Source organism: Neoarius graeffei, chromosome 5 (assembly GCF_027579695.1).
Source record: "Neoarius graeffei isolate fNeoGra1 chromosome 5, fNeoGra1.pri, whole genome shotgun sequence".
In the NCBI taxonomy this organism is placed as follows: domain Eukaryota; kingdom Metazoa; phylum Chordata; class Actinopteri; order Siluriformes; family Ariidae; genus Neoarius; species Neoarius graeffei.
Window position 1 is genome coordinate 61,714,490 of NC_083573.1, and position 72,089 is coordinate 61,786,578.

Sequence of the window (72,089 nt, forward strand, 5' to 3'; positions counted from 1 at the left end):
CTATTTGTCTGGACAACAGGATGAGAGAACGCCACCAAGCCTTGAGCCCCCCCCCCAGCCTCCCTACCTCTACCTGGAAACCGTCTACCTCCTTCAGTGACTGTCCAGAACCCATGCAAGTGGGTCGTACTCGCCTCTCCGCATCTGAGAGGGAGCGCAGAAGGAGGGACAAGTGCTGCATCTACTGTGGCAAGCCGGGTCACTTCCGAGCATCATGTCCCGAACTCTTGGGAAAAGGACCGCCCCGTCCAGCCGAGGGAGGGTTGTGACGGGGCCTACCCTCTCTCCCGGACTCCCTGGCCAAGGAATCTACATCCCGGTCTCCATCTCCTGGGGTGAGTCTGTCCACTCTTGTCAAGCTTTGATAGACTCAGGGGCGGCTGGGAACTTTATGGATATTCACTTCGCCCAAAGCATCAATATACCTACTGCACCTCTTGAAGTCCCACTGTCTGTGTCTGCCCTCGATGGCCAAGCATTAGGTGATGGAAGAGTCACCCAAGTTACTTCTCCAGTCTTCCTCCAGTCTCAAGGTCACAAGGAAGAAATATCCCTGCACCTGATTCCTTCACCTGAGTTCCCAGTTATTCTAGGCCTTCCTTGGCTTACTCGCCACAACCCTCGCATAGACTGGGTAACAAGCCAGGTTGTGGAATGGGGCCCTGCATGCCATGCCTCTTGTCTTCTCTCTAGCTCTCCTGTGTCTCCTGCCAAGCCCCCTGATCTCACCGAGTTATTTCAAGTTCCCACAGAGTACTGGGATCTCAAGGAGGTATTCAGCAAGAGCAGGGCCGCCGTTCTTCCTCCGCACCGGGCCTACGACTGTGCCATCGACTTGCTCCCTGGGACTACCCCTCCTCGTGGCAGACTGTTTTCCCTCTCTCAGCCAGAACGCAAGGCCATGGAGGAATACCTCAAAGACGCCCTGGTCTCTGGGTTCATTCGACCCTCCACCTCACCTGCTGGTGCCGGCTTCTTCTTTGTTGGCAAGAAGGATGGGGGTCTCCGACCATGTATTGACTACAGGGGCCTGAACAAGATCACTGTGCGCAACTGATATCCCCTTCCACTGATGTCCACTGCTTTCGACCTGCTCCAAGGCGCCACCGTCTTCACCAAGTTGGACCTACGGAACGCATACCACCTCATCCGTATCCGACAGGGAGACGAGTGGAAGACTGCCTTTAACACCCTGTCTGGGCACTACGAATACCAGGTGATGCCCTTCGGACTCACCAACGCACCAGCTGTTTTTCAGGCCCTAATCAACGACGTCTTAAGGGACATGATTAACCTGTACGTTTTTGTCTACCTCGACGACATCCTTATCTTCTCCAAGACCGTGCAGGAGCACCGCCACCATGTCCGCCAGGTTCTCCAGAGGCTACTACAGAACAATCTGTTCGCCAAGGCCCAGAAATGCGAATTTCATGTTCCCGAGGTCTCCTTTCTGGGATTTATTGTATGGACAGGCCAACTCCAAATGGACCCTGCCAAGACCCTGGCCATCCGGGATTGGCCTACTCCCAAGTCCATTAAGGAGGTTCAGCAGTTCTTAGGATTCGCTAACTTCTACCGCAAGTTCATCAGGAACTTCAGTTCTGTGGCAGCACCCATGTCAGACCTCACCAAAAGGACAGGTGGATCTTATGTCTGGTCTCCTCAGGCAGAAAAGGCATTCAAAGACCTCAAGGACCACTTCTGCACGGCACCCATTCTGGTCCTCCCAGACACCTCCCAACCATTCATCGTGGAGGTGGACGCCTCGGACAGTGGTGTCGGCGCGGTGCTCTCTCAACGTTCGGAAGGAAAGCTGCACCCCTGCACTTACTTCTCCCACCGCCTGAGTCCTGCGGAGTCCCGGTACGATGTGGGGGATCGAGAACTGCTAGCGGTCAAACTGGCCCTTGAGGAGTGGAGGCACTGGCTGGAGGGAGCGCAACATCCATTCCTGGTTTGGACTGACCACAAGAACCTGGAGTACCTCCAGCAAGCCAAGAGACTGAACCCTCGACAGGCTAGGTGGGCCCTGTTTTTCAGTCGGTTTGACTTCACCCTGTCGTACTGCCCCGGCTCCAAGAACACCAAACCTGACGCACTGTCCAGGCTGTTCTCTGCCACTAACAGGGAGAATGAAGTTGGGCCTATTATCCCGGTGTCCCGGATTGTGGCCCCTGTCCGCTGGGGTATTGAGGAGGCTGTTCGACGAGCCCAACGCCAGGACCCCGGTCCTGGGACGGGGCCACCGGGCCTCTTGTACGTCCCACATCAAGCCCGGGCCAAGGTTCTCCAGTGGGGTCACTCTTCCCCTCTCACCGCCCACCCGGGAGCTCGGAGGACCCTGGACTTCCTGAAAAGATGCTTCTGGTGGCCTAACATGGAGAAGGAAGTAAGGTCATTTGTCCTGTCCTGTGAGGTTTGCACCAGAACCAAGAACCCACGACAGCGTCCCCAGGGTCTCCTGCATCCTCTGACTATTCCCCAGCGTCCCTGGTCCCACATGGCAGTCGACTTCATCACAGGTCTCCCTGAGTCACAAGGTAACACGGTCATTTTGGTCATAGTTGACAGATTCTCCAAGGCCTGCCGCTTCATACCACTGTGCAAACTCCCCTCTGCTATTGAAACAGCTAAACTTATGTTCAATCATGTCTTCCGAGTCTTTGGTCTTCCACAGGACATCGTCTCAGACCGAGGGCCCCAGTTCTCCTCCCGAGTGTGGCACGGGTTCTGCAAGGTCATCGGAGCCACTGCCAGCCTCTCCTCTGGGTTTCACCCACAGTCCAATGGTCAGACGGAGAGGCTCAACCAGGACCTGGAAACCACCCTGCGAGGCCTGGCTATGGATAACCCAACATCGTGGAGCACCTGGCTGCCATGGGCAGAGTACGCCCACAACACCCTGCAGTCATCGGCCACCAAGCTGTCGCCATTCCAGTGCCAATTCGGGTTCCAGCCACCTCTGTTTCCGGACCAGGAGGAGGACGCGGGGGTGCCCTCGGTCAACCAATATGTGAGACGGTGTCGCAAGACCTGGAGCAAGGTCAGGAAGACCCTCATCCAGACCTCCAGAACCAACCAGACTCAGGCCAACCGCCATAGAAGACCTGCACACGCTTTCCGCCCTGGGCAGCGGGTTTGGCTGTCCACTAAGGACCTTCCGCTGCGGGTGGAGAACCGCAAGCTTGCTCCTCGCTACATTGGCCCCTTCAAGGTGGTGCGCAGGGTGAACCCTGTCTCCTACCGGCTCCAGTTGCCCCGGACTCTGAGGATCAACCCCACTTTCCATGTTTCCCTGTTGCGGCCCGTACTTACGTCTACGTATGCCCCTGCCCCTAGGAACCCCCCACCCCCCCGCATCTTCCAGGGGCAGACTGTGTTCACTGTGCATCGCCTGCTTGACTCCCGCCGGGTCCGCGGCGGGTTGCAATACCTGGTGGACTGGGAGGGCTATGGTCCTGAGGAGCGCTGCTGGGTTCCTGCTTGGGATGTACTAGATAAAGAACTGTGTCGGGACTTCCATTCGGCCCATCCGGATCGCCCTGGGAACGTCAGGAGACGCTCCTAGAGGGGGGGGTCCTGTTAGGACTTGGACTGTTTTGGCCTCTAGAGGCCGCTGTTATTTCCTTTTTGTGTCATGTTTATTTTGGCCTCTAGAGGCCGCCACTGTTCCTGTGTTTTGTGTTTTTGTTAATTGCCTGTTTGTCCTGATTATCTTCACCTGTGTCCTTAATTAGTTTGTGTATTTATACCCCTGAGTTCAGTCCTCTTGTCACGGAGTCTTTGTGCTGTTATGTTTATCTCCAGTTTCCTCTGTACCATGTTCTTTGTTTTGCACTTTGCTTTTCTGGTTTTTTGGCTTTTGTTTTGTACCTTTGGATATTTTTATTTTTGTGATCTTCTGAGCTTTTGCATTTTTGCCTTTTCCTTTTTGGACTTTGAACTTTTGATATTTTATTTTTCCCTTTGTCTTCCCAGTATTGGATTATACTCTTTGTTTTTGTTTTTTTGTTTTGCCCTGTATATAGTGTATATAGTATAAATAAACCTTTTGATACTTTTTCTACTTCCACCTCACGCCTCTGCATTTGAGTTATCCCCCTGGTGGCCTAGTGGGGGTTTGCTGGATTATCACACCAACGAACCAGGTTCGAATCCCAGCAAAACCCTAACACAACACACTCAAAAAAAAAGTTGGGACAGAGGCAAAATAAGACTGAAAAGTTCATAGGATATTCAGTAGCATCATTTTCAAAGCTTTCATTATAAGGAGGTTAATTGGTAACATGATTGGGTGAAAAGGGAGAATGCACCAAAGGCTCAGTCCTTGCAAGCAAGGATGGGTGCCTGAGAAACCATCATGCTAATGTGACAAATATAGCCACATGGGCTTTGGAGTACTTTGGAAAACCAATGTCACGTAACAGAGTCCACCACTGCATCCAGAAATGCAACCTGAAACTGTATTACACAAGGAGGAAGCCAGTCATCAATTCTGTGCAGAAACACCTGGGCCCGAACTCATCTCAGAGAGACTGAAAGACAGTGGAAATGTGCTGTGGTCAGATGAGTCCACATTTCAGCTTGTTTTTGGGTAAACTGGATGTCAAGTTCTCAGTGCCAAAGGTGAACACGATCATCCAGCTTGTTATCAGACAAAGGTACAAAAGCCAGCAACTGTGACGGGATGGGGGTGCATCAGTGCCCATGGCATGGATGAGTTGCATGTGTATGAAGGAACCATTTATATTTTGGGGCATATATTGGGATTTTAGACATATTCATCAAGGCAACATCTCCTCCTGGGAAGGCCATGTTTATTTTAGCAGGACAACACCAGGCCTCATTCTACACAGGCTACAAAAGTGTGGCTTCATAGACACAGCAAGCGTGTGCTTGACTGGCCTGCTGCCAGTCCAGATCTGCCTCCTACTGAGAATGTATCACGCAACATGAAGAGGAGAATCAGACAACAGCGACCACGGACTGTTGAGCAACTGAAATCTTGTATCAAGCAAGAATGGACAAAAATTCCAATTGCAAAACTGAAACTGTTAATATCCTCAGATCCCATACAATTAAAAAGTGTTATTAAAAGGAAAGGTGGTGTAATACAATAATAATAACTCTCCTGTCCCAACTTTCTTGAGTGTGCTGCAGGCATCAAATTCTAACTTTGTTCATATTTACAAAATACAATTATATTGGTCAGTAAAACTATTGAAAATATTTTCTTTGTACTGTTTTCAGTTTAATAAAGGTTCTTTATTTATGAATTAAGAAATCACAGATGTTTGTTTTATTCCATTTTGGAAAATATTCCAACATTTCTGGAAATGAGGTGAGTACAACCCCGATTCCAAAAAAGTTGGGACAAAGTACAAATTGTAAATAAAAACGGAATGCAATGATGTGGAAGTTTCAAAATTCCATATTTTATTCAGAATAGAACATAGATGACATATCAAATGTTTAAACTGAGAAAATGTATCATTTAAAGAGAAAAATTAGGTGATTTTAAATTTCATGACAACAACACATCTCAAAGTTGGGACAAGGCCATGTTTACCACTGTGAGACATCCCCTTTTCTCTTTACAACAGTCTGTAAACATCTGGGGACTGAGGAGACAAGTTGCTCAAGTTTAGGGATAGGAATGTTAACCCATTCTTGTCTAATGTAGGATTCTAGTTGCTCAACTGTCTTAGGTCTTTTTTGTCGTATCTTCCATTTTATTATGCGCCAAATGTTTTCTATGGGTGAAAGATCGGGACTGCAGGCTGGCCAGTTCAGTACCTGGACCCTTCTTGTACGCAGCCATGATGCTGTAATTGATGCAGTATGTGGTTTGGCATTGTCATGTTAGAAAATGCAAGGTCTTCCCTGAAAGAGACGTCGTCTGGATGGGAGCATATGCTGCTCTAGAACCTGGATATACCTTTCAGCACTGATGTTGTCTTTCCAGATGTGTAAGCTGCCCATGCCACACACACCAATGCAACCCCATACCATCAGAGATGCAGGCTTCTGAACTGAGCGCTGATAACAACTTGGGTCGTCCTTCTCCTCTTTAGTCCGAATGACACGGCGTCCCTGATTTCCATAAAGAACTTCACATTTTGATTCGTTTGACCACAGAACAGTTTTCCACTTTGCCACAGTCCATTTTAAATGAGCCTTGGCCCAGAGAAGACGCCTGCGCTTCTGGATCATGTTTAGATACGGCTTCTTCTTTGAACTATAGAGTTTTAGCTGGCAACGGCGGATGGCACGGTGAATTGTGTTCACAGATAATGTTCTCTGGAAATATTCCTGAGTCCATTTTGTGATTTCCAATACAGAAACATGCCTGTATGTGATGCAGTGCCGTCTAAGGGCCGGAAGATCACAGGCACCCAGTATGGTTTTCCGGCCTTGACCCTTACGCACAGAGATTCTTCCAGATTCTCTGAATCTTTTGATGATATTATGCACTGTAGATGATGATATGTTCAAACTCTTTGCAATTTTACACTGTCGAACTCCTTTCTGATATTGCTCCACTATTTGTCAGCGCAGAATTAGGGGGATTGGTGATCCTCTTCCCATCTTTACTTCTGAGAGCTGCTGCCACTCCAAGATGCTCTTTTTATACCCAGTCATGTTAATGACTGTGGCAGCGGGGGCGTGGTCAAGCATCGGTCTGTGACCGGAGGGTGGAGTCAGGGAAGGTAAGTGGCAGAATCACTGCACCTGATGTTTATTAACGTGTGTCTTCCCCAGTGACCGCGCCCTATTTAAAGAGAGAGAGAGCAGAGGAGGAGATCTCTCTCCCCAACCAGACGACTTGTGTGTGTGTGTGCGTGTGCATGGCTGGAGAGTATTGCAACTGAAAAGTGCAAAATAAAAGAGTTTTGTGAACTCAGTTCTGGCCTGCCGTCCTTCTGTGCTCCTCCCATTCATATGAACTGTCACAGTGATGCCGAAACCCGGGATCAGAGCACAGAAAAAGAACAGCCCCATGGAGTCCTCCCCCTTCGCGGACCTGGTCCACGCCCTCGCCACAGCCCAGCAGAGCCAGCACCGGGCGCTAGTTGCCCTCTGGAAGGAGCAAGAACAATGGTTCGAGGCCCTGGTGTTGGCGCAGCAGGAAGATCGACAGGCGTTCCAGCACCTCCTCGCATCGGCAGGGTCCACCACCTCCACCACCGCTGGCCCTTCCCCCCCTCACCCTAACTAAGATGGGCCCACATGACGACCCCGAGGCCTTCCTCATGCTCTTTGAGCAGGCAGCAGAGGCCTCAGGCTGGCTGGTGGAACAGCGCGTGGCACGCCTCCTCCATCTGCTAACAGGCGAGGTGCAGCTGGCCGCGCTACAGCTCCCCGCCGACTGCCGGCTGGTCTACGCAGACCTCCATTGGGCCGTCCTCCAGCGTGTGGGGTGCACCCCCGAACAGCAGCGACAGTGCTTCTGCGCTCTACGCCTGGAGGAAGTCAGCCTGCCATTCACGTTTGGCCAGCAACTCCAGGATGCCTGCTGGCGGTGGTTGAGGGCCGACAACCGCGATGCCGAGGGAATCATCAATCAGGTGGTACTGGAGCAGTTCATTGCCCGTCTACCGGAAGGAACCGCAGAGTGGGTCCAGTGCCGCTGCCTAGCATCGCTGGATCAGGCCATCGAGCTGGCGGAGGACCATTTGGCGGCTGTTCAGACGGCAGGACAGCGGACATCCTCTTCTCCCCTCTCCTCTCTTTCTCTCTCCCCTTCTGTGTCCTGTCCTCGCCCCGTTCCCCCACCGCGGAGACGGGGGCCGGCTCCACCCCAGCCGGCCCACCGCACCCGCGGTACCCTCCCGTTTCCCCCTTCTGTGTCCGTCTCTTCCCCCCCTCAGGTGAGTGAGCCCCAGAGCGCCGGTGCAGAGAGGAAGCCCGGGCCGGTTTGCTGGCACTGCAGGGAGCCGGGCCACCTCCAACAGCAGTGCTCGGCAATGGAGGTGGGTGCGGTGGTTCGGATCCCCGATGCACCAGGAGCTGCCCTCGATCGGGCCGGAGTGTATCGCATACAGGTGAGTGTCCAAGGGGATACATATCAGGCGTTGGTGGACTCTGGCTGTAATCAGACCTCAATTCACCAAAGCCTGGTGCAAGACGAGGCATTGGGGGGAGCACAGTTGGTGAAGGTGTTGTGTGTGCACGGGGATATTCACAACTACCCTTTGGTGTTGGTCCACATTCTTTTTCGAGGGGAAAAATTTAGAGTAAAGGCATCAGTTAATCCTCGCCTTAACCACTCGATAATTTTGGGGACTGATTGGCCAGGATTTGGGGAGTTAATGAGTCATTTAGTGAAGAGTGGGTCCTGCCATAGTTCAGCAGGGTGAGGTCCCGGTGTCGCATTGGTGGGAGCAGCTGTCACAGAGCCGTCTATGTCATCTCCGCATCAGAGTGGGGAGCAGCAGGCCCCTCCTTCTATTGGGGAATCCCTCACGGATTTTCCATTAGAGCAGTCACGAGATGAGACTCTGAGGCATGCGTTTGACCAAGTGAGAGTAATCGATGGTCAAACGCTCCAGCCAAACGCCACCCCATCCTTCCCCTATTTTTCTATTATGAAGGATAGATTATACCGAGTGACGCAGGACACTCGGACTAAAGAACAAGACAGCAGCAATTGCGGCCTGCCTGAGGCCCAAGACCAAAAAGGGGGTGAGACAGTTCCTGGGGCTGGCTGGCTACTATCATAGGTTTATACCTAATTATTCGGACGTCACCAGCCCGCTGACTGATCTCACTAAAAAGGGGGCACCAGATCCGGTCCAGTGGATGGAGCAATGCCAGCGGGCTTTCTCTGAGGTGAAGGCTGCACTGTGTGGGGGCCACTGTTATACTCCCCTGACTTTTCTTTCCCTTTTGCGTTGCAGGCGGATGCATCGGACATAGGGCTGGGGGCTGTTTTGTCCCAGGAGGTGGAGGGGGAGGACCACCCAGTGCTGTATATCAGCAGAAAGCTGTCGATGCATGAGGGGCGATACAGCACCATCGAAAAAGAGTGCCTGGCCATCAAGTGGGTGGTCCTCGCCCTCCGCTACTACCTGCTGGGATGCTCTTTCACCCTCTGTTCAGACCACACACCCCTCCAATGGCTCCACCACATGAAGGATGCCAACGCATGGATCACTCGTTGGTATCTGGCACTCCAACCCTTTAACTTCAAGGTGATCCACAAGCCGGGGGCGCAGATGGTCGCGGCGGACTTCCTCTCCCATCGGGGGGGGGAGTCGGCTGCAGGCCGGGCAGCCGCCCGGCCTGAGTCGGGCGGTGAGGGTATGTGGCAGTGGGGGCGTAGTCAAGCATCGGTCTGTGACCGGAGGGTGGAGTCAGGGAAGGTAAATGGCAGAATCACTGCACTTGATGTTTATTAACGTGTGTTTGTGTGTATTCCCCAGTGACCATGCCCTATTTAAAGAGAGAGAGAGAGCAGAAGAGGAGAGCTCTCTCCTTAACCAGACAACTTTTGTGTGTGTGTGTGTGTGTGTGTGTGTGTGTGCGCATGTGTGGCTGGAGAGTATTGCAACTGAAAAGTGCAAAGTAAAAGACTTTTGTGAACTCAGTTCTGGCCTGCCATTCTTCTGTGCTCCTCCCACTCATATGAACTGTCACAACGACCTATTGCCAATTGACCTAATGAGTTGCAATTTGGTCCTCCAGCTGTTCCTTTTTTGTACCTTTAACTTTTCCAGCCTCTTATTGCCCCTGTCCCAACTTTTTTGAGATGTGTTGCTGTCATGAAATTTCAAATGAGCCAATATTTGGCATGAAATTTCAAAATGTCTCACTTTTGACATTTGATATGTTGTCTATGTTCTATTGTGAATACAATATCAGTTTTTGAGATTTGTAAATTATTACATTCCATTTTTATTTACAATTTGTACTTTGTCCCAACTTTTTTGGAATCAGGGTTGTATTTTTATTTACATTTTACGCAACTTCCACCTTTTTGTGGGAACGGGGTTGTACATTTTTCAATGACAACAGTAATTACTGATGTTATGACATGAAAAACTTGTCTTATTTTGGGTACAAACATGGCTGTAATATGCAGAGGCGTCATTGAAAGCTGCAGAGCCACAGTACTAAATGACAGTGAGTTTTTCCAAACACATTTTAAATTATTTTCAATAACCAAATAAACATTTCCTTGCACTTGCATGCACATTCTTTGTAAATCACTCACATATTCAACCCCACCCACCCACCCCACCTAGACTGTGTGTGTGTGTGTGTGTGTGTGTGTGTGTGTGTGTGTGTGAAGTCAAGTTTATTTCTATATCGCTTTTAACAATAGACATTGTCGCAAAGCAGCTTTACAGAATTTGAATGACTTTAAACATGAGCTAATTTTATCCCTAATCTATCCCCAATGAGCAAGTCTGTGGCGATGATGGCAAGGAAAAACTCCCTCAGATGACATGAAGAAGAAACCTCGAGAGGAGCCAGACTCAAAAGGGAACCCATCCTCATTTGGGCGACAATAGACAACATGATTATAACATTAACAGTCTTCATTGATGGAAACTTGAGTGCAAAACTGTCCATGACAACTGCAGTCCTAAAGTTAGCAAGTCAACTGTAGTCCTCAGCCATAAATGCATTACTGTAAGTGTCCAGAGCATCTTCCAAGTGTGACTTTAAACTGTCCATATGGGGCCGTCTTCCACAGGAGTGATGTGATGAGACTCCAACCAGACATAGGGCATCAGGATGAATCAAGAAGGTCCGAGGAGCAGAAGACGTCAGCATATCGATCTCAGGATTGACATGTAACTCAGAGGGACAGATGGGAGGGGGACACAGGTTGTTAGGTATGCCCAATGTCACCTGAATAAGTAGAAACAGTATACATTTTGCTCTGAGTGCAAGCAGGGACTCTGGCAAAACTAACTATGACAGCATAACTAAAAGGGGAGAGCTAGAAGGTAACACAGGCATGAAGGAGCCCCGGGACATAAAGCAGCCAGCCACTACACTGTCAACAAACTCGAGTGAGCAAGCGAGTGGGGGACTGACAGTATCCATACATCCCAGTTTACCAAAACACTCTGTGTCTGAGGACCCTCCAGATCTACTGCTTTACCTCATAAACACTATTAACAAAAGGCTTGACTAAACAGTTACGGTATGTTTTCAGCCTAGACTTAAATGCTGAGACTGTGTCTGATTTCCGAACACTACTTGGAAGGCTGTTCCATAACTGTGGGGCTTTGTAAGAAAAGGCTCTGCCCCCTGATGCAGCCTTCACTATACGAGGTACCAGTAAATAGCCTGCACCTTTTGATCTAAGTAGGCATTTGATCGAAGTAGGCGGGTCATAAAGGACCAGAAGTTCGCTCAGGTACTATGGCACAAGACTATTCAGTGCTTTAAAGGTCAATAGTAGTATTTTATAATCAATACAAAATTTGATTGGGAGCCTATGCAGTGTGGATAAAACAGGGGTGATGTGATCATATTTTCTAGTTCTAGTAAGGACTCTTGCTGCTGCATTTTGAACTAACTAGAGCTTGTTTATGCACTTATTGGAACATCCAGACAGTAAGGCATTACAATAATCCAACCTGAAGGTAACAAACACATGAACTAGTTTTTCTGCATCATGTAGTGACATTACATTTCTTATCTTAGCAATATTTCTGAGATGAAAGAAAGCTATCCAGGTAATGTTATTGATGTGAGTTTTGAATGAAAGACTGGGGTCAATAATCACCCCGAGGTCTTTTACTGCTGCATGTGAAGAAACAGAAAGGCCATCCAGAGTTACTATGTAATCAGAAAACCTACTTCTAGCTGCATGTGGTCCTAGTACAAGTACTTCAGTCTTGTCAGAGTTAGGCAGAAGGAAGTTAATAAGCATCCAGTGTCTAATGTCCTTTACACATTCCTCAATTCTGTTAAGCTGGTGTCTCTCATCTGGTTTTGCAGAAACATGCAACTGCGTGTCATCAGCATAACAGTGGAAACTAATACCATGTTTACAAATAATATCACCCAGAGGTAACATATATAAAGAAAAAAGCAGTGGACCCAAGACAGAACCTTGTGGAACACCAAACTTTACCTCAGTATGTCTAGAAAAATCACCATTTACATCAACATACTGATAGCAATCAGTTAAATAAAAGCTGAGCCAGGAGAGGGCCATTCCCTTAACTCCCACAACATTTTCTAGTCTATCCAGAAGAATGGAATGATCAGTGGTATCAAATGCTGCCCTAAGGTCAAGCAACACAAGCTGACTATGGCAGCAGGGGCGTGGTCAAGCGTCAGTCTGTGACAGGAGGGTGGAGTTAGGGAAGGTAAGTGGCAGAATCACTACACCTGACATCAATTAACCTGTGTTTGTGTGTGTCTTCCCAGTGACTGCGCCCTATTTAAAGAGGGAGAGCTGAGAGCAGAGGAGAGCTCATCCCCGAACAAGACGCCAGTTGTGTGTGCGTCTATAGCAGTAAAGATTGTTACACTGAAAAGTAGAGCAATAAACACTATTTTTGAACCTGATCTCTGTCCTGCCGTCCTCTGTGCTCCACCCACCCATACGAACTGCTACACTGACCTTTCAAGTGACCATTCTATGAATTTTTGCACCAGAAAAGTAAAGAAAACAGTATTTAGTGCTCACAATACCATAAAAACTACATCTATGAAAGGGTATAGCAAAGAGGCATTTATAAATTGCTTAAATGAAGTAAACTGGTCATCTGTGTTGCAATGTAAAGATGTTGATCAGGCTTGGCATTATTTTAAATTATTATTCTTGCAATCTATAGACAAAATTGCACCTTTTAGAGTTGTAAGAGTAAAACAGAGAACAGAACCTTGGATAAATGATGGTATACTTGAGGCCATATGGAGGAGAAACAGACTATATGAACAAGTTAGGAAAAATAAGGATGATCAAAGTTGGACAGAGTATAAAAAATTGAGAAATGAAGTGAGTAGATTAGTGGTTTGTTCTAAAAAGACCTATTTTAATGAGAAAATTATGGAGTATAAACATGACTTGAAAAAGTTATGGCAGTCATTGAAAGAGTTGGGCTGTAATAAAAGGCTGAAAACTAAAACATGTAATATTAATCTAGACCTTGGAAATAAGATTATATCAGACAAGGATAAAGTAGCAAACAGTTTTAACACATATTTCTCAACAATTGCTAGTAAGCTGGTTGAAAAGCTTCCTGCCATGTCAAAACAATATGAAGAAAGTAAAGTTTCGGAGTTTTATTCCCAGCAAGGGGTTCAGGCAAATAAATTTATATTAGAGAAGGTGTCAGAGGCAGATGTACTTATGAAACTTAATAAATTAGATAGGTCTAAAGCTACAGGTCTTGATAATATTCCATCTCGATTCTTGAAAGATGCTGCGGAGAACATTACTCCAAGTATTACTCACATTATAAACATTTCTATTGAGTATGGATACTTTCCTAAAGATCTTAAGCTGGCAAAAGTGATTCCACTTTATAAGAAGGTGAGCAAACTGGAGCGGGGTAATTATAGACCCGTCTCCATTTTGTGTACTCTATCAAAAATAATTGAAAGACTTGTTTTTGAGCAGGTGAATAAATATCTTTTATCTCACAATTTATTATATGAATTCCAATCAGGATTTCATAAATTACACTCCACTGACACATGTTTATTGTACCTAACTGACTATATCAGAAAGGAGGTTGACAAGGGAAATTTCTGTGGTATGGTTATGTTGGATTTGCAAAAGGCTTTTGATACGGTAGATCATAGTATCTTACTGTCAAAATTGAGGGCTATTGGCTTTAACAACACAGCAGTTAGATGGTTTGACTCATATTTGAGGAATAGGAAACAAGTGGTGGATGTTGGGGGAACTTTATCCCAGCCACAAACTGTGCAATGTGGGGTCCCTCAGGGGAGTGTTTTAGGTCCTCTTCTTTTTCTTTTATATATTAATGATCTTAAATCAGTTTGTTCATGTGAACTGTTTTTATTTGCTGATGATTCTGCACTAGTGTTTTCACACAAGGACAAGCTCACTGTTGAATCAAACTTAAGTGTTGAGCTTTTAAAAGTCAGCCACTGGCTATCATTTAATAGATTATCTCTTCATATAGGAAAAACTGAATCCATCTTGTTTGGGTCTAGAGTTAAGTTGAACAAAACCCCAGGCTTTAAAGTATTAATCGGTGACACTGCACTTAATGCTAAGGACTCAGTCAGTTATCTTGGGTGTGTACTGGATAGTCAGTTGTCTGGAGCTGGTCAAGCCCAGAAAGTAATTACTAAAGTAAATCAACAAGTAGGGGCGGCACGGTGGTGTAGTGGTTAGCGCTGTCGCCTCACAGCAAGAAGGTCCTGGGTTCTAGCCCCGGGGCCGGCGAGGGCCTTTCTGTGTGGAGTTTGCATGTTCTCCCCGTGTCCGCGTGGGTTTCCTCCGGGTGCTCCGGTTTCCCCCACAGTCCAAAGACATGCAGGTTAGGTTAACTGGTGACTCTAAATTGACCGTAGGTGTGAATGTGAGTGTGAATGGTTGTCTGTGTCTAATGCCGCTTTTCCACTACAAATGCGGCTGAGCCGTGCCGTGCCGAGTCGAGCTGAGTCGGGCTGAGCGGGGCTGTTGGAGTTGCATTTCGACTACAACCGCGCTGAACCGTGCTGGCTGGAAGTGGGTGGACACATTGGGTGGAGTTAGCGAAAGTGGGTGGACGTCACGTGATGTCGTTAAGCAGCGCAAACAGTGACATCAGTGACAGTGGCGGAACAAGTCAGAGCCAGGCTGGGGGCGGGGCAAATGACTGGGCCCTTTATTAAAGCTTATCATAACATCATTTTAGGCTACAAAATGTCCGCAACTGCGGTGTTTACCAATTTCAACACTACGGGGTGCAACTATGTTATTTAGTACATCAAGTCCTTCAAACGAACATGTAACTCAGAAACAAAAAACATTAGGATACTGTACATGGCTCATAATAAAACATCAATAGCCTATACTGCGCGCATTATTTGAAGGGCATACGAATGAGCGCTCAGAGGTTGCAACGGTGACAGGAAGAGTCAGAAATAAAAGGAGGGCGGTGCAAACCTCACTGAATGCACTGTGTTTACCAATTTCAACACTACGGGGTGCAACTATGTTATTTTGTACATTAAGTCCTTCAAACGAACATGTAACTCAGAAACAAAAAAACATTAGGCGACATACTGTACATGGCTCATAATAAAACATCAATAGCCTACTGCGCGCATTATTTGAAGGGCATACGACGAGCCTTGCGCTCTGCGAACTCGTCCCCGATGCTCTGTATGTCACTGATTCAGTGATCTTTTAAGCGGTAGTCTCACGACCCAAATAGTAAACAATAAACATGGAGGACATGGAGTCGTTAGTGTTGCTGGTCTTGGTGCTGTGGCTTGTTGTCACCGACAACACGGACAGATACTGGCAAGAGCGTATAGATGAGGCGAGGCGCATAAAGCTTCAGAAATTCTCGTAATTCGTAATTATTCTCCTTCCGGGTTTGCGGTGTTTACAGATCCCAGCGCGCTCGCGGGGCGTGTGTGGGCATGTGAGGACACTCCTCCTCACCAATCAGTGCACAGGGGAGTGTCTGCTCACGCCCCCAACCTCACTCGGCACGGCTTGGCTCGCTTCAGCCCCACTCCAAAACGGTGCGAGTTTTAGGGGCTAAGCAGGGCTGAAACGAGCTGAGTCGTGCTGGTTTTTGGTAGTCGAAACGCGAGCCGTGTCGGGCTGAAGTGAGCTGAAGCGAGCTGAAGTGAGCTGAAAAAGGGTAGTGGAAAAGGGCCATATGTGTCAGCCCTGTGATGACCTGGCGACTTGTCCAGGGTGTACCCCGCCTTTCGCCCGTAGTCAGCTGGGATAGGCTCCAGCTTGCCTGCGACCCTGTAGAAGGATAAAGCGGCTAGAGATGAGATGAGATGAGAAATCAACGAGTACGTTTTCTGGCCAGAATTTCCATGTATCTGGATAAGAAGGCTATGTTGACCTTAGCAGGCACTATAATTCAGCCCTACTATGATTATGCCTGTTGCTCTTGGTATAATGGCCTTACTAGGTATTTCAAGAACAAGCTACAGACGTCACAAAATAAATTAGTAAGGACCATTTTGGATCTGCCCCCAAGAACTCACCTTGATTCTCATCATTTTAAGCGGCTGGGATGGTTGAGGGTAGAGGATAGAGTCTCTCAAATTGAATTGAGCATGGTATATAAGATTATAAATGGAGATGTCCCTAAATATTTAAATATTTTTTTTTTACTAGAATGAGGGACGTTCATAGTTACTTCACTAGGGGGTGTTCCACAGACTTTGTTCCTCCAAGAGTGCAAACTAAAATAGGGAAGGACTCCTTTTTATATGTTGCAACTAGTCTGTGGAATAAGTTACCAGGTAATATTAAAGTAATCATTAGTTTGGATGGATTTAAACGTGCTGTGAAAACATGGCTTAGAGATCAGATAGTGTAGGGCTTGCACTTATATAGTATGTTTACAATGTTAATCTGATGTGTATACTGTCTATGTAATTTTGTTTTACAATTTTAATAATGTCACAATGCCACTCTTGTCATTTTTACATCTGCTGCCATCCAACATCAAAGGACCACAATGGAAATAAGCTTTCAAGCTTTATTGTGTTATCCTGACTCTCTGTTTTTAGTTTAAGTATGTGGTGTGGTTTATTTGAAACTAAATCATGTATTTATTTTTATACAAGGACTGAGAATGTCAAATAAAATCAATCAATCAATCAATCAATCAATCAATCAATCAATCAATCAATCAATCAATCAATCAGACCTGCCACCTGTGTGTGTGTGTGTGTGTGTGTGTGTGTGTGTGTGTGTGTGTGTGTGTGTGTGTGTAAAACTGTGAGCAAAGCAATAGATGACTTGCAACCATGTGATCAAAATGTGCTACATCATGAGTGTCCACCATGATGGTGGATATACAAAGCAACTAGGGTGGCAGCCGCTGAAAGCGTGTCTGTAAACAATGCTGAATTTGCTCAGTATAACCACAGTTTGAACAGTCGAGCGAAGATTCAATATAAAGAAAAGATATATATGTGTGTGTGTTTTTGACCCATATTATTTTAAAAAGTCAGACTTTTCTGAAGATAACACACTTCTACCAATCATTGAGTACCCAGATATTGCATTCTATCTGGTTTGGCTGTCAAAGAATCAAGTCTGACCTTGGACAAAACATAGCCCATTTTCTGAGTGGGTGCCCAGTCTGGATTGTTTCTATCATATAATATTGCTGGCACTCCTAGAAGCGAAATGGTAATACACATGTTAAAATTATAACAACGACCGAGTGAACCATGACAAGGGAATGCTCATTTTATAGCAAAATTCTAGCAACACAAAAAATAAAATTCTTCCATGATATTATTGAGAACACTTTTGAATCTCACCTGAGATAAAATGATTACTGCAAACATGAGCTGTTTTGGTTTTAGCCTCTGTTAGATCAGCCCTGCTGATGTTGTTCAGTGGTGTTCGTCTCCTGTCTGTACTAAGCCTCAGAGTTTCCTTGCCCTCTTTCTGAATCACGGACAGAATTCTAAAAAATCGGAATGTGCCATGGTCACGAGTACTGTTGTGACCACAACCATATACAGCACAAAGATATGGCATAGCTAAAAGAACGCTTAAAGCAGTGGAAAAACAAAGAGAGTTGCACACGCGTGACTATGTTTTGTATGGAATGTTGCTTGACCCCACATTTGTATATCCACCAACATGGCTGACATCCGGATTTCTATTTTGCTTTGACGTCACTTGCAAATCAAGGATTGTACAACTAAGAGCAACTTCAACGTACATGACATTAAATAAACACTTCAGAAAATTTTTCATTGCTTTCTGATTTATTATTTTGATTATTTAGATAGTATATCCTGTTTAGAAAGCCCTGATTTTGGTGGTAGCTTTTATGGCATTTCATATTTTTGATGGTTCGCCTTTTATGCCAGGCTTGTGAATTTATTTCAAGGAAAACAATAGAACTGATATTTTTAACTGTAACCATCCATGGTAGCTTTTCTGGGGCAATGTTTTGGATATAAAAGACAGTCTAAGCCATTACATTCAACACAAAGAAAAAAAACTGAGTGTTAGCTTGCAATCTTCCCTACGCCAGAGTAAATTGCTTTCATCTCGGCTGAGCTCCCCTTTGTTGCAATGTGACAAGGCCAATGATTAAACCAGAGGGAGATCAATAACATGCCAGGCCCAGCTCAAAACCAACAAGAGCAAATCAACACTTCACTGAGCTGGGCCATGCTGCAATTGTTCCTAGGCCCACATCCTCAGAAAGGAGAAGAGAAGATCTGATGATTTGGCACTTTTTGGCAACTAATCAGTTAACCGTAGCTAATGATGTCTGGCAAACAGACAATGATTTTCATTGACAGAAGGTTTGTTAGTTGTATACCTGAGTGTCTATTCTCATAAGTACATCTACTGGAAGAAAGAAGGAAGACATGTTACACAAGCCAACTTAATGAAAGGTATCTGAGGAAATAAAAGTTTGTTGGTAAATTAGTCTTAAAGCTGTGGTCTTGGTTTTTAACAGTTATTAAAATTAGCTTTTAACCACTGTAATGATAAGATAATGTTCTATAAAGATCAAGTTAAAATACTGTAGTTATATGATATTGATTGAAATGTGTGTTTCTCAGACTTAATTACTGTATGCAAAATCTTAATCAAATTAGAAAGGCACTCAGTAGAGTCCATGCCTCCTCCAAGCCACATACAGTGTCTTGCAAAAGTATTCTTCCCCCTATTCCTCCTGTTCTGTCACATTACAAGCTGGAATCAAAATGGATTTGGGGGTTGTTAGCATCATTTAATTTACACAACATGCCTACCACTTTAACAGCGAAAATTATTTATTTATTTTTAAATTGTGACACAAGCAATAATTAAGATGAAAAAACAGAAATCTGGAGTCTGCATAGGTATTCATCCCCCCCCCCCCCCGAAGTCAATACTTTGTAGAGCCACCTTTTGCTGCAATTACAGCTGCAAGTCTCTTGGGGTATGTCACTATTAGCTTAGCACATCTAGCCACTGGGATTTCTACCCATTCCTCAAGGCAAAACTGCTCCAACTCCTTAAAGTTAGATGGGTTGCATTGCTGTACAGCAATCTTTAATTTATGCCACAGATTCTTAATTGGATTGAGGTCTGGGCTTTGACTAGGCCATTCTAAAACATTTCAATGTTTCTCTTTAAACCAGTCCAGTGTAGCTTTAGCAGTATGTTTAGGGTCATTGTCCTGCTGGAATGTGAGCCTTCAACCCAGTCTCAAACCTCTGGCCAACCTGTTTGGAGTTCTCCTTGGTTTTCATGTTGCTTGTTTAATAGTGTTGTAGAGTCAGGGTTGCTCCAGAACAGGTTGAGTTATCCAGACATCATGTGACAGATCATGTGGCACTTTGATTGCACACAAGTGGATCTTAATCAACTAATTATGTGACTTATGAAGTTAATTGGTTGGACCAGCTCTTATTTAGTGATTTCATATGAAAGGGGGTGAATACCTATGCACACTCCAGATTTCTGTTTTTTCATCTTATCATTTGTGTCACAATTAAAAAAAAAGAAACACTTTGCACCTTTAAAGTGGTCAGCGTGTTGTGTAAGTCAAATGATGCTAACCCCCCAAGAATCCATTTTAATTCCAGCTTGTAATGTGACAAAGCAGGACAAACACCAAGGGGGATGAATACTTTTGCAAGACACTGTATTATCAACATCAAAATCAAATCACTTGAACCTCGTATAATACTAAAGCTGTAAACCAAAATTTCATTGAAATCTGTTCACTACATTTTGAGTTACGTTAGGAAAAGTAACAAAAACCAATCCTGGATACATATCTGGATCCTGGATCCACTTACATATCCAGATTTATATCAAAATCTAACTGATTGTTCCTTGGCCCATGGCCCACCTTTCCTCAAAATTTCATCAAAATCCATTCACTACTTTTTGAGTTATGTTGGGACCACACAAACAAACTAGAATGGCACTCAGTAGAGTGCATACCTCCGATGTCCATCCCCTCGATGCCTTCCATGGGCCTGAATGTGAGAAAGGAGACCAATGCAAGACCCACAAATCTGGGGGCAGATGGTGCAAGGGAAGATGCCAGCTGGGGCAGTTGGGTGGAGTCTTCAGGCTGCGTGCTTCTCCTCCCAGTCTCGTGTGCACTTCTCCTCAAGGCGCTGGACTCCATTCTTGACTGTACTCCTCCAAGTGGTCTGGTTGGAGGCAAGTGTCTCAAAGTCTCTGGGAGGGATGCCGCATGCATTCAGGGATGACTTCAGGTGGTCCTTCCATCTCTTCTTTGGGCGCCCACGGGGGCGTTTGCCTTCAGCGAGTTCGCCGTAGAGGACCAGGCAAGGAAGGCAAGAGGAGTGCATGCAGATGACGTGTCCAGTCCATTGAAGGACGCAACATAGGAGGACGGACTCGATGCTAGAAGATCGCGCAGTGCTGAGGATCTTGGGGTGAGGGACGTGATCCTCCCAGGTGAGGCTTCCAACATCTTGACTTGCCTCCTGTACAGGGTCCAGGCCTCACAACCATACAGGAGGGTAGAGACACAGATGGCATGGAAGACTAAGACTTTCCTCTTGATTTGCAGGTGGGTCATTCCATGCCAAATCAACAAGAGGTTATGCTCGACCATCTCAGATTTCAATGAAATTTGGAGGGCTCAGAGATACTATTAAAAGAAGTTAATCCCCAAAACTTGAGCTTCCTATCACCAATAGTTTCAGAGATACAGGCATTTGAATTTTTCGATTTTTTTTGTTTTTTGCTCAAAACATACATATTTCAAAGTGCAATATAATCTTTATTATGCAAGATAGAAACCTAAAATTTTGCACAGAGAGACTCAATGTCTTGTACTACAAGCTTCGACTTAGAATTTCAATGGTCATTGTATATTAGATGGGGATTTTAACAAGGAAATTAAAAAGACAAATTTGCATTTTTTGCATTTTTAACTCATTCTGGAAGCTTGCCTGTGGCAGTAATGCTTAAACTAAGAATGTTATTCAAATCTACACAGAAATATCTACCAATTTCAGTTTTAGCACATCTCCACTATTCCTAGTTTGTCTGTAATAGGGTTTTGAAATTCGCCGATTTCTAAAACATGCCATTTTCAGTCGCAAGAAATCCAATTTGATAGCAGTTAGGAACTTGTAAATTTTTTTCAGTAATCCCCAAGACCCATATTTTATATTTCCAAATTTTTGTTCTGTGTCTCTCAAGTATTTTTAAACTACAGGGGTTTAAAAAATCCATTTTCACCAAATTCGAATTTTTGATATATTTTCATATAACTGATATTTGAGGGTTAATAAATGCTTCAATAAGGCTCAAGTAGGTTAGGAGACATGTTTCTTCCTCAATTTTAAATAAAATTTCAATTAATGCTCAGTATTAATTATTTGTAAATTGATTTTAATCTAAGACTGTGTAACATTAGCAATCAATGACCAGCTATTGTGTACCAGTCAACAGCCAGCCTTATCAATATCAACACAGCACAATAGGTGACCTTTGATACCAGAACAGGTGGCTCATATCTTATAGTTTTAGAGTCTGTAAACTGCATACTTGTTCAGATAACATTATATTGCTTGGATTATATTAAATACATTGTAATACAGAGCACTGAGAAAATTTACCAATGTTATTAACTGAATGTATTTCTTTGCAAGGATTGTATATTTTGAATAGTTGACTAGGGAATTTAATTGTAGTTGCTTTCAATTTGAGATCAGTATAAATGAGTTTGTTCTTAGACATCTAGAAATGGCTGAACTTCCTCCCTGTTCTATAGGAATTGGACTAAAGAAAGATTCTGACTGCCATAAACTAACATGCAACAGAAATTGCAGAAATTGTAAGTTAAGTGATTTATATGAAAAATGACTGACTTCTTTAGTTTATATATATATATATATATATATATATATATATATATATATATATATATATATATATATATACACAGTGGTGCTTGAAAGTTTGTGAACCCTTTAGAATTGTCTATATTTCTGCATAAATATGACCTAAAACATCATCAGATTTTCACACAAGTCCTAAAAGTAGATAAAGAGAACCCAGTTAAACAAATGAGACAAAAATATTATACCTGGTCATTTATTTATTGAGGACAATGATCCAATATTACATATCTGTGAGTGGCAAAAGTATGTGAACCTCTAGGATTAGCAGTTAATTTGAAGGTGAAATTAGAGTCAGGTGTTTTCAATCAATGGGATGACAATCAGGTGTGAGTGGGCACCCTGTTTTATTTAAAGAACAGGGATCTATCAAAGTCTGATCTTCACAACACATGTTTGTGGAAGTGTATCATGGCACGAACAAAGGAGATTTCTGAGGACCTCAGAAAAAGCATTGTTGATGCTCATCAGGCTGGAAAAGGTTACAAAACCATCTCTAAAGAGTTTGGACTCCACCAATCCACAGTCAGACAGATTGTGTACAAATGGAGGAAATTCAAGACCATTGTTACCCTCCCCAGGAGTGGTCGACCAACAAAGATCACTCCAAGAGCAAGGCATGTAATAGTCGGCGAGGTCACAAAGGACCCCAGGGTAACTTCTAAGCAACTGAAGGCCTCTCTCACATTGACTAATGTTCATGTTCATGAGTCCACCACCAGGAGAACACTGAACAACAATGGTGTGCATGGCAGGGTTGCAAGGAGAAAGCCACTGCTCTCCAAAAAGAACATTGCTGCTCATCTGCAGTTTGCTAAAGAGCACGTGGACAAGCCAGAAGGCTATTGGAAAAATGTTTTGTGGACGGAGGAGACCAAATAGAACTTTTGGTTTAAATGAGAAGCGTTATGTTTGGAGAAAGGAAAACACTGCATTCCAGCATAAGAACCTTATCCCATCTGTGAAACATGGTGGTGGTAGCATCATGGTTTGGGCCTGTTTTGCTGCATCTGGGCCAGGATGGCTAGCCATCATTGATGGAACAATAAATTCTGAATTATACCAGCGAATTCTAAAGGAAAATGTCAGGACATCTGTCCATGAACTGAATCTCAAGAGAAGATGGGTCATGCAGCAAGACAACGACCCTAAGCACACAAGTCATTCTACCAAAGAATTGTTAAAGAAGAATAAAGTTAATGTTTTGGAATGGCCAAGTCAAAGTCCTGACCTTAATTCAATGGAAATGTTGTGGAAGGACCTGAAGCGATCAGTTCATGTGAGGAAACCCACCAACATCCCAGAGTGGAAGCTGTTCTGTACGGAGGAACGGGCTAAAATCCCTCCAAGCCGGTGTGCAGGACTGATCAACAGTTACTGCAAACGTTTAGTTGCAGTTATTGCTGCACAAGGGGGTCACACCAGATACTGAAAGCAAAGGTTCACATACTTTTGCCACTCACAGATATGTAATATCGGATCATTTTCCTAAATAAATAAATTACCAAGTATAATATTTTTGTCTCATTTGTTTAACTGGGTTCTGTTTATCTACTTTTAGGACTTGTGTGAAAATCTGATGATGTTTTAGGTCATATTTATGCAGAAATATAGAAAATTCTAAAGGGTTCACAAACTTTCAAGCACCACTGTATATATATAAAAATGTGAAATGTTCATATATTATTTAGCTTATTTCAAAATGATCATATTTTTAAAACCATATTTCTGTGACATGAACACAAGTAAAATGTTTCCTTATCTATACAAATCATTTAGTTGTATTTATCAGTCCTTAATCATCAATAAAATGGAAATAATATCAAAAATTCGAATTTGGAAAAAATGGATTTTTTAAACACCTGTAGCTCAGAAATACTTGAGAGACACAGAACAAAAACTTGTAAATATAAAATATGGGTCTAGGAGATTACTGAAAAAAATTTACAAGTTCCTAACTGCTATCCCACATTGGAATCCATGCTACTGAAAATGGCATGTTTTAGAAATCAGCGAATTTCAAAACCCTATTACAGACAAACTAGGAATAGTGGAGACGTGCTAAAACTGAAATTGGTAGATATTTCTGTGTAGATTTGAATAACATTCTTAGTTTAAGCATTACTGCCACAGGCAAGCTTCCAGAATGAAGTAAAATGCAAAAAATGCAAATTTGTCTTTTTAATTTCCTTGTTAAAATCACCATCTAATATACAATGACCACTGAAATTCTAAGTTGAAGCTTGTAGTACAAGACATTGAGTCTCTCTGTGCAAAATTTTAGGTTTCTATCTTGCATAATAAAGATTATATTACACTTTGAAATACGTATGTCTTGAGCAAAATGCAAAAAAATCGAAAAATTCAAATGCCTGTATCTCTGAAACCGTTGGAGATAGGAAGCTCAAATTGTGGGGATCAACTTCTTTTAATAGTATCTCTGAGCCTTCCAAATTTCATTGAAATCTGAGATGGTCGAGCATAAATTTGTCAGATATTTGTTGATTTGGCATGGAATGACCCAGGTGTTGATTCGCGAAGACACGTTTGCGAAGACTCCCAAAAACAGAGGACATTTGGTGGATACAGTTCGTGATCTCCCTGTCCAGGGAGGCATTGTTTGAGATAATGCTCCCCAAGTAGGTGAATGAGTCCGTATGCTCCAGGGCTTGAGTGCCAATGGTGATTGCCACTGGAGGTTGGTTGTGGTAGAAGGACATCTGTAGGGTGAGAGTTTTAGGGACATTGACCAGGAGTCCAAATCTACAATAGGCTTCCTGTAAGGAGCAAATGTCAGTGAATTTGACAAGGAGATAGGGACCCCCATACTTGTAGATTTCTCCAAGGATGCTGTCTTCTCCAGGTGCCTTGTTGTTTTTCAGAGAATCCATGGCGTGACATACCTTGTCGAGGGTGGGAACACTGTCAAGTTCTGGGACTTGAGGAAGGGTGGGGAGTTCGTCCAGAACTGTCGGGTCAAAGGGGTTGACCCTGTTCAGAAGCTCCTGGAAATGTTGGTCCCAGCACTTGAGGATCTGCTGCTTTTCTTTGAGGAGTGCTGTGCCATCTGCGGAACATACAGGAGCCATGGTGCGTCGAGTTGGACCATAGATGCTCTTGATGGCATTGTAGAACTCATGGGTCTTGTTGTCATCAGTGAAGCGTTGAATTTCTTCAGCTTTCTTGACCCACCATGCATTTTGTATTTGGCACAGTCTGCGTTGTCTCTGATCTTGCAGTCTCCCACTTTTGTAGGAGTTTGGTGGATGCAGGGTTGCTGAGGTGGGCTTGCAGAGCTGCATTCTCTGAAGTGAGTAGGGGAAGGATTTCCTCCAAAGCTTCTTTGAACCAGTCTGGGTTCTTCCTTCATGTGAGTCCCAGGACATCTCTGGAGGATTTCTGGAGGACTTCAAGGAGCAACGACCAGAGCTCTTCGATATCAGGCTCGATGCTTGTATCTGCAGGTGGGAGATTGTCCAGCTTGTTTCGGAGCTTCTCTCTGAGAACTTGCCTGATGGAGATGTCATTGAGGGCCTTCATGTTCAGACAAAGATTCACTTGTTGCTTCGTTGCAGGTGGATGGAGGAGGACGTTGAGGAAGCTTCGTACCAGACAATGGTCTGTCCAGCATTCAGCACCTCATTGGACACTGGTGATCTGGACCTTGCAGATGTTGCGACAGCACATAATGATATAATCCAGAAGATGCCAGTTTTTGGAATGTGGGTGCATCCATGTGGTCTTCAGTTTCTCTGGGAGTTGAAACATTGTGATGCACAGCTGGTGGTCTGCGCAGAGGTAAAGTAAACAAATGCCAATGGCCTGCATGTTTCCAGATCCATGTCTTCCAACAATGTCTTCAAAAAGATGGTAGTGGTAACAAACGTTGGTGAAAACATAACCTCCTCCAACACATTTGATGGAGGTAAATATTTACAGTATATTTGTGAATATATCACATGATTATCTTCATGAAGTTGAGGTTCAGGATAATATATGGGTGTTAAATCATTTATTTATAGTAGGACCATGAGCTGGCCTAGTGGTTAGCGTGTCTGCCTCTTAACTGGGAGACTGTGAGTTCTACTCGTGGTCAGGTCATACCAAGGACCATCATAAAAATGGTAACTACTGCCATCTGATGAGGCATGCTGCAGTACCAATGTGAGTAGGGAGTCAAACTCTTGCAGTTATCAGAGGACTGCCCCCCGCTATAATCCTACCTATGTAATAGGCGAAAGGCTGAAAGCTACAGAAACTGATGCTACCCAATGTGTTTTAAGAGACTGAATAGTACTAGGAAGGAATACCGGGTCCTGTCATGGGAGGGACTTTGACTTGGATAGTATGCTAAGGATATGTGCAAAATGTTCTACTGTTTGGTTTTAGGGCAATTCTTCCACATAATTTCTCCCAACACAAAATAAGCGATATAACAAAAATATTCAAACAAATCCACATAATTTTGCCAGTTTTTATTTTATTTTACTTTAACATGTATACTCATGTCTATACATGATAATGTGTAAGGTTTTTGCTTTGTTAAGGACAGACTTGAGGCAATGTGGAACAAGTAATAAGGTTGATTTTCTCACTTCAGAAAAGAAAAAAAAATCTTTTTAAAAAAGTATCGTCAGGCATTGATGAATAGTTCTCCCTAATTGCACAGTGACACATTGTACCAGCACTGCAGGAAGTGCTTAGCCAAGTTGGAGCAGCAGGTTCATGCATGTTCACTACTACCACTGTGTTCATCATCATTGGTAAAGGCCCGGTCCCACTGGCCGATGGACACAAAACGTATGCAAAAAGGACACAGCGGACGAGCAAAATTTCGGGGGTGGCTCTATCCGTTTTCATCCGCTCCAGAAATGGACAAAATTGGCGAAAATTTGCGAAAACAGAACGGAAAAGAACGGACGTGGGTAGTATATAGCGGGGATGTTAAACGCATGTTCATAGGAAGCCTAGCGGATGAAAGCAGATGGAAGTGGATGACAGCTCTGAAGGGGTTACCGGTGATAACTGAGAAGCGGACGCATAGCAGAAAGAGCGGATGCATAGCGGATGAAGGGGATGCATCACGTACGCCTAACGGAAACAAAGGGGATGTTGCGCGGATGTATATCGGATGCAGACCGTTCACTGCGCATGCGGGGGGTATGAATTGCGTCTGCTCCGCGGATATAAAGGGATGCAGCATGCACGCCATCAGCATAAAGCGGAAAGACGTGCTGGCGGCTACATCGAGAGATCCAGATGATTTTCTCCCCCTTTTTATACAAAATATCGATTGTCCGCTAGGTGTCCTTCTACATACTCTAGACATACTCCAGACATCCTAAATATACGAGATACATCCCAAATATAAACGCTTTGTCCATTTTGAATACTTTATATATGAGATGCATACGCTTACATCCTTTCTATTTCCGTGCTACTAACGATGAATAGACGTTTCATGTACCTTATCTTTCCTCCCTCTTTCCGTGTTCAGCTGCAGTGGATGTGAGTTGCGAGGATGCCCATAGGATGCAGAGAGGATACAGCAGACGTTTAACGGATGATAACGGACATAGAACGTTTGTTGCTCGTATATGTCACGGATTTACATCGTACACGGCGGAAAGTTCATCCGTTCTAAAAGTTTTGTGCAGCTCAAAACTTTTTGCGCGGATGAAATCACAGTGGACGGATGCTCGATGGATAGAGCGTATGAAGCACGTATGCAATGAGTACACAACGGATGCATAGCATTTTCCAACGGATGGCAAAGATTTTTTTACGTTTTACATCCTCTTTGCATCCGTAAGTGCAGTGGGACCGGGCCTTAAGACAGCATGGAATCTATGGTTGCTTAGCACACCCCAGAGTGATGGAATGAGGTGGAGATCTCTGCTGCTGGTGTGGCTTTACCCAAGAGATTTCTGTTGAACATACATCACAGGAAAAATAGATACTATATTAGTATTTATTCAAATATATTCAAATAGATACTAAATCAGCCTTTTCTTTGCACACTCCCCATTCCTTCACTTGATTTTTTAAGTATTGTGCTTCAGATGTTGAGAACAATGAATATAACAGTAACAGTCAGATTTTAAAGAGATGCAGGAAATGGCTTGCTGCTTGTTATGCCTTCTTGTACATGGCTTGATTCATGTGTCCTTCACAAACAAAAAGCTGCCCCATTCCTGCCTTGCTGAAGCACCCCAGATCATCACTGATCCTCCACCACATTTCACAATGGGTGTGAGACACTGTGGCTTGTAGGCCTCTCCAGGTCTCCATCTAACCATTAGATGAAAAGATGATGGGAAAAGTTGAAAATTGGACTCATCAGAGAAGATGACCGTACTGTAGTCCTCACTAAAAAACACTAGAATTTGGTGCACCTTATGGTCTTTAGCAAACCTCAGCCTGCCTCTTCTTTCCTTCTCATTGATGAAGGGATTTTCTCTAGCATTGCATGATGTCAACTCCACCCAGAGGAGCCAGTTTTGAACCATCCTTGCCATGTACTTAACTCCAGCTGCCATTGTGGCATGGTGGTGTACTGGTTCACACTGTCGCCTCACAGCAAGAAAGTCCTGGGTCCGAGCCCAGTGGCTGACAAGGGCCTTTCTTTGTGGGGTTTGCATGTTCTCCCCATGTTTGTGTGGGTGCTCCGGTTTCCCCCCACAGTCCAAAGACATGCAGCTTAGGCTAATTGGTGGCTCTAAATTGACCGTAAGTTTGAATGAGAGTGTGAGTGGTTGTTTGTCTTTATGTGTTAGCCCTGTGATTACCTGATAATTTGTCCAGGGTGTACCCTGCCTCTCACCCATAGTCAGTTGGGATAGGCTCCAGCTTGCCTGCAACCTGTAGAACAGGATAAGCAGCTACAGATAATGGATGGATATATATATATATATATATATATATATATATATATATATATATATATATATATATCAGAAGTTTACATACAGTGACATGAATGTCATCTTGGATATGAGTGTCATGGCAATATTTGGATGTTCATTAATTTCTTTGAACTGTTCTTTTTCTGTGGCAGAATGTACAGCATGCATCTTTAATTAAAAAAACACTAGAATTTGGTGCACAAGTTTTATTTTTCTTTGGGTTTTCTGCAATCAACACAGGGTCAAAAATATACATACAGCACACCTAATATTTGTGTAAAATGTCTCCGCAAGATTCACCTTGACCAAACATTTTTGTTTACCATGAACAAACTTCTGGCAGAATTCTGGTTGGATATTTCACAACTCTTCATGGTAGAATTGGTAGATGTAAGGATTTATTCTTAATAATTGTAAAGGATTTATTCTGTTCAGCTAGAACAGTAAAAAATGACCTTCTGGTCAGCTAGACATTGTTTAAAAATTCCATTTCTGTCATAAGGCTGTGTTCTATCTTAAGAATAGGCTGTACATCAGAACATTATTGATAAGAAATGGCCTTTGATATCTGTCTGAACATTGCTATCATATCATATCATATCATATCATATCATATCATATCATATCATATCATATCATATCATAAGAACAGGCTGTACATCTTATTATTGCATACCATCGCCAAGGTTTCATACATCTGAACATTCCATCAGAACAGTGATGTAATTAAGATGTGACCTGCTCAAACCAAGGTTTCACTACAGTCTCTGAAGCATGCAATGATGTCACCTTCGCTCACACACACACATAGACAGATATCAAACAGTGATGTCACACTCACTCACACACCCCCATATACACACACACACACACACACACACACACACACACACACACACAGACATATAAAAGATCTCTGTACCCTTTCATCTTTGGGGACTTGTGAATAAAGATTGTGAACTCATGGGGTTCCTGTCTTTCTTCGCGACTCACCCCCAGAGCTCTGGGTGATGCGAGGGGACCGATCTTGAGATGGTAATCGCTCCGGCTGAGGCTGAGGGCAAGAGGTGAAGAAACCTAACAGTTTGGGGGCTTGTCCAGGATTACCATCAATCAGGTAAGAGGTCTCTTTTATTTTAGAGGACTTCCGCCTGGTTAGTAGTATCCAAAAACCCAGTTATCTCCGTGTGTGAGTTGCCACGGAACGATTTGTGTATCCCCATGAATGGTTGTCACGGGACGATTTGTGTATCCCCGTGAATAGTTGTCATGGGATGATTAGTGCGCGCACATCTGTGTGAGTTGACACAGAATAATTAATCTTGAGATGGTCCTTTCGTGTCACCAGGGGGGGAAATTGTGTTAAGGTACTCAGAGCGGACCCCGAGAAAACCCCACGGGATTGGATGAATCGCTGTGGTTTAGCATTCTACTGTGGTTAGACAATTTGGCCGGCTGGACTGAATCCCAGCCTTAGTTTTTGACTTATCCTCGTGCAGGAACTTTTAATATCTCGCCTCGGCACATAGACAAATACACGAGAATGGGATTATGATTATATGATTAAAGGCTATTTAGAATGGATCAGAATGAAATCAATATGGGACGATTTTCACGGAATTAAAAAAAAGATTCAATTAATAACTATATAGTAGAGTTCAATAAATTTTTTTCTTGGCATGGACTCAACTTATAAGCACGGTCCATATATTTTCAATAGGGCTGAAGTCAGGATTTGTTTTAAGCTTAATTAGCCTGCTTTATCCTTCACAACCAGCTCTGATGCATGTTTGGGTTCATTGTCCTGTTGTAACTCCCAAGTCATGCTCAAGTTTCTGATGGTTTATGCTGAAGAATTCTAAGGTAGTCCTCCTTCTTCATTATTCCATCCACTTCCTGCAATGAATCAGTTCCACAGGCAGCAAAACAGCCCCAGAGCATGATCCGACCAACACCACCAGCTGGTGCAGTGTTCATGTATACATGGTGGTCATTGTGGCCAAACAACTCAATCTTTGTCTCATCTGACCATACAGCGATCCTCCAGAAGGCTTTTTTCTTTGTCCATGTGGTCAGCTATAAACTTTAGTTAAGCTTGAAGGAGTCCATTTTGGATCAGGGGGTTATTTCTTGGATAGCAGCCTCTTAGTCCATGGTGATCTGAACTGTAGACAGTGATCCATCAGCTTCCAGTTCATGGCAAGGCTGTGCCATGGTGGTTCCCAGCTTGTTCCTGACCATCCAAACCACTTTCCTTTCAGCTGAGGGTGACAGTTTGGGTTTTCTTGAAGCAAATGGCTTGGCAAAGTGACTACACCTCACAATAACTTGGATACAATTGTTTGAACTGATCTTGGAATTTGCAGTTGTTTAGAAATGGCTCCAAGAGACATTCCAGAGTTGTGTACATCTGTGATCCTCTTTCTCAGATCTGCACTGAGCTCCTTGGACTTTCCCATTTTACTGTGTGTTGGTCAATCCAATGAGTGCTGTAAACAAACCCTTTATATGAAGGCACAGAGAAGCTACCAGCTGTCGTCAATCACCATCACCAGCAGGAAGTTAAGAGACCTTGGCCTTGGCAAGATAAGAGACATTTTGGATGTTCCAGCACCTCTGGATTAATAATCTGAGTGTATGTAAATTTTTGACTGTATAATTTTGGCCCTGTGTTGATTTCAGAAAACCCAAAGAAAATTAAAACTTGTGCACCAAATTCTAGTTGTTTTTTTAATTAAAAATGTTTGCTGTACAATCATTCTGCAACAGAAAAAGAACAGTTCAAAGAAATTACTGAAAGCCATTATAAAATAATATATAAAATATAAAATATTGCTATGACATTCGTATCCAAGATGATATTCATGTCACTGTATATAAACTTCTGACCACAACTGTATAGACACATACACAATTATATATATATATATATATATATATATATATATATATATATATATATATATATATACAGTGGGGCAAAAAAGTATTTAGTCAGTCACCAATTGTGCAAGTTCTCCCACTTAAAAAGATGAGAGAGGCCTGTAATTTTCATCATAGGTATACCTCAACTATGAGAGACAAAATGAGAAAAAAAATCCAGAAAATCACATTGTCTGATTTTTAAAGAATTTATTTGCAAATTATGGTGGAAAATAAGTATTTGGTCAATAACAAAAGTTCATCTCAATACTTTGTTATATACCCTTTGTTGGCAATGACAGAGGTCAAACATTTTCTGTAAGTCTTCACAAGGTTTTCACACACTGTTGCTGGTATTTTGGCCCATTCCTCCATGCAGATCTCCTCTAGAGCAGTAATGTTTTGGGGCTGTCGCTGGGCAACACGGACTTTCAACTCTCTCCAATGATTTTCTATGGGGTTGAGATCTGGAGACTGGCTAGGCCACTCCAGGACCTTGAAATGCTTCTTACGAAGCCACTCCTTCATTGCCCTGGCAGTGTGTTTGGGATCATTGTCATGCTGAAAGACCCAGCCACGTTTCATCTTCAATGCCCTTGCTGATGGAAGGAGGTTTTCACTCAAAATCTCACGATACGTGGCCCCATTCATTCTTTCCTTTACACGGATCAGTCATCCTGGTCCCTTTGCAGAAAAACAGCCCCAAAGCATGATGTTTCCACCCCCATGCTTCACAGTAGGTATGGTGTTCTTTGGATGCAACTCAGCATTCTTTCTCCTCCAAACACGACAAGTTGAGTTTTTACCAAAAAGTTCTATTTTGGTTTCATCTGACCATATGACATTCTCCCAATCCTCTTCTGGATCATCCAAATGCTCTCTAGCAAATTTCAGACAGGCCTGGACATGTACTGGCTTAAGCAGGGGGCACTGCAGGATTTGAGTCCCTGGCGGCGTAGTGTGTTACTGATGGTAGCCTTTGTTACTTTGGTCCCAGCTCTCTGCAGGTCATTCACTAGGTCCCCCCGTGCAGTTCTGGGATTTTTGCTCACCGTTCTTGTGATCATTTTGACCCCACGGGGTGAGATCTTGCATGGAGCCCCAGATCGAGGGAGATTATCAGTGGTCTTGTATGTCTTTCATTTTCTAATAATTGCTCCCACAGTTGATTTCTTCACACCAAGCTGCTTACCTATTGCAGATTCAGTCTTCCCAGCCTGGTGCAGGTCTACAATTTTGTTTCTGGTGTCCTTTGACAGCTCTTTGGTCTTGGCCATAGTGGAGTTTGGAGTGTGACTGTTTGAGGTTGTGGACAGGTGTCTTTTATACTGATAAGTTCAAACAGGTGCCATTAATACAGGTAACGAGTGGAGGACAGAGGAGCCTCTTAAAGAAGTTGTTACAGGTCTGTGAGAGCCAGAAATCTTGCTTGTTTGTAGGTGACCAAATACTTATTTTACCGAGGAATTTGCCAATTAATTCATTAAAAATCCTACAATGTGATTTCCTGGATTCTTTCCCCCCATTCTGTCTCTCATAGTTGAAGTGTACCTATGATGAAAATTACAGGCCTCTCTCATCTTTTTAAGTGGGAGAACTTGCACAATTGGTGGCTGACTAAATACTTTTTTGCCCCACTGTATATATATATATATATCAATGATGTAGATACCCTACATGTACAACTTTTGTTCTTATACTGCATCTCAAAATAAACTTTCACCCAGTTCAAGACAAGATGATGAGCAGTGATAACAGAACCTAAGCAGGATTGGAATGAAATGAGGCATTCAGGTGTGCTGAGTGTTCTCTCCATCACCCAGCCTGACGGACATACCATTTACCGCCATTGATGCTGAAGGGTGGCAGCTCCACAGTGCCATCTAGAGGTTATTTTAGAAGCCATGATGCTTGAAACTGTGGCATGTCCTTGGGGATGTGTGTTCTGCAGGTGTGCTGGTAAGCAGCAGGATCAGAAAGTGCAGTGATCCTGACTGCTGGAGCTGAAGCACAGTGTCACTTTGATTGCTGATTCCACACTCCCTTTTTTCCTAATCTCCCACTGCTCAACACTCTGAAAATGTGATGCAATCAAGCACCTGCTGTGAGGAAATTCATGTCACCTCAGTGCCAATCGAGCCCTGAAACAAGAGAAACACACAATAAGAAAAAAGTGACTTTAAGAGAAATGTCATTTTAGTAAGTACTCTGCTTTCTGATGGACTTGTTAATCTTTTTCTAGAAAAAGTATTGCATTTACCACTTCAACCGCTATCTGCCTACAGTCAAAAATCATCATTTATTGCACTGTTGTGGATATTTCTTTGTTTTTAGATGTGTGTGGTGGGCTAGCATATTACTTGTTGGATAAACATCATGAATAATGTGCGGAGAATGTTATATATTTTGTTTATATACTATCACGCACATCTTAGTCAACATACTACCAATATCTCTCTCTCTCTCTCTCTCTCTCTCACACACACACACACACACCTCTACGTGGTAAGTGACTGAGCAGCAGTTTTTCTGTTTAAATCCACATGCACCACTGTTTGACACCTTAATTCAGGGTAAGGAGGGAAAATGCCCAGTGTTCAAGGACTGAGGGGCATATGTCAAGTGATATGATCAAAACTGTGCAAGAAAGTCCACCAGTCTGGTGTGGCTTGCTATTGTCTGTGAAAGATATAAAATTATGCACAATTTGTGCAAACTTTAATTATCTACCCATTTGGTGGACAGTGTTAAGTGAAGACTGAAGATAATATGCTGGCCCCACAGAAGACAGGATGACAGCAATTTTGTGTATGTGCACACACGCGTGTGTGTGTATGCCTGTGTGTGTACTTGTACTTGCTACATACTGAGGACTGGAATATGCTTTTTATCAAAAGGGTTGATATTTTTGAGAAATGATGACATTTTGACTAGTCCTCACATTTTCAAAGGGCTGTTTGAGGGTTAAGACTTTATTTTAGGGTTCAGGATAGAATTAGATTTAGATTAGGGTTAGGGTAAGGGTTGGGGTTAGGCATTGAGCTGTGATCTTTATCTAATCTAATGGTTAAGGTTAGGGTAAAGGGATAGGGAATGCATTATGTCAGTGAGTGTCCCCACAAAGATAGAAGTACAAGTGTGTGTGTGTGTGTGTGTGTGTGTGTGTGTGTGTGTGTGAGAGAGACAGAGAGAGAGAGAGAGCTGGGATATTTGGGACTGCTATTGGTTCCAGATTTATTTGTAATTATGGTTTGGAGTTCTGTAATGCTAAAGGTTCATTCCTGCTGTGCCAGTGGCATTTGAGACAGAGATTTGTTTCCTATGCCATGAAATGAGTTTAGTCTCGCATGAGCAGTACTGACAAAGAAATGGCATCTAATTACTTCACTAGAGGAATCTACCTTTGTAGGAGCATGAACACCACTGTCCTTCCTCCAACTGAAAAAAAAACATGCTGAAAGTTTAACATGAGTTAAAGAAGATATGCAGAACCATGGCCTCACTTTCATTTATAAATGCTGTGAGACCTCAAGAATGGCACAGGAATAGTTTTAAGCATTAACAATAAATCTAATATAGTATTTTTATGATTAAAATGATTCATATTGGGGGCGGCACGGTGGTGTAGTGGTTAGCGCTGTCGCCTCACAGCAAGAAGGTCCTGGGTTCGAGCCCCGGGGCCGGCGAGGGCCTTTCTGTGTGGAGTTTGCATGTTCTCCCCGTGTCCGCGTGGGTTTCCTCCGGGTGCTCCGGTTTCCCCCACAGTCCAAAGACATGCAGGTTAGGTTAACTGGTGACTCTAAATTGACCGTAGGTGTGAATGTGAGTGTGAATGGTTGTCTGTGTCTATGTGTCAGCCCTGTGATGACCTGGCGACTTGTCCAGGGTGTACCCCGCCTTTCGCCCGTAGTCAGCTGGGATAGGCTCCAGCTTGCCTGCGACCCTGTAGAAGGATAAAGCGGCTTGAGATAATGAGATGAGATGAGATGAGATTCATATTGGTAGCGGTCTGAGTGAATGACCTTGACCTCCGTAATGTCACAGCAGGAAGTCTATCGGTCTTATCACCATTTCCGCTATACTAAAACACAGAGCTGACTGCAACTCCGATCCTCCATTTTGAGCTAATTAATCACCATGCCATGTACAACCCCGATTCCAAAAAAGTTGGGACAAAGTACAAATTGTAAATAAAAACGGAATGCAATGATGTGGAAGTTTCAAAATTCCATATTTTATTCAGAATAGAACATAGATGACATATCAAATGTTTAAACTGAGAAAATGTATCATTTAAAGAGAAAAATTTGGTGATTTTAAATTTCATGACGACACATCTCAAAAAAGTTGGGACAAGGCCATGTTTACCACTGTGAGACATCCCCTTTTCTCTTTACAACAGTCTGTAAACGTCTGGGGATTGAGGAGACAAGTTGCTTAAGTTTAGGGATAGGAATGTTAACCCATTCTTGTCTAATGTAGGATTCTAGTTGCTCAACTGTCTTAGGTCTTTTTTGTCGTATCTTCCGTTTTATGATGCGCCAAATGTTTTCTATGGGTGAAAGATCTGGACTGCAGGCTGGCCAGTTCAGTACCCAGACCCTTCTTCGACGCAGCCATGATGCTGTAATTGATGCAGTATGTGGTTTGGCATTGTCATGTTGGAAAATGCAAGGTCTTCCCTGAAAGAGACGTCGTCTGGGTGGGAGCATATGTTGCTCTAGAACCTGGATATACATTTCAGCATTGATGGTGTCTTTCCAGATGTGTAAGCTGCCCATGCCACACACACTTATGCAACCCCATACCATCAGAGATGCAGGCTTCTGAACTGAGCGCTGATAACAACTTGGGTCGTCCTTCTCCTCTTTAGTTCGAATGACATGGCGGCCCTGATTTCCATAAAGAACTTCAAATTTTGATTCATCTGACCACAGAACAGTTTTCCACTTTGCCACAGTCCATTTTAAATGAGCCTTGGCCCAGAGAAGACGTCTGCGCTTCTGGATCATGTTTAGATACGACTTCTTCTTTGAACTATAGAGTTTTAGCTGGCAACGGCGGATGGCACGGTGAATTGTGTTCACAGATAATGTTCTCTGGAAATATTCCTGAGCCCATTTTGTGATTTCCAATACAGAAGCATGCCTGTCTGTGATGCAGTGCCGTCTAAGGGCCCGAAGATCACGGGCACCCAGTATGGTTTTCCGGCCTTGACCCTTACATACAGAGATTCTTCCAGATTCTCTAAATCTTTTGATAATATTATGCACTGTAGATGATGATATGTTCAAACTCTTTGCAATTTTACACTGTTGAACTCCTTTCTGATATTGCTCCACTATTTGTCGGCACAGAATTAGGGGGATTGGTGATCCTCTTCCCATCTTTACTTCTGAGAGCCGCTGCCACTCCAAGATGCTCTTTTTATACCCAGTCATGTTAATGACCTATTGCCAATTGACTTAATGAGTTGCAATTTGGTTCTCCAGCTGTTCCTTTTTTGTACCATTAACTTTTCCAGCCTCTTGTTGCCCCTGTCCCAACTTTTTTGAGATGTGTTGCTGTCATGAAATTTCAAATGAGCCAATATTTGGCATGAAATTTCAAAATGTCTCACTTTTGACATTTGATGTGTTGTCTATGTTCTATTGTGAATACAGTATCAGTTTTTGAGATTTGTAAATTATTGCATTCCGTTTTTATTTACAATTTGTACTTTGTCCCAACTTTTTTGGAATCGGGGTTGTCGATGTGTTGTTGGCCGGTGCAGCAACATGACAGAAGGTGGATTTACATTGCTTTCATGGCCCAAGAATGTTCAAACTGCAAAGATTTGGACGAGTCTTGTGAGAAGTTCACTGGCACATTGGGCGCCTACGAAGTGGTCTCTCCTCTGCTCTGCACATTTTACTGAAGACTCGTACGAGACCTCTGATCTGTTGAGGAGTGTTGGCTATAAGGCCGTTTTGAAAGAGGGTGCAGTGCCAACAATTAAAGGAAAAGAAAACTACACGGAAAGGAAAGTATTTCATCTCATCTCGTCTCATCTCATTATCTCTAGCTGCTTTATCCTTCTACAGGGTCACAGGCAAGCTGGAGCCTATCCCAGCTGACTATGGGTGAAAGGCGGGGTACACCCTGGACAAGTCGCCAGGTCATCACAGGGCTGACACATAGACACAGACAACCATTCACACTCGCATTCACACCTACGGTCAATTTAGAGTCACCAGTTAACCTAACCTGCATGTATTTGGACTGGGGGGGAAACTGGAGCACCCGGAGGAAACCCACACGGACATGGGGAGAACATGCAAACTCCGCACAGAAAGGCCCTCGTCGGCCACGGGGCTTGAACCCAGACCTTCTTGCTGTGAGGTGACAGCGCTAACCACTACACCACTGTGCCACCCAGGAAAGTATTTATTTTATTTATTTTTTAAAAAAAGAAAACTAAGTTCAGCTGCACCAGTTCTCCCGGAGTGTGAGCCGAGGGTTGCTGGTAAATCCCGGGAGAGAACGGGACGTGATATATTATCACTCAGGCAGTTACCTCCCCACGGTTCTGCTAAAACTGGTGACGTTCCGTCCTGTCCCGGGTTTTAGTAATTGCCTGAGCCGAGCAGTAATGGCGGAGTACTCAGTATGGAGAAAATAGAGAATGAGTGGACCAGTTGTCTGATTTCTCCACTGGATATTGCTGCCATCTCGCCCTTACGTGGAAGAAGCAAATGAACAGAGAACTGAATGAACAACTGAAAGTGAGATTGTTTTGAAACAATTAGCCACAAGATCAGCCTTCAAGAAGTGAGAACACAGACGGGTAAGCTCCGACTCTCATTTAGATACAAAACAACAAAAACAACACTATGTTGTTTACCTGCATTTAGATTAATACATGTAACTTGTATTGTGCATTTAAGTTACTGGTATAAGATCAGTGGCGGCTGCTGGTTTTTAAAACAGGGGAAGCCCATTTTACGCATTCATCGTAAAACCTGTAGGCCGGATATCAAAGCATAGAAAGGTGTGCCCCATTAGCATAGTGAACTAGACAACCCTACCTAGTGGCAGAAAGTATTTTTGCTTGTACATTTCATGTTATAGTCTGGCTTGCCAGGCTAGTGCCTCATATCCTTAATCAAAAATATCAAACATCCAAAATTCACTGGCTATTCAACGAAGAGCCTTGAACATCATACCCTGATATGCAACACAGGGTCTTTAACACAACACCCAGCTGTGCAACACATCCTTGAACATCTTCTGCAACACAGTCTGGAAATTCATAACCAGGTAGGCTATGCAACACACAGAACCTTGAATATTATACCCAGGTATAACCTATAACACAGAGCCCACCATTCTCTTAACATTACTGAACAATATACACACTTCAGATTCATGAACATGAACACTATTTATACACAAATTCTGCCCTCCGCTCCTTTTCCAGAAAATGGTCTGTGACCCTGTCATACCAGCTGGTTGTGCTTTCCAGAGACTTTACCAATTTCTGTTAGCAGCTAGCACTGCAGATCCCAATAAGGCTCAAGCTAGCCTACAACCAGATTGAACTATACATGAAATACACGAGTGAATTCATGAATGATCAAACTGATAGAATGGATGAAATTTAACGGAGCACAACGAGTAATATTTACATTTATTTACAGAGTAATGTACAGAGACATCAATGAGAAGAACCGTTTATATGAAAAGAAATTCGGACAGCACTTTAGCACACGACTACACTTTCTCAACATCCGCTAGGGACTGACTGATCATACTTCCGTGTTCCTCGCCAAAGTACCGCCCTCCTCATGTCTTTCAAACACTACCTCCAATAATCCTTTATCAGCCCGGCTTCTTGTCCCTCCCACTGTCTCGTTTAGTCCCAGAGAAGCCCGGCTTCCCTGGAAGTGACGATTTTGTTGATTTTAACCAATAACAACTAGCCGAAATTGGCTGTTCAGAGCCGTCTCGTAGACTGCAACGGATACCCGGCTGCCAGTCAGTGTTGCCAGATACTGCTGACATTTTCCACCCAAAATATGTTCAAAACCCGCCAAAATGCACTTAAAACCGCCCAATCTGTCAACACTGCTGCCAGTCCATAGAGCCCATTGAAATAAGAAAGGTTACAGCCTGGCAGCAAAGGTGATTCTCGTAGCGAACTGCAAGTTCGTCAGACATCACTCAAATAAGTTACAGGATAGTTATGAACATAAATACAATCTTGGGCATATATTATGTTATGCAAGTTATTGTTTTAATGAGAATTCAACGTCGTAGACGCCGCAGTTTGGGGAGAGAATTTTAGGGGAAGCTCGGCTTCCCTTGTTGTCTCTGAGAAATCGCCCCTGTATAAGATTATTTAATTTGCTTCAGAATGTGATTGTCTCAGTTCATCTGATTATTTAATTAGCCTTTTACGTTTTATCAGTGAAAATGCATGCATGTACATCTGTGTTGCATAAGTTATAACAGCTATCCTGTTTTAATGAGAGTCAACCCACAATCAGTGAAGTCAAATCAGTCTTAGTTGAGCAAGTCGGTATTGGTATTTCTTACTTTCACCATAAATTTTTATTTATATGACTTTGGTCTATAGCTGTCAAAGGCCTTGGCCTTAAAATCAGTTACCACTGTGACGTCACACACTCAGGGCTGGCTGGCTCAGCGGGGCAGCTCGAATGCCAATTTTGTGGTTGATTTTAACTCTCAAACAGGGCTTGAAATTCGCGGTGGTCCGGTCGCCTGAGGCAACTTAATTTGTCATTTGGCGGGTAATTCCTGTCACTAGCCAGCCTGGCTGGCTAGTTGAAAATAAAAGAAATATATATGAAGCGAAGATTCAGACTCACTGTCAACTAAAGCTGCCACATATTAAGCGTGTGCCGTGTCTGTGTTAATCGATGTGTTTATCGGCAGGACGGAAAATTCAGAAGAATTCTGAATCATATCATGTACGAGTCAGGCTGTCGTTTTTTTCACTACTGCGCATGCATATAACGCATCTTGTTGAATTACATGTAGTATTGGACCAGGTGGGTGGAGCACAGAAGCACGGCAGGCCAGAACTGAGTTCTCAATGAACTATTTTTTAACTAGCTTTTCTGCCTTTTATCACTTCCCAGCCATGCACACACACACACACACACACACACACACACACACACGTGTTCTGGTTGGGGAGAGCTCCCTTTCTCTGCTCTCCTCTCCTTTTAAAGGGTGCAGTCACTGGGGAAGACACACAAACACAGGTTAATCCCCATCAGGTGCAATGATTCCACCACTTACCTTCCCTGACTCTGCCCTCCATTCACAGACCGACGCTTGGCCACGCCCCCGCTGCCACATCACGTTATCAAATTCAATAGATGTGGCCACATTATCGCCCATTTAAACATGTGTTTTTGTTGTTGTTTACATCTACATCTGCCAAAGCTACGTTGCGAAGTGGAATTTTCTGAAAGGTGTACAGAAACCACCAGAGACGGGGACAAAGTGACCTCGGTCTGAAGAGGAGAAAAAGGCCACCGATAAAGTGTATGAGAAGGAGAAACGACAAAGGACTTATAAGCAAATGTGGGAGCAGGGTAGGCCTTGGCTGCGATAGGATTTTTATGGAATAATTAATTTTTTTCAAGTTGGTTCCTAGTCAATATGAAGCTCCTAATGCTTTCTCTCTGATAAATGGTTAAATACAGAAAGCATGTTGGACATATTTTGGGTGCTATAGTCATGATAGTAAGTATATTTGTTTTCAATACTCATACACCAAGTTGCCAAGTTTTCCAATATATTATTATTTGTTGATATTATATTATGGTGCTCTGTGTTGTTCTCATTTATGTATTAAACAACAGTATCAAAATACTCGGGTCTTGAAATAAATGCACATTAGTCATGAACAATGGTAACTACTTTCTTTTGTGTTATTTTTGACAGAAGTAAAATTGATACATAAGCAAATTTTGGCTAGTTTATTTTCTGTTTGGCTAGTTACTTTGGAAGGTAACTAGTCTGGCTGGCTGGTGAAAAAATATATGAATTTCTAGGCCTGATATATATATATATATAATCTCTATCTCTAGCCGCTTTATCCTGTTCTACAGGGTCGCAGGCAAGCTGGAGCCTATCCCAGCTGACTACGGGCGAAAGGCGGGGTACACCCTGGACAAGTCGCCAGGTCATCACAGGGCTGATACATAGACACAGACAACCATTCACACCTACGGTCAATTTATGGCCCTTTTCCACTACCCTTTTTCAGCTCACTTCAGCTCACTTCAGCCCGACATGGCTCGCGTTTCGACTACCTCAGAACAGCACGACTCAGCTCGCTTCAGCCCTACTCAGCTCCCAAAACTCGCACGGTTTTGGAGTAGGGCTGAAGCGAGCCAAACCAAGCCAAGTGGGGCTAGGGGCGTGAGGAGACACTCCCCTGTGCACTGATTGGTGAGGAGGAGTGTCCTCACATGCCCACACACGCCCCGCGAGCACGCTGGGATCTGTAAACCCGGAAGAAGAAGAATTACAAATTACGAGAATTTCTGAAGCCTTATGCACCTCACCTCATCTATACGCTCTTGCCAGTATCTGTTGGCGTTGTCGGTGACAACAAGCCACAGCACCAAGACCAGCAACACTAACGACTCCATGTTTATTGTTTACTATCCGGGTCGTGAGACTACCGCTTAAAAGGTCACTGATGTCACTGTTTGCGCCGCCTAACGACATCACGTGACGTCCACCCACTTTCGCTAACTCCACCCAATGTGTCCACCCACTTCCAGCCAGCACGGTTCAGCGCGGTTGTAGTCGAAATGCAACTCCAACAGCCCCACTCAGCTCGACTCAGCGCGGCACGGCTCAGCCCAACTCAGCCGCGTTGGTAGTGGAAAAGCGGCATTAGAGTCACCAGTTAACCTAACCTGCATGTCTTTGGACTGTGGGGGAAACCGGAGCACCCAGAGGAAACCCACGCGGACACGGGGAGAACATGCAAACTCCACACAGAAAGGCCCTCGCCGGCCACGGGGCTTGAACCTGGACCTTCTTGCTGTGAGGCGACAGCTCTAACCACTACACCACCGTGCCGCCCCATATATATATATATATATATATATATATATATATATATATATATATAATTTATTTATTTTTAATTCCCATTTATTCAGCATACAAGATTCAAGGATGGATATACTATCCACTCAGAAATTTATTTAAAAATAAAGGTTCTGCGTATATCCTTTAAGCAGTGTTCAAGTTTCTAATGCTTAAACCAGTGGTTGAATATGTCCACCAGATTTGTGTTATATTGTGTAGATTTTTAAAGATTTTATATTTGCTTCAGTTTCTTAAGCATTTTGAGAAACCTAAAATATATTATACTATTATGCCATTTAGACTGTGACTTGGGGCGGCACGGTGGTGTAGTGGTTAGCGCTGTCGCCTCACAGCAAGAAAGTCCTGGGTTCGAGCCCCGGGGCTGGCGAGGGCCTTTCTGTGTGGAGTTTGCATGTTCTCCCCGTGTCCGTGTGGGTTTCCTCCGGGTGCTCCGGTTTCCCCCACAGTCCAAAGACATGCAGGTTAGGTTAACTGGTGACTCTAAATTGACCGTAGGTGTGAATGTGAGTGTGAATGGTTGTCTGTGTCTATGTGTCAGCTCTGTGATGACCTGGCGACTTGTCCAGGGTGTACCCCGCCTTTCGCCTGTAGTCAGCTGGGATAGGCTCCAGCTTGCCTGCGACCCTGTAGAAGGATAAAGCGGCTAGAGATAATGAGATGAGATGAGACTGTGACTTGAGTAATTCTGTATGTAAATTTAGCACTGCTTTTACTGAATGAGTGGCTCTTTTGTTGTCACAAAACAACTTGTAAATTCAACGAAATTAAAACCACTCCATCTTCATGCTGTAAATCATTGACTTCCATTTAAATGTGATGATATTTGTCATTTTTATACTATATAGTTAGTCATAGGTCTGATATTTTCCTCTTTTTAAAATATGACTCTCTGAACAATCTTGGAGGTAGGTAGTTTTCTGGTCTGAACACATCATGGCATTGGCATCTTTATAGCTTCAGTGTCATCAGCACCTTGTGCACACCAGACAATGTCTCCAATTTTCTTTATAGTGTCCTTTACTTGATTCCTTCTGTCTTTGTACATCTTCTGGGCCTTCTTGCAGCAGTAGACACAGCCCAATACTTTGTTGAATCATTCTATATTAATATTTTCGCATGGATGGTACAGTCACCTTGAGCCATTTACTTTTGAGTCTGTGACTAGTACATACAGTGGTGCTTGAAAGTTTGTGAACCCTTTAAATTTTTTTTATATTTCTGCATAAATATAACCTAAAACATCATCAGATGTTTTAAAATATTTTAAAAATATTAAATAAATGACCAAGTATAATATTTTTGTCTCATTTGTTTAACTGGGTTCTCTTTATCTACTTTTAGGACTTGTGTGAAAATCTGATGTTTTAGGTCATATTTATGCAGAAATATAGAAAATTCTAAAGGTTTCACAAATTTTCAAACACTACTGTACTGTATATAGGATGTAAACATTCTCACTATCGTTTCGGATAAATGGCGTCCTCACTATATAGTGCCCTATACAGTGAGTAGGGAGTGATTTCGGACACAGGGTTAGTCATCCATCAACATGGGAAAGAGAAGAGAACACACAAACCAAATGAGGGAGAAATGTGTTGACTTTCATAAGTCAAGGAATGATGTTTCAATCAATGGGATGACAATCAGGTGTGAGTGGGATCCCTGTTTTATTTAAAGAACCAGGCTCTATCAAAGTCTGACCTTCACAACACAATGTTTGTGGAAGTGTATCATGGCACAAAGAAAGGAGATTTCTGAGGACCTCAGAAAAAGCATTGTTGATACTCATCAGGCTGGAAAAAGTTACAAAACCATCTCTAAAGAATTTGGACTCCACCAATCCACAGTCAGACAGATTGTGTACAAATGGAGGAAATTCAAGACCACTGTTACCCTCTCCAGGAGTGGTCGACCAACAAAGATCACTCCAAGAGCAAGGCATGTAATAGTCGGCGAGGTCACAAAGGGCCCCAGGGTAACTTCTAAGCAACTGAAGGCCTCTCTCACATTGGCTAATGTTAATGTTCATGAGTCCACTATCAGGAGAACACAGAAAAACAATGGTGTGCATGGCAGGGTTGCAAGGAGAAAGACACTGCTCTCCAAAAAGAACATTGCTGCTCGTCTGCAGCTTGCTAAAGATCATGTGGACAAGCCAGAAGGCTATTGGGAAAAAATGTTTTGTGGACAGATGAAACCAAAATAGAGCTTTTTGGTTTAAATGAGAAGTGTTATGTTTGGAGAAAGGAAAACACTGCATTCCAGCATAAGAACCTTATCCCATCTGTGAAATATGGTGGTGGTAGTATCATGGTTTGGGCCTGTTTTGCTGCATCTGAGCCAGGACGGTTTGTCATCATTGATGGAACAATAAATTCTGAATTATACCAGCGAATTTTAAAGGAAAATGTCAGCACATCTGTCCATGAACTGAATCTCAAGAGAAGATGAGTCATGCAGCAAGGCAATGACCCTAAGCACACAAGTCATTCTACCAAAGAATGATTAAAGAAGAATAAAGTTAATGTTTTGGAATGGCCAAGTCAAAGTCCTGACCTTAATCCAATGGAAATGTTGTGGAAGGACCTGAAGCGAGCAGTTCATGTGAGGAAACCCACCAACATCCCAGAGTTGAAGCTGTTCTGTACGGAGGAATGGGCTAAAATTCCTCCAAACCAGTGTGCAGGACTGATCAACAGTTACCGCAAACATTTAGTTGCAGTTATTGCTGCACAAGGGGGTACCACCAGATACTGAAAGCAAAGGTTCACATACTTTTGCCACTCACAGATACAGAGGTGGAAAACTGGATTGACAAAGTAAAAGTCCTGCTTAGGTTTTCCTTCTGCCTGTGCTCTCAACACAGGTGATTTCACCAATTAGCTCATCAACCTGGCTTAGGGGATGTGGTAATTAGGATCAGCTGGTTCATTGAATTGGCTGGAGCAAAAATGTGGCAGGGATTTTACTTTCTGCACCCGGGTTTTTCCACCTCTGCACAGATATGTAATATTGGATCATTTTCCTCAATAAATAAATGACCAAGTATAATATTTTTGTCTCATTTGTTTAACTGGGTTCTCTTTATCTACTTTTAGGACTTGTGTGAAAATCTGATGATGTTTTAGGTCATATTTATGCAGAAATATAGAAAATTCTAAAGGGTTCACAAACTTTCAAGCACCACTGTAAATGTGTACACTGTAAACATGCAGTGTGTTGAATTGATGATTGTTCTATTTTGTTTTAATGTCTCAATTGTTTAATAGATAGGCTTTGCATGCTCTCTATTCCTGGCTAACACTTTAATTTCATTATTTACACATATTTTGACCTCATCAAGATTTCAGTGGATTCAGTACTGTTATAAGCTAGTGAAATTAGCCTACGGCTAATTCTTTTGTCTCATTAGCATCCAGGGCTAAGGGTATTACCTCAAGGGAACACGTGGCAGTCCTCCCCCACACTCACATACACACCTTTTGTTTTAACTCCACGAGGTAGGATCCTTGGGCCTTAGCTAGCCACATACGGCTAATTCTTTTGTCTTAGCAACCAAAGCTAATTCTTTTGTCTTAGCAGCCAAAGCTAACTCCCTTGTTTACTTAGAAACACGTGGTTAACTCCCCCCCCACACACACACACACACACTTAGCTAGCAATCCAAGCTAACTCCTTTGTGGTAGGCCAGAAGGCCTTACACACACACTACATGTTTCATGTTTAATGTTTAATTTCCTTTTAATACACACACACACAAACACACACACACAAATACACACACACACACATATACATACCTCACTGTTTGCTGAAGATTTCAACCATTTATGCTTACTTATATGTATATATCTGCTGACATTATTCATTTTTATCTTTGTTATAATAAATTCAATTATTATTGAAACTGTGTGTTTTATTTGTTGTTACAATACTTTTGAAGTCACCCAAATCTCAAAGAATTCCAAGGTGCATATGAGTTATGTAATATGGTAAGTGATCATAATAATTTGGAATATACCATAAATTTAGCTGTTTGGTAATTTATTATTAAGCATCAAAATTTAATGAGACTGATTCCATGAGTGATTTAATGATTCAATGAGACTGATTCAATTTAAATGATTCAATGAGACTGATTTAATTATTAACCTTCAGATTTAATGAGATTGATCACTCAATTACCAATTGCACCTACATTTGTTTAACTGGGTTCTCTTTACCTACTTTTAGGACTTGTGTGAAAATCTGATGATGTTTTAGGTCATATTTATGCAGAAATATAGAAAATTCTAAAGGGTTCACAAACTTTCAGGCACCACTGTACCTGTGTTGTACTGAAGCTGCTTGAAGATCTTCCTAGATGTCCACTTGGATTTTTGCCTATGGTCCATCAAGCCTTGGTGTTAACCCTAGTGGTGGCTCTTCTATACAAAGAGACTTTTCAATCAAAGCACACAGCGCTTTACCAAGTCTATTACATCATTGTCCATTTTTGACCACCACAGTTTGCTGCATATGAACTTTTTTTTTTCCTGGATGACCTTTGTGTGTTTGAGTGAGTGCTTTTTGTCTTAATCATGGGTGGTTTGTTCTTTGGAGTAATTGGGTAATGAACAATTGGGGGGGGGGGGGTACTGTCACATTGTTATACAGTATGTTATGCTATCTGTGACTATTCTAAAGTTTTTGTCCTGCCTCTTTATATCATAGTCCAATCAGCATCAAGTCATGTTCCATGGAGTACTGCCAATTTCACACGATTTCAGTCTGGCTGAAATCAGAGATCACTGATAGACTCTCATGTTAAGACAATTTTTTTTTCAAACTGCAATCTATATGGGTTCTAAGAGGGCTTGCACTAATGTGATTTCATCATACATAACCTAGTGTATCTGAAGTTTATCTCAAAGTCTATGTTCAGACTGACAGTCCAAATACAATTTTTTGTATATCTGAGCTGAATCTGATCTTTTTGATTAACTGTCCACATTATATATTTCAAGTGAACTAATCCAATCTGTGTGTCCTTGTGGCAATCCTCATTTTCAGTCTTATTCATAATGATTGCTATTGTAAGACAAACATTCCTGGAAGTAGTAATGACATTGTGACCAAAAGTAGAAAGAGTTGACATAAACAAACCAAAATAGAGGGTAATGAAATCAGCTTGCTTATTTACATGTTGAGCCATGGCACAGGTTTTATAAAAATAATGAGACAGTGTCAGAGATGGAGGAGGCTTGCCTGCTCTGCTTTATTTGGTGCATCACCCAACTAGCATGTTTCCTGTATGTGTGATGTAATCATGAAATTTTTGGTGTATATGTGTGATGTAAATGTGAACTTTGTGGTGTCAAGTGTCACAGACATAAATAGAAACACCTGAAATCTGATCAGAGCAGTCAGGTCTAAATAGATCTGCAAAAATGGAATTTGAATCATATTTCAAACCATAATCAAATCATACTCATATTTCCCCTGTGGAGACCACCTCTCTCTGTCCCAGAGAGCACAGGTTATCAGGTTGCAGGAGGGATTCTGCAATGTTTTCACCCCTTCCTGGTTCCACTGACCTCATAGAGCACCACATAGAGACTCCCCTGGGGTGGTGATGTGAAGCTGCCCATATCAGCCCCCTGATCACAAGAAAAATGTGGTTCAGAATGAACTCAAGGCAGTGCTCAACATGGGGGTAATTGAGGAGTTGAACAGTGACTGGAGCAGTCAAGTGGTCTTAGTTTGCAAGACCAATGGGATGGTCTGGTTCTGTGTGGCCTATAGCAAGATCAACACAGTGTCTACATTTGATGCATATATGATACCTCGCATTGATGAATTGCTCAGTCAGTTAGGTGCAGCTCGTTTTTATTCAACATTGGATTTAACAAAGGAATATTGGCAGATCCCCTTGACTCCATTATCCCATGAAAAAAAATGGCCTTTTCCACTCTGTTTGGTTTACACCAATTTGTCACCCTTCCATTTGGATTGTTTGGGGCTTTGGCGATGTTTCAGTCTCTCACGAACAGAATCCTCCATCCCCACAGTGCATAAGCCACTGCCTATTTAGACAACATTATTATTTATAGTAATTATTGGCAGTGGCATTTACAACATCTAAGGGCTGTCCTGAGGTTGTTGAGGTGCACTGGGCTCACAACAAACCTAAAGAATTGTGCAATTGGACAGGTGGAAGTAAGGTAGCTAGGCTTACACTTAAATCATGGGTAGGTATGTCTCCAAACTGATAAGATGACAGTGATTGCAGCCTGCCAGAGACCCAAGACCAAAATGGTTGCAACAGATCTGGTCTAGTGGACAGAGCCATGTGAATGGGCTTTTGCACAGGTTAAAACAGTTTTGTATGGGGATCTGCTGTTGCATTCTCCTGACGTTTCTCTCCCTTTTGTTTTGCAGACCAATGTGTCAGATAGAGGGGTGATACAGTTTTGTCTCAGGTGGTGGAGGGGGAGGAGTGTCCAGTGGTGTACATCAGCCACAAGCTCTCAATGCAAGAGTCTAAGCATGATGCCATCAAGGAGTGTTTGGCCATCAAATGGGCAGTTCTCACTCTCTGGTACTACCTGCTAGGACACCCTTTCACCCTCTGTTCTGACCACACCCCACTCCAGTGGCTCCACTATATGAAGGATGCCAATGCATGACTCACTCATTGGTATTTGGCTCTTCAGCCCTTTAAATTCAAGGTGATCCACAGGCTGGGGGCGCAGATGGTGGTGGCAGATTACCTCTCTCGCCAGGGGGGAGTCAGCTGGAGACCAGAGGGCTCCCTGACCTGAGTTAAACAGTGGGGGTATGTGGCAGCAAGGGTGTGGTCGAGCATTGACTGTGATCAGTGAGGAGTCAGGTTGAACCAGCAGGTAATGTGTGAGGAGTTACACCTGCGTCTCATTACTGGCTGTCTATCAATGTATGTCTCTGTGTGTCATTCAGATGGCAAGTAATGAGAGAGAGCTGTGTCACCCCATGTGTGTGTTTGTGTGTGGTAGAAATAGTCTGTCAGGGATGGGTTGGAGTCAGATGTATGTGCAGAAGATAGTTTTATTAATAAAAGTGACACCAAGCAAACAATCCCAATCAGCAGGTGAAATCATGAACAGATAACATGCAATAGGTCGGGCAAGGTGCAAACTGACTATCCAAGGCACAGATGAAAGCAAAATCAAAAAACAGGAACAGGAATCAGGAAATGAGGAGATGAATACAGAAACACAACTCAGTAAAGTGTCACTAACAACTCAATACTTTGTACTGAGCATGTGTTTACAGTCTTTATGTAGGCGCACTGATTGTGCCTTAATCTTGTGCAGGAGTGCATCATTAATGGAGTGAGTGCAAGAGTCTGCTCAGCACATGCACAGTCTGGAGCGCACCCGGGAGTCCATCTGATGCATGCGCCACAGCATACAGGTCTGACAAAAAAACACACTCACACACCCAAAAAAAAGAGCTCCCTCCAGGAGGTTAAATCCATATTCCCTGGCCCCAGGGATGAGGGTCTGACACTGGATGCCATGTCATCAGTGCGCCACTCTGAGCCAATGTGGTACTGTATTCTTGGCTCAGGTAGGGGTTTTGGCTCAGGACAGGACTTGGACTTTGGACTAGAAGCGGGCTCAGACATGGGCTTGAGCTTTGGACTGGATCTTGGACTGGGTGCGGACTCGAGCTCTTGATTGGACTTGGACTCCAGCTCTGTCTGCGCATCGTTCCGGTCATGGTCAGGACCCAGCAATGAGATGATGACGTCTTTATGGTCAGGCAGCAGTGGAGTGATGATGTCTTCATAGCCAGATGGCAGCAGTATGATGACATCTTCATAGTGGTCTGGGGCAGAGGCTGCCTCTTCAACCTCTGGCACTGGTTCTGGAACTGGCGCTGGTTCAGGCACTTGTTCTGGTGCTGGCAGTGGTGCTGGCTCGTGTGCTGGAGCTGGCACTGGTTCTGGCACTGGCTCTGACTCTGGCATAGGTGCTGGCACTGACTCTGGCACTGGCATGGGCTCCAACTCTGGCACTGATTCTGGCACCAGCTCTGGCACTGGCACTGGCATTGGTACTGGCACTGAGTCTGGCACTGGCTCTGACTCTTGCACTGGCACTGGCTTAAGAATTGGCTCTGACTCTGGTGCTGGTTCTGGCAAAGACTCTTGCCCTGGTACTGACTCTTGCACTGGTCCTAGCTCTGGCTCTGGTTCTGGTTTAGGTGCTGGCTTGGGCTATGACTTAGGCAATGGCACTGGCTCTGATGCTGAGCTGGCATTGGCTCTGGCACTGACTCTGGCACTGATTCTTGCTCTGGTGCTGGCTGAGACATTTGCACTAGCTTAGGTTCTGGCTCTTGCTCTAGCAGTGGCTCTGGCTTGTGCTCTGGTTCAGGTGCTGGCTCTGCCTCTGATGCAGGCTCCGGATCTTGCGCTGGCTCTAGCTCTGGTTCTAGTTCATGTGCTGGCTCAGGGATTGACTGTGGAATGGGCTGTGGGATTGGCTCTGGAATGATAGCCTCCTCTGCTGCCGCTGCATTGGCAAAAATTTTTTTTTTCATGGGGGTCCCCTTTTCTAGTGCCTCATAGATATACCAGAGCATGACTTTTAAAAAGCCTGCAAGCTCCGGAGGCATGGGCGCTCTATTCTCATGAGGTATTCAGCCCATAGGTGTGCCCATCCTGTAAGCCAGGAGATCATGCAGCTTACCCAGACAGGTTCTGGAGGCTTGGGCTCTTCTAGGTCCATGTAAAAAAGGCACACTGCATGCTAAATCCACAAGGGTGATATTCTCCATCATAGGGTGTTGGGGTGTCTATTCCAGTAAGCGGCTGGAAAAACATGGCTAGGGGATATGTCTATGAAGATTCTCAGTCATCCAGGTCATAGTAAACTGTGGGTTGTAAAAGAGAGCAACTGGACTTGCTTGAAGATTCTTGAAGACATTTCACCTCTCATCCAAAAGGCCTCTTCAGTTCTGTCTGACTAATAAAGAGTATCAGGTATTTATCCTCTCATGGATGAAAAGCAATCCTAAGGTGTCGTTGAGTCATCCTGTTGGTGTGGATCACTGGGGGCTGGGTGTGAATGGCCTAGAGAGAGTCGTTGAGATGATCAATGGATAGTTGGTTCTCTCTGTCCTCTTGTGAGTCACTGAAAACAGCTGGGTTTTGGTGTGCATTCAGTTGTCTGGGAAGTGTGCTAAGGACTGCATTGTAGGTGGCTGATAAATAATGTCTTAGACCACCACCTCTGTTCAGTGATGGCCATTCCAGGTTGACAAAAATGGCTTTTTTTTAACTCCTCGCTCATACCAATGATCCTCTCTGGCTAAAATGCATACATTGCAATCCTGAAATGAGTGTCCTTTGTTGTTAAGATGAATGTAGACAGCCGAGTCCTGGCCTGAGGAGCTGGCTCTCCTGTGTTGAGTCATGCGCCTGTGAAGTGGTTGTTTTGTTTCCCCAATATACGAGGCCGTGCATTCCTCGCTGCACTGAATTGCATATACTACGTTGTCCTGTTTGTGTCTGGCTATTCTGTCCTTTGGGTGAACCAGTTTCTGCTTCAGGGTGTTACTGGGTCTTAAATGTACCAGAATGTTGTGCTTGTAGAAGATCCTCCTGAGTTTCTTAGATAGACTAGAAATGTAGGGAATGACAATGTTCTTGCATTTGTTCCTGTTATCCTTCTTGTCCATTATGTTCCTTTTTCTCCTCTTGAAAAAAGCCCAGTTGGGATACCCGCAGTTCTGAAGTGCTTTCTTGATGTGATTCTCCTCCTTCTCTTTTCCCTCTACCATTGTAAGAATGTTCTGAGCCCTGTGTTGCAAGGTCCTAATGACCCCCAATTTGTGTTCCAGTGGGTGGTGTGAGTCAAAAAGTAGATACTGGTCTGTGTGTGGGGGTTTCCGGTAGACCTTGATGCTAAGGCTTCTGTCTTGTCTAATGTGTACATCACAATCCAAGAAGGCCAGATTATTCCCACTGATGTTCTCCCGAGTGAAACTGATGTTGATATCCACTGCATTGATGTGCTTAGAGAAGGCTTCCACCTCATGGGTTTTGATTTTAACCCAAGTGTCATCCACATATCTGAACCAGTGGCTGGGAGCAACTCCTGAAAAACTGGTTAAAGCTGTATGTTCCACTTTTCTACAGACAGAAGCATGGATGTGCCATGGGCTCACCGGTGTCCCCTATTGTGGCCAATCTATACATGGAGGAAGTGAAACATTAGCGATAGGTTAATGAACTATCTGGTACAACCACATTTGGCTAGGATAGCCCAGAGTGCTTCATGATTAACCATGTCAAAGGCTTTAGTCAGATCTAAAAAAAACAGCGTACAGGTTTTTTTTTCTGCTTGATACACTTTTCCTGAACTTGCTGTATGATGAAGATCATGTCAACTGTGCTTCAATTTGGTCTGAATCTGCACTGGGATTCAGGGAGATTGACTTCTTATACAGTGACTTGCAAAAGTATTCCTTCCCCTTGGAGTTTGTCCTTGTCAAGTACACGAGGGAGGCGGATGTATGTGCAGAAGTAATCAGTTTAATAACAAAGTACAGTATATATTTACAGTGAAATAATATACAGACAGGCCAACAATCCAAAATGGCAAGCTAGATCAAAAACATGAAAACAGGCAAAAGGGTTGGGAGAGGGACAAACAGGATATCAGAGGCAAATCTAGAACAGGAACGAGAAACAGGCACAGGAATCAAGAAACCAGGAAATCAAGAACACAGGTAGAAAGGCTCGGTAATGCATACTGGCGTATTGTAATACTTTGCGACAATTGTGACTCAACACAGTCCTTAAATAGGTACACACATAGTTCCTTAATTGCGATCAGGTGCGTATTGTTCATGGCATGCGTGCTGGAGTCCACTCGGCGCACACCAGCCCGAGGCGTGCCTTCAGGTGCACGTGCCACAGTGTGCAGGACTGACAGAACCCCCTCCCAAAGAGCTCCCACTGGGAGCGAAAATTCATCATACTCGTCCCCGATGGGGGTTCAGACTCAGGTTCAGGACAAGACTTGGATTTTTGACTAGGAGCAGGCTTGAGCTCAGGACTTGACTTGGGCTCTGGGCCGGAATCATGTTCAGACTCCAGACTTGACTTGGGTCTTGGACTTAGCTCAGATCCAGGACTGAAGGTGGACTCAAACTCCAGGCTGGATTCGGGCTCTGGAAATGACTTGAGCTTTGGGCTGGATTCTGGCTCCAGCTCAAGAGATGACTCAGGCTTGAGCTCTGGATCTGGCTTGGACTCAGGGCTGGGCTCGAGCTCCGAGGATGACTTGGGCTCTGGGGATGACTTAAGCTCTGGAGATGGCCTGAGCTCTGGACTGGACTCTGGCTCAAGCTCTGGAGATGACTCAGGTTGGAGTTCTGGAACTTGCTTGGACATAGGGCAGGAAGCGAGCTTTGACTTGGGCTCCAGGCTGTATTCGGGCTCCGTAGAGGACTTGAGCTTTGGACTTGACTTGGACTGTGGACTTGACTTGGACTCAGGACTTGACTCTAGTTTGCACTCAGGACTTGGCTTGGACTCTGGACTTAGCTCTAGTTCGAACTCCAAACTTGGCTTGGACTCAGAACTGGACTCAGGCATGGTCTCGAACTCTGTCAGTGTGTTGCTTCAGTCCTGATTAGGACCTGGCAGTGGGATGATGATGACTTCTTCATAGCTAGGCAGCAGAGGGATGACAACATCTTCATAGCCAGCTGAGGCAGAGTTCGCTCCGTCATCTTCTAACAGAGATTCTGGAACTGGCTCACATTCTGCCACTGGCCTTGATTTGGGCATAGGCACTGGAGCTGACACAGGTGCTGACTCTGGCATAGCCTCTGATGCTCCAGCTGACCTGGGCACTGGCTCTGGACTAGGCACTGATGCAGGTTCTGAGGCTGGTTCTGGTAGTGGCTCTGGAGTAAGCACTGATACAGGCTCTGATGCTGGCTCTGGCACTGGAGCTGACTCTGACATGGGCGCTGGCATAGATTCTGGAGTAGACACTGGCACAGGCTCTGATGCTGGCTCTGGAGCTGACTCCAACACAGGCGCTGGCACTGGTTCTGGAGCTGACACTGGTACTGACTCTGACTCTGGCACTGGTTCTGGAGCAGACACTGGCACTGACTCTGATTCCAACTCTGGCACTGGAGCAGGCACTGATGCTGACTCCGACTCTGGCACTGGAGGAGGCACTGACGCTGACTCCGACTCTGGCACTGGAGGAGGCACTGGCGCTGACTCTGAAACTGGAACGGACACTGGTGCTGGAACAGATGCTGGTGCTGAAACAGGTTCAGGCATGGGTTCTGATACAGACTCTGGTTCAGGCATTGATTCAGGTGCTTGTTCTGGCTGAGAAAACAGCTCTGGAGAGACAGCCTCTAGGAGGGGCTCAGGAACAACAGCCTCCTCTGCTGTCTCTACATTGGCCACTGGAGGGAGCTCTGGAGTAACAGCCTCCTCTGCTGCATCAGCCACTGGAGGGAGCTCTAGAGCAGTGTTTCTCAACCTTTTTTTAGTCATGGCACCCTTCAGAAGTATGCAAATTCTCAAGGCACCCCCCATATAAAATATACGCAGTTACACTGACCATACATTGACCCCAGGAGTGACGTTGTGACATGGGAAAGGGGACCGTGAGACAAATTTTGATGATGCATGAGGTGGCGATGATCTGCATTAGTGTAACTATCATTTTTTGGAATTTTAATTAATTTTATTTATTTCAATGTTAGAATATATAATTTTTTGATGGCACCCCTAACGAAGCCAGATGGCACCCTGGTTGAGAAAGGCTGCTCTAGAGCGACAGCCTCCTCTGCTGCATTGGCCATCGGAATGATTGCCCCTCCCCAAAAATTTTCATGGGATTCCTCCTTTTCCAAAGATTCAAAAATGAACTTGAGCATGGCAAATAAAGTCTGTGAACTCCAGAGGCATGGGTGCTTGACTTGGATCAAGTAATCCACCCATTGGTGTGCTCGTCCAGAAATAAATGTTAGGATGAAGCTTACCCAGATGGGTTCGGGTGGCTTGGGCTCTTGGAGGTCCTCATCGAGGACCCCACACTGGATGCTGAATCCACACAGGTGATACTCTCCATTGTAGTGTATAGGACTGTAAGCACCAGTACACTGGTGGAAAAATGAGGCTAGAGGCAGAGACAGGGAAACGCAGAAGAGGTGTGTAATCACATGCTGAAAAATGTCTGCAAAGGCAAAGTATTCTGTCAGGTATGTGAGGGAGGCAGATGTATATGCAGAAATAATCAGTTTAATAACAAAGTACAGTATATATTTACAGTGAAATAATATACACACAGGCAAACAATCCAAAATGGCAGGCTAGATCAAAAACATGAAAACAGGCAAAAGGTCAGGCGAGGCACAAACAGGATATCGGAGGCAAAGGGAGAATGGGAATAAGAATCAGGCACAGGAATCAAGAAACCAGGAAATCAAGAATGAGTAGAAAGGCTTGGTAATGCGTACTGGCATATCATAATACTTCGTGACGACTGTGCATCAGCACAGTCCTTAAATAGGTACACACATAGTTCCTTAATTGTGTTCAGGTGCGCGTTGTTCGTGGCACATGTGCTGGAGTCCAGTTGGTGCATGCACAGCCCGAGGCGTGCCTTCAGGTGCACGCACCACAGCGCACAGGACTGACAGTCTTGTTTTATCACATTACAAGCTGGAATTAAAATGGAATTTTGGGGGGTTAGTACTATTTGATTCACACAATATGCCTACCAATTTAAAGGTGCAAATTTTTTTTTTTTATTGTGACACAAACAATAATTCTCATCTCATCTCATTATCTCTAGCTGCTTTATCCTGTTCTACAGGTTCGCAGGCAAGCTGGAGCCTATCCCAGCTGACTACGGGTGAAAGGCGGGGTATACCCTGGACAAGTCACTAGGTCATCACGGGGCTGACACATAGACACAGACAACCATTCACACTCACACCTATGGTCAATTTAGAATCACCAGTTAACCTAACCTGCATGTCTTTGGACTGTGGAGGAAAACGGAGCACCCGGAGGAAACCCACGCGGACATGGGGAGAACATGCAAACTCCACACAGAAAGGCCCTCGTCGGCCATGGGGCTCGAACCCGGACCTTCTTGCCGTGAGGCGACAGTGCTAACCACTACACCGCCGTGCCGCCCCTACAAACAATAATTAAGACTTAAAAAAAAGAAATCTGGTGTGTGCATAGGTATTCACCTCCAAAATTCAATACTTTGTAGAGCCACCTTTTGCTTCAATTACAGATGCAAGTCTCTTGGGGTACCTGCAATAACCTGGCAACTTGTCCAGGGTGTACCCCACCTCTCGCCCATAGTCAGCTGGGATAAGCTCCAGCTTGCCTGCGACCCTGTAGAACAAGATAAGCGGCTACAGATAATGGATGGATGGATGGATGGGTCTCTTGGGGTATGTCTATTAGCTTAGCTTAGCACATCTAGCCACTGAGATTTTTGCCCATTCCTCAAAGTAAAACTGCTCCAACTCCTTCTAGATAGATGGGGTTCATTAGTGTACAGCAATCTTCAAGTTATGCCAGAGATTCTTAATTGAATTGAGGTCTAAACTTTGACTAGGTCATTCCAAGACATTTAAATGTTTCCCTTTAAACCACTCCAGTGTAGCTTTAGCAGTATGTTTAGGGTCATTGTCCTGCTGGAACGTGAACCTTCATCCCAGTCTCAAACCTCTGGCCGACTCAAACAGGTTTTCCTCCAGAGATGCCCTGTATTTAATGCCATCCATCTTTTCTTCAATCCTGACCAGCTTTCCTGTCCCTGCAGATTAAAAACAACCCTACAGCATGATGCTGCCTCCACCATGCTTGACTGTAGGAATGGTGTTCTCAGGGTGATAGGAAGTGTTGGGTTTAAGCCACATATGGCATTTCCCATGATGGCCAAAAAGTTCAATTTTAGTCTCATCTGACCAGAGAATCTTTTTCTATGTGTTTGGGGAGTCTGCCACATGTTGTTGGACAAACTCCAAATGTGTTTTCTTTTTTTTTTCTTTAAGCAATGGCTTTTTTCTGGCCACTCTTCCATAAAACCCCGCTTTGTGGAGTGTATGGTTTAAAGTGTTCCTTTGGACAGATGCTCCCATCTCCACTGTGGATCTTTTCAACTCCTTCAGTATCCTGTTTAGTGTCTTTGTTGCATCTCTGATTAATCTCCTCCTTGCCCGGTCTGTGAGTTTTGGTGGGCGGCCTTCTTTTGTCAGGTTTGTAGTGGTGCCATATTCTTTCCATTTTTCTATAATGGATTTAATGGTGCTTCGTGGGATGTTCAAAGTTTGGGTTATTTTTATTTGATGAAAGCCCAGTTGGGATACCCACACTTCTGACCAGAAGTCAAGACCAGAAAAAGAAACATAACGGACAGGGAAGAAAACAGCAACAAATGCAAGAACATTGTCATTCCCTACATTTCTGGACTATCTGAGAAACTCAGGAGGATCTTCTACAAACACAACATCCGTGTACACTTCAGACCCAGTAACACTCTGAGGCAGAAATCAGTCCACCCTAAGGACAGAATATCCAGACACAAACAGGACAACATAGTGTACACAATTCAATGCAGCGAGGAATACACAGATCTGTACATTGGGGAAGTGAAACAACTGCTTCACAAGCACATGGCTCAACACAGGAGAGCCAGTTCCTCAGTCCTGGACTCTGCAATCTATCTTCATCTCCATAACAAAGAACACTCATTTCAGGACTGCAATGTATGCATTCTAGCCAGATAAGACTGGTGGTTTGAAAGAGGAGTAAAAGAAGCCATCTTCATCAACCTAGAATGACCATCATGGAACAGAGGAGGTGGGCTGAGACACCACTTATCAGCCACCTTCAATGCAGTCCTTGGCACACTTCCCAAAAAACTGAATACACATCCACACCAAGACTCAGCTGACTTCAGTGACTCACATGATGGCAAAGAGAGCCAATGACAGATCATCCCAACAACCCTCTAGGCTGCTAACATTGTTCACACCCAGCCTCCAGTGACTAGCACCTACAGGATGACTGAGAGGGTCAACCTTCACAGATATATGGATGAGAAAAATATGTACTCTTTTGCTGATGGGTTTTGTAGTTGCCAGTTATCACCATTTTTTAACAGTTTGATGAATCAGAATTATTTTTACAACTTTTTAATGGTATAGTCTGTAAATGACGTACACCAAAATTTCATTCAAATCAGAAAAATAGTCTATGACAAGTTTGATTTTTTTTTCAGGGAGCTTGAGGAAGTGAGTGGTTGAGGGAGCTTGAGGAATTATTTTCATACATGAATTGGCCATCACAGAGTCCTGACTTTAACCCCATTGAAAGTCTTTGGGATGTGCTAGAGAAGACTTTATGGAGCAGTTTGACTTTACCATCATCAATACAAGATTTTGGCACAAAATTAATGCAACTCTGGAAGGAAATAAATGTTGTGACATTGTATAAGGTTCTTGAAACAATGCCACAGTGAATGCGGCATAGTCAAAGCTAAAGGTGATCCAACAAAATATTAGTGTGCATGATTTTTTTATGGCCAGGCAGTGTACAATGATTGCTGTGGGTAAAAATTTATTCTGTCAACTTTATGTCACAATTGTATTTATAAAAACAATTTAGATGTGAAGATAATTGTAACCCTATGGAAATTTTGAAAAAAAAGCACTCTTATTTTTTTTTAATTTTTGTTTTATTTTCTTATTTCAAGTAAGAAATGTATATTTTTGTGTTAAAAGAATGTAAAAGTAATATTTAAAGGTAAAATTATAAATTAGTTAGGTTTACTTACCTGTGGGAGAGCCAATCGGCGGTCGGGGTGAGAGGTCGACCGGAACCGAAAACGAGGAGGAGAGGGAGGAGCTGCATGGTGGAAAAACATTACAGCGGGAAAATAAAGGGGGAGAAGAAAAGATGCTGGTTGATGGAAGTGCGCAAGATAAATGGACAGTGAGTCTTGTGTTGCAGTTCATGTTGACTCAGCATCCTGTTGAAACGAGGAGAACTCTGGAAAAGAATGTTCAACCAGAAGTGCAGCTAGAAGCTAGGTAGCCTGCGCTAGCTTACCTCATGGCCTTCACAGATGAGCAGCTCACTCGGCTACTCTACTCGGTGAGGCCTATGTCATCCTGCTGCAAGGACCAAACCTGCAAGAGAGAACCGGTGGAGACTGTCTACAACGGACGTTACCTGGAGAACTGAGGAGTCATCTACAGCCCACACCGCAGCAACGCACTGCTGCAGAAAGGACGAGATGACGCCATCATTGCAGTGAGTTCATTTTCTTTTCTGCACTTTGGCATGAAGCAGCCATTTTAGTTATTCCAGGTCCCACGTAGCCAAGCGCTGACCCAGGCCTGCATCGTTCCTCAAACATATCGGGTAACCATTTTATTTTCCTTTAGTTAATAAAATTGCCAGCTCTAAGGGTAATATTTTATTTATTTTCTTTTTTTGTGCTTTTGAAATTGAAGGGTTGAGTGTAAATATTGAAGAGACATTTGTGTTTATTTGAACCGACAGAGGAACAGTTATTTGAGTTTTTTTTTATCAAAAGAGACATTTAAGGCAAGGATTTGTACTTGAATTACTATTTTTAAAATTTTATTTTCTATTATTTACATATCTGTCTATGATTCTGTCCATATTTATACATTAAATAGTCAAAACTTACCTTTTCCTACTTTTTTCACATTTCCTCTTATAAATATTGGTGATATTGATATCTGTGTAAACAGATCAGAGAATATTAGGGTTGTGTTAAGAGTGCTTGGGAGTGTAAACATAAAACTTAAATGGTACCTATCAGTGGGAGAATTAAGTCAGTTAATATTTCATTTACATACAGGAGTGATTAAAAAACATTAAAAACAGTCATAAAAACACACATTCGGTTAAATAAAAGGTACTTTAATAACAGAGACCAATATAAATAACAGTTCATAAATTAAAGAAAATTACAGTTCACTTACCTTCCAGCATTAGTTCATTAAATAATATAGAGATTTCAAAAACTTGGGAAGCACACCTCAGTAAGTATAGACCAGTCGTCTAGAAGGCGCTACATAATGGTTTGGGGAGTCTAGAAATTTTTTGGTTTAGCTACATTGAAAGTGCTTGCAAAGTGCTTAAATTTTACTCGTAATAAGCTGTATGAACCCTGATTAAAATAAATTGTATTGTTTTGTGTATTTTTACAAGAATATTAACCATTGCTAGTGATATACAAGGTAATTTATCATAGCATGCTTTCTTAGATAAGGCAGATATAGGCCCTGTCCACACGGCAACGGATTCAGGTGAATCTGATAAAATTGTTTATCGTTTCGGCCTGGCGTCCACATGGCACCGGCATTTTGGGTGCCCCAAAACAAAATCTTTTGAGAACGGGTTCCAGAGTGAAAAAATCTGGCAACGGCGCCGTTGCGAAGTCGTCTGGATGAGTAGAACGGATTTGTTTACGATGACGTCACAACCACATGACTATCAGTGCTTCACGCCGGCTAGAAGTGTAACGAACTCGATGCGAGTTGTCAACAAATCCTATAACTTGGTTCATGAAATGCGCTTACAAAATATTTTCACTGTTAATATTTATTGTGTAATGGTGCAGAGAGAGAGAGAGACAGAGAGAGTGAGGGAATAGCCCTTAGGGCAGAGTCTTTAGTCCAAACACTGCGGAAGCAGTACCAAACCGCGCACCACCCGTGCGCTTTCCAAAAACAAAAACAATCCCGCCAGCAAAAATAGGGAAAAAAAAAAGGAGCGATCTCACCTCTTCAGATGTTGGTTTAAGTCTGACAATACATTCCTCAAAAAGGCTAATGCTACAGAAGAAGGCTAATGCTACAGAAGAAGGGGTTTATGCGCATGCGTCTACTTCTTCTATTGTTCTGGTGTCTCCGATGGGACCGTCTTACAGCGCACATAGTGGTGTGGCATGTGTATTGCATTGTTTTCAGCAAGCGTTGCGTTGCCATATGAACCTGATATTTTACTGATCCATTGCCCATGTGGACACGATATTTTTTTAAAAAATCTCGTTGCCGTTGTCATGTGGATGTACAGTGGTGCTTGAAAGTTTGTGAACCCTTTAGAATTTTCTATATTTCTGCATAAATATGACCTAAAACAACATCAGATTTTCACACAAGTCCTAAAAGTAGATAAAGAGAACCCAGTTAAACAAATGAGACAAAAATATTATACTTGGTCATTTATTTATTGAGGAAAATGATCCAATATTACATATCTGTGAGTGGCAAAAGTATGTGAACCTTTGCTTTCAGTATCTGGTGTGAGCCCTTGTGCAGCAATAACTGCAACTAAATGTTTGCGGTAACTGTTGATCAGTCCTGCACACCGGCTTTGAGGAATTTTAGCCCGTTCCTCCATACAGAACAGCTTCAGCTCTGGGAATGTTGGTGGGTTTCCTCACATGAACTGCTCGCTTCAGGTCCTTCCACAACATTTCCATTGGATTAAGGTCAGGACTTTGACTTGGCCATTCCAAAACATTCATTTTATACTTCTTTAACCATTCTTTGGTAGAACGACTTGTGTGCTTGGGGTCATTGTCTTGCTGTATGACCCACCTTCTCTTGAGATTCAGTTCATGGACAGATGTCCTGACATTTTCCTTTAGAATTCACTGGTATAATTCAGAATTCATTATTCCATCAATGATGGCAAGCCATTCTGGCTCAGATGCAGCAAAACAGGCCCAAACCATGATACTACCACCACCATGTTTCACAGATGGGATAAGGTTCTTATGCTGGAATGCAGTGTTTTACTTTCTCCAAACATAATGCTTCTCATTTAAACCAAAAATTTCTATTTTGGTCTCATCCATCCACAGAACATTTTTCCAATAGCCTTCTGGCTTATCCACGTGATCTTTAGCAAACTGCAGACGAGCAGCAATATTCTTTTTGGAGAACAGTGGCTTTCTCCTTGCAACCCTGCCATGCACACCATTGTTGTCCAGTGTTCTCCTGATGGTGGACTCATGAACATTGGCTAATGTTAATGTGAGAGAGGCCTTCAGGTGCTTAGAAGTTACCCTGGGGTCCTTTGTGACCTTGCTGACTATTACACGCCTTGCTTTTGGAGTGATCTTTGTTGGTCGACCACTCCTGGGGAGGAGAACAATGGTCTTGAATTTCCTCCATTTGTACACAATCTGTCTGACTGTGGATTGGTGGAGTCCAAACTCTTTCAAGATGGTTTTGTAACCTTTTCCAGCCTGATGAGCATGAACAATGCTTTTTCTGAGGTCCTCAGAAATCTCCTTTGTTCGTGCCATGATGCACTTCCACAAACATGTGTTGTGAAGATCAGACTTTGATAGATCCCTGTTCTTTAAATAAAACATGGTGCCCACTCACACCTGATTGTCATCCCACTGATTGAAAACACCTGACTCTAATTTCACCTTCAAATTAACTGCTAATCCTAGAGGTTCACATGCTTTTGCCACTCACAGATATGTAATATTGGAGCATTTTCCTCAATAAATAAATGACCAAGTATAATATTTTTGTCTCATTTGTTTAACTGGGTTCTCTTTATCTACTTTTAGGACTTGTGTGAAAATCTGATGATGTTTTAGGTCATATTTATGCAGAAATATAGAAAATTCTAAAGGGTTCACAAACTTTCAAGCACCACTGTAGCCATAGTCAAGCTACCATTATATTAAGCCTGATCTATTTATACCAGAGATTTTCTTACAATTGTGTTAGTACCTTTGAGGAAAAATATGTAACATCTATGGCAAGTCAAAATGCTCCTACTATCCTGATTTGCATTTGTAAAGCTCACAGCATTTCATTTCCATGTGAAAGTCTCCCTAGACCTAGGGACTATGGGGTCAACTGTCAAGTTTTCAGGCTTGTAAAACTGTTAGAAATTCAGGCCCTGTCCACACGGCAATGGATTCAGGTGAATCTGATAAAATTGTTTATCATTTCGGCCTGGCGTCCACACGGCACCGGCGTTTTGGGTGCCCCAAAACGAAATCTTTTGAGAACAGGTTCCAGAGTGAAAAAATCTGGCAACGGCGCCATTGCGAAGTCGTCTGGATGAGTAGAACGGATTTGTTTACGATGACATCACAACCACATGACTGTCAGTGCTTCACGCCGGGTAGAAGTGTAACGAACTCAATGCGAGTTGTCAACAAATCCTATAACTTGGTTCATGAAACGCGCTTACAAAATATTTTCACTGTGAATATTTATTGTGTAATGGTGCAGAGAGAGAGAGAGAGAGAGTGAGAGAATAGCCCTTAGGGCAGAGTCTTTAGTCCAAACACTGCGGAAGCAGTACCAAACCGCGCACCACCCGTGCGCTTTCCAAAAACAAAAACAATCCCGCCAGCAAACATAGGGAAAAAAAAGGAGCCATCTCACCTCTTCAGATGTTGGTTTAAGTCCGACAATACATTCCTCAAAAAGGGTGTAGAAGAACAAAGTAATCCATCAATGTGTAGCATTCAATTTATTCCAGACCATTAAAGAATTCTGGAGGATATCAGAATGTTGGCGTGCCGGCTTCCATCTATCCCCATTCATTCCTCTTTCCGCGTCTTTCGTTTTACGCTACTGATTAATAATCAAAACTTTATGTGGCTAATGCTACAGAAGAAGGGGTTTATGCGCATGCGTCTACTTCTTCTATTGTTCTGGTGTCTCCGATGGGACCATCTTACAGCGCACGTAGTGGTGTGGCATGTGTATTGCATCGTTTTCAGCAAGTGCTGCGTTGCCATATGAACCTGAAATTTTACTGATCCGTTGCCCATGTGGACGTGACTTGTTGAATACACTTAAGTGTGCCTTCCTCAGCTACCTTAGCAGGTAGCTGTAGCCTTAGGCCAGGGGCAGATGTCATCAGGTGGTGTCCAAACTTCACTGGGTGTTTCAGCCCTCAACCACAACACCATCCAGTTGGTGGGCCCACAGTGAGTGGCCAGCTCACTGTCCATCTGCCCCTGGCTTCCAGCTTCCCTCCTCTCTCTTGCTCCAAATCCAGCATGAGGCACGTTCTGCCTCCTCCCCCATCCGGCGAGCTGCTTGCTTCTTACTCTGCTCATCCACCCCATGGCAGAAAGGAAACTCCATACAGACCTTGCTGGAAAGCCCCTGCACCCTATCTCTACAGGGAAAACCCATGCCTGCCAGCCTCTGTCTCAGCAGTCTTGGGCCAGCTGTTGGTATTTTGCAGCCTTCCTTTCATGGGCCTCCTCGCAGCCCTCCTCCCATGGCACTGTCAGTTCAACCAGGATTATCTTCTGGTCCTTGGTTGACCATAGCACTATGTCAGGTCGGAGGGTTGTTTGCACCACCTCAGGAAACTGCAGCCTCCTCCCAAGATCCACCCTCATCTCCCATGAGCTTGCGGCGTGAAGAATACTGGGTCTTTTCCTTTTAGTGGGCCTAGCTCCTTCCTTAAGGAAGGTGATGGCTCTCTGTGCAGTTGTGTGGGCTGGTCTCTTCTTGACCCTCTCCCGCTCTATGGTGTCGGCCAATGAGAGGCGTACTTTGTCGTGATGCCACCTATACCGCCCCGGGTTAAAGATGTTTTGCACCCAGACAGTATATGGGCCAAGGTCCCCCTCTGGCCGCACAGCTTACAAAGCAGATCCTCTCTTAGCCCCCATGTGTGCAGATGTACTGGGGAGGGGAGGGTGTCATAAACAGACCGCAAGAGGAAGGTGATGCGATAGGGCTCCAGGCACCACAGATCCCTCCATGTGACTTTGCGCCTGGGCAATCCCATTTTGTCCAGGCCCCCTGGGAACCTTGCTGCACTGCTCTGGCTATTCATTTCTCCTCCTCCCTGCGCCTCACTTCTGCCTGCACCATGCCTCGCCTGGTTCTTATATTTGCGCCTCCCCAGGTTTGAAATTGTGCAGAGCCGAGGCCTTGTCGGTGGATGCACTGGTTGCCAACTATATCCCGCAACTTCAGGGAACTGACTGCCTGTTCCACAGCTGCATTGGCAGCCCACTTGTGTCCAGACCTGGTTGTCATGCCAGCTTGTCTGATGAGGTCGTCGTTGGAGTCCCTCAGACTTAGGACAACTCTGCATTTTGCCACCTTATACTCCTCAACTACTGATGATAGGGGGAGTTGCAATTGACCAGACCTGATGTAAAGGCCCACTGATGAGAAGCTTGGGGGAATGCCCAGCCACCTCCGCAGGTGCTTGTTGGTCCTCCTCTCAATGACCTTGATGGTAGTCATGGGAAACTCATAGACCGTGAATAGCCAAAGGAGCCTGGGCAAGAGGCCGTGTTGATACAGCCAGGTCTTGAACTTGCCCGGGAGTAAAGACTTGTCAATCTTCTTCAGCCATTCCTTGGTCTGCTTCACCGCCTCAGCAACATTGGCACCATCCATCAGTGATGCGTTAAACCACTTTGCCAGGCATTTTACTGGGTTGCCCTCGATGGACGGAATGACCTCACCCTGGACTTTAAGGCTAAACTTGCTGGTGACTCTGCCCTTCTTAATAACCATGCTCCTGGACTTCCTGGCTTTGAACAGCATCCCTGCCCAGGAGGCGACGCTGCCCAATGTTTCCAGCACCCATCTTGCTTGGACGTGCGTCACAGTCGTTACTGTGATGTCATCCATGAATGCTTGCAGCACTGGCTGCACAACACCGGATTCCAATCTAGGGCCCCGGGTTATGCCCTCTGCTGCAGATAACAGTAGGTTCATTCCCATAATGAACAAGATGGGGGAGATGGTGCACCCTGTTGGAATCCCCTTTTGGAGGTCCAGCCAGCTGGTGGTAAAGAGTGCCGATGTAAACCTGAGTCAAAATCCTGCAAGGTAGTTGGTAATCATGCCTTGGATTGCCACAGGGATGTAATAATGGTCAAGTCCTTCTTGGATGAGATCATGTGGAATTGACCCGTAAGCATTGGCAAGGTCTAGCCAGATGACTGTTAAGTCACTTTTCTTCCGTTTTGCTTCTTGGATCAGTTGGCTGATCATCGAGATGTGTTCCAGACAGCCCAAAAAGCCTGGGATGCCACCTTTCTGGATAGATGCGTTGATATAGTGGTTTTGTGTCATGCAGGAGGTAATTCTTCATGCCAGAACAGAGAAGAAGATCTTACACTCTACGCTAAGAAGAGAGATTGTTCTGAACTGGGAGATTGCAGAGGACCCCTCCTCTTTTGGAACAAAACATCCCTCAGCCAACTTCCAGCTTGGTGGAATTGTCCCCTTGGCCCAGATCTTCCTCGTGATTTTCCACAACCTCTTGAGAAGCTTGGGGCATTTCTTGTATACCTTATATGGTATACCACTTGGCTCAGGGGCAGCCGATGATTTGGCCTTACGGACGACGTCTTGAACTTCTTGCCATGTGGGTTCTTTCACATTCAACTCAGTTATTGGCTTCTCAGGCCTAGAAATGTTGCGGTTGGCCCTTAGACCCTGACTCCTATTAGGGTTGCTGTGAGCTTCCACAAGGAACTCTTCAACCTCCGCCTTTGAGCTGGAGAGTGAGCCAGATTTTTGTTGGCCAAGAAGAGACTTCGTGAAGCTGTATGGGTCTTTTACAAACTGAGCTCTCCTCTTCTCTTTTTTCTGATGCTGCTTCCAGAGGTGCTCTGCTCTCCTCTCCTGACCCTGCACAGTTGTTCCCGCAGCTTACTTGTTAGGTCTTTGATACCTTCCTTCTCGGTCGGTGAGCTGATCTTAAATCATTTGTTAAAGGCCTTTATCTCACTTCTCAGGTGACAAATCTCCCTCTCCCTCCTGTTTGGCTGCTGCTGCAGTTGACGCTGGCCTTTCTGCTCCATAATGCCAAAACGTTCCTTGGCGAGGTTGTACACTATGGTTGTCAGTGCATCAATCTTCCTATATGCTGAGCCTGATGCAGTTGCTTCCAGGATGCCATCAAGGTCGTCATCCAGCTGCATCCAAGCATTGTTGTCTGCCATCTTTGGCCATTTAATCCTCTCTCTCCTTACCAATTGGATTGGGGTGGTTGGAGGGGGGTTCCCATGGACTGGTCTCTGGTGCTGGGGCAGCTCAGGTGCGGAGAGATCTTCAGCACTGTGGGGTGCTTCCTGGCTGTAGTTCTCCATTGTCTGACCAGACTCTGGGTCTGTGCGCTGCTCCTGAGTTGCTGATGTTCTGCACTTGGACCTACTCTGGTGTTGCTTGAGTCCTCTGGTGCTTTTGCAGATCTTCCCACAATGGCACCTAACAGTGTACTCCACTCCAGTCAGTGTAGATTGCTTGAGCTTTCTCATAGTCATGTTTCTTGTCCTGGCCGATACTGGTGTATCCGTCCCGTTGAGTCTCTCTTCCGCCCCCCCCTCTCGGGAGACTCTGGGGGTGTTGTTCATTTAGTTCCTTCATAGCTTTGGGTGGTGCCCTCTTACGAGTGCTGCTCACAGGATTGCTAGCCCTGTGTGCCCGCGCCAGTCTTTCCTGGAGGTCAGCTGTCTCTCCAGCGTCACCGACCTTTCTCGGTTGTCATCTAGTCCAATTCCTAGATGCCACTGGTAACCCAGAGATGACTTGTTGAATACATTTAAGAGTGCCTTCCTCAGCTACCTTAGCAGGTAGCTGTAGCCTTAGGCCAGGGGCAGATGTCATCAGGTGGTGTCCAACCTTCACTGGGTGTTTCGGCCCTCAACCACAACACCCTCCAGTTGGTGGGCCTGCAGTGAGTGGCCAGCTCACTGCCCATCTGCCCCTGGCTTCCAGCTTCCCTACTCTCTCTTGCTCCAAATCCAGCATGAGGCATGTTCCACCTCCTCCCCCATCTGGCGAGCTGCTTGCTTCTTACTCTGCTCATCCACCCCATGGCAGAAAGGAAACTCCATACAGACCCTGCTGGAAAGCCCCTGCACCCTATCTCTACAGGGAAAACCCATGCCTGCCAGCCTCTGTCTCGGCAGTCTTGGGCCAGCTGTTGGTATTTTGCAGCCTTCCTTTCATGGGCCTCCTCGCAGCCCTCCTCCCATGGCACTGTCAGTTCAACCAGGATTATCTTCTGGTCCTTGGTTGACCATAGCACTATGTCAGGTCGGAGGGTTGTTTGTACCACCTCAGGAAACTGCAGCCTCCTCCCAAGATCCACCCTCATCTCCCATGAGCTTGCGGCGTGAATAATGCTGGGTCTTTTCCTTTTAGTGGGCCTAGCTCCTTCCTTAAGGAAGGTGATGGCTCTCTGTGCAGTTGTGTGGGCTGGTCTCTTCTTGACCCTCTCCCGTTCTATGGTGTTGGCCATTTAAAAAAAAAAATCTCATTGCCGTTGTCATGTGGATGTAGCCTCAAACTCCACATCAATTATTGGTAGTTCCTAGCAGTTTTCTGTGCTACCTAGAAATTCCCATGAACAGTCATTTACCTGCATTTCCATGACAATTTACAGTGCTGCTTACTCACAAAAATCTCACTTTTCATGCAATGTGTGGTGAGGGTCTTGAAGGAAGCGACATCATCTATGTACTTGCTAATGTAGCCAGTCATTGATGCTGTTTATTCTGTCATGTCTGTGGTGTGGTTGTATGTAGTTGCCTCACCTACCGTATATATATTCTAGTTTGTGTGCTCAAAAATTTTGGCAGCACTGATTTCAAGTTTGTATGGTTAAAGTCACCAGTGACAATGAAAATTCCATTGGGGTGTGCTGTCTGTAAGTTGCTGATAGCCCCATAGAGTTTATTTAGTGCATCTCATGCATTAGTGCTGAGTGGAATGTATACTGTGATAATCAGCATGGTGGTAAACCCCCTGGGGAGGTTGATGGCTGATACTTTAGAGTCATAAACTTCAGCAGCTCAAGACCTCTATGGCATTCCTGTACCATTCATTATTTGTGTAAACACATAGACCACTACCTTAAGTCTTAACTAGCCTAAGGCCCTGTCCACACGGCAACGGATTCAGGTGAATCTGATAAAATTGTTTATCGTTTCGGCCTGGTGTCCACAAGGCACCAACGTTTTGGGTGCCCCAAAATGAAATGTTTTGAGAACGGGTTCCAGAGTGGAAAAATCTGGCAACGGCGCCGTTGCGAAGTTGTCTGGATGAGTAGAACGGATTTGTTTACGATGATGTCACAACCACATGTGCTTCACGCTGGGTAGAAGTGTAACGAACTCGATGCGAGTTGTCAACAAATCCTATAACTTGGTTCATGAAACACGCTTACAAAATATTTTCACTGTGAATATTTATTGTGTAATGGTGCAAAGTGAGAGAGAGAGAGAGAGAGAGAGAGAGAGAGAAGAATAGCCCTTAGGGCAGAGTCAATCCCGCCAGCAAAAATAGGGAAAAAAAAGGAGCGATCTCACCTCTTCAGATGTTGGTTTAAGTCCTACAATACATTCCTCAAAAAGGGCATAGAAGAACAAATTAATCCATCAACATGTAGCATTCAATTTATTCCGGACCATTAAAGACGCTGCCTTCCGCATAGAATCATACGTCATCCTCGCCGCCATATTGGATGGGGCAAAGTGGAGAATAAAGATGCCTCATTCATGTGCTGCATTTAACTGTACCAACAGGTTTGCTGTCCAAATGAGATCACATGGGATTACCTTTCACAGGTGAGACTGGAAAAATACTTTTCATTGTATTTGGTCATTATAACATAATTTTACAAACAGATTTTTCTGACTTTGTGGCTAATATGAAGTCTCGCACATAATAGTTTATGCGCTTGCGTCCTTACTACTTCTATTGTTCTGGTGTCTCCGATGGGACCGTCTTACAGCGCACCTAGAGGTGTGGCATGTGTATTGCATCGTTTTCAGCAAGCATTGCATTGCCATATGTACCTGATATTTTACTGATCCGTTGCCCATGTGGAGGCGATTTTTTTTTTTAATCTCATTGCCGTTGTCATGTGGATGTAGCCTAAGACTGTCTTACCAGACAGTGCTGCTATCCTGTTGGTGCAATGTGCAGTTAGTCCAGCTCGCTGAATAGCTGCATCCAGAATGCTGTCATTAAGCCATGTTTCCATAACAACAACAAAACAGTCCCTGAGTTCATACTGGATATTCAACTGTAGTCTGAGGAAGGCCAGTTTATTATTGAGGAAGCAAACGGGTATACATTCCACTCAGCACTAATGCATGAGATGCACTAAATGAACTCTATGGGGCTATCAGCAACCTACAGACAGCACACCCCAATGGAATTTTCATTGTCACTGGTGGCTTTAACCATGCAAACTCACACCGCAATTCTGCTATAACAAACTCCTTGGGGGACACCCCCAAGTTCGTTATACCAAATAGTTTGTTATACCAAAATGTTTGTAATAATAACAAACCAAATAGTTTGTTAATATTACAAACAATAAAAGTTTGTAATATTGAAATGGACCCACTTGTCACACCAAACACTCATGTTATATGTAAACATTTTAGGCATAGTTTCCTTATCATAAATTGGTCATAAATAAAGACTTTTGAGTCATTATCACAGTTCATTGATTGAGTTAAAGGATCATGAGTGTAAGTGATAATTTCTGCATCTGTTATGGAAATGACGGAAGTTACCATTGTACCATTGTGAATGTCCACTCACTGATTTACTGTTTTTTAAATTTTGACTATTCAGTTCATTCATGTGTTGCAAATCACAGATGATGTTATTTCTATTGCACTGCAGGGCTGCTGTTAGTACGCTTTAACTAGGTGTTAAGTTTACCTGTATCAGTAGTCATTTTGCCCTTTTATTGATCCTTTGATCACTGTTCTTGATAATCATTTCTTGATAATCATTATTGATCGACACCTATGCTAGGCTACTTAACCCTTTGGTTATATCGCATAACAAAAACTTGTATTGTTAATTTGAATATGGACTTGATTGTTTATTGTTTGTCTCTGGTGGGAAGAGGAGTGCATGGCTTAGTGTGTCATGTAAGCAGGCAAATGACAGATATAACTGAAGGAAGACTTCAAAAACATCAGACAAAGGCAGGGTTGTGAAATGGGC